Source organism: Sciurus carolinensis, chromosome 6 (assembly GCF_902686445.1).
Source record: "Sciurus carolinensis chromosome 6, mSciCar1.2, whole genome shotgun sequence".
Lineage (NCBI taxonomy): Eukaryota > Metazoa > Chordata > Mammalia > Rodentia > Sciuridae > Sciurus > Sciurus carolinensis.
In genome coordinates this window covers 132729629-132801717 of record NC_062218.1, presented here as the reverse complement: position 1 = coordinate 132801717, position 72089 = coordinate 132729629, and the positions used below count along the sequence as shown (strand labels likewise).

The 72089-nt window shown below is 40.3% G+C and overlaps 2 protein-coding genes and 1 long non-coding RNA gene across 9 annotated transcripts in view; 1 reads left to right on the top strand and 2 right to left on the bottom strand.

Annotated features, from left to right (window-relative positions):
• Nucleotides 1-9427, bottom strand: part of LOC124987023 (olfactory receptor 10-like) — a 24647-nt gene extending 15220 nt beyond the window's left edge. For both annotated transcript variants that reach the window (XM_047555901.1, XM_047555899.1), the window contains exon 1: nucleotides 9361-9427. The gene's annotated coding sequence lies outside the window, so the exon portion shown is untranslated. The remainder of the gene's footprint in view (nucleotides 1-9360) is intronic.
• A 7928-nt stretch (nucleotides 9428-17355) lies between these two features.
• Nucleotides 17356-42993, bottom strand: LOC124987121 (alpha-1,3-mannosyl-glycoprotein 2-beta-N-acetylglucosaminyltransferase). 5 transcript variants are annotated; one of them, XM_047556110.1, is made up of 4 exons: nucleotides 42473-42584; nucleotides 41043-41464; nucleotides 37642-37698; nucleotides 17356-19900 (listed from the first exon to the last, which is right to left on the bottom strand). In XM_047556110.1, the coding sequence occupies exon 4, from the start codon at nucleotides 19777-19779 to the stop codon at nucleotides 18436-18438; it is 1344 nt and encodes a 447-aa protein (XP_047412066.1). In that variant the 5' UTR covers nucleotides 19780-19900; nucleotides 37642-37698; nucleotides 41043-41464; nucleotides 42473-42584; the 3' UTR covers nucleotides 17356-18435. The 5 variants fall into 5 exon arrangements, with proteins under 5 accessions (XP_047412066.1, XP_047412065.1, XP_047412063.1 ...); XM_047556109.1 differs by lacking the exons at nucleotides 37642-37698; nucleotides 42473-42584 and adding an exon at nucleotides 42871-42993; XM_047556107.1 differs by lacking the exon at nucleotides 37642-37698.
• LOC124987123 (uncharacterized) lies at nucleotides 42671-49688 on the top strand. 2 transcript variants are annotated; one of them, XR_007109141.1, is made up of 2 exons: nucleotides 42671-42826; nucleotides 49435-49688. It is a non-coding gene; the product is annotated as an uncharacterized LOC124987123 (long non-coding RNA). The 2 variants fall into 2 exon arrangements; XR_007109142.1 differs by having other exon boundaries at nucleotides 42671-42832.
• The last annotated feature ends 22401 nt before the right edge of the window (nucleotides 49689-72089 follow it).

The window sequence follows — 72089 nt, the reverse complement described above, 5'->3', positions numbered from 1 at the left end:
AGTTCTATCACTGTGTATATCCATGGAATGCATTCAAGACATTCAAGTCATTTTTCAGCATACAATTTTTAAAAAGGAAGCTATATTTTCTTATAGATTCTGGAATATTATTAAGCCATAAAAAAGAATGACTTTATGACTTTTGTTGGCAAATGGATGGATCCGGAGATTATCACGCTAAGTGAAATAAGTCAATCCCAAAAAAACAAAGGTTGAATGTTCTCTCTGATATGCGGATGCTAACACAAAATGAAGGTGGGGGCAGGGAGGAAAGAATAGAAATTCAGTGAATTAGAAAGAGGGGAATGAAGGGAAGGGAGAGGGGATGGGAATAGGAAAGACAGTAGAAAGGATCAGACATAGATTCAATGATTTGAAGGGAATGCAAGAAATGGTAGCAGGGAGGAAGGATAAAAGCATGGAATGTGCATATATGGAAACATCATCGTGAAACTCATTGTACAATTAATATGATTGAAAAATTATAACGAAAAAGATGATGAGAATAAAAATAAGGACTACTCAAAGGAAGTAGTCCTTTCTTTTGCCTTGGTTGATACTTGAGCATCATTTATAGATACATAAGAGTCTCATGGTCACTTGAAGGCTACAAACAGAATAATTTAATAAACTTTCCATGAACAAAAAACTAGCACAGTTGAAAAATATAATTAAAACAAAATGTCTTTGATTCCAAGGGTGAAAAATCTTTCCCACACACTGCACAAAAAATATACGCATAGGAGCTTGGAATGTAGCTCAGTGGTAGAGCACTTGCCTGAGTGAGACCTTGAATTAGGTTCCTGGCACTGCAAAAAAAAAATTTTTTAAATAAACAGATAAAAATACAGGGTACTGAAGATAAATGCAAATCCATGAGAAATAAGTGAAAGTGGCTGTCACTGGTCTCCTAAGATTGTTCTCCACTGGGGTGTGGACTTGGGGGAGGGTTTGAAGAATTTATTCATTTCAGTTGCTATGCAGAATTTCAAGGCAACACTATAACTCTGTTTAATCATCATTCTTGAAGAAGAAACCACTCTTGTTTCTAATATTTTGCCACTTTGAACAAAGTGGCAGTGACCATATTTATACATAGCTCTATAGCCCATGTGCAGGAATTTCTTTATATAATTCATCACAGAGTAAAATACTGGGTCAGGGGGATGACAATTTTCAACATAAAAGATATTCTGAATTGCAGGAGTTTATCTTGTCTATGTCCTAAGGAAAAAGAAAAAAAATAGCTTTTAGATGTTTGCTAATCAGATGGGTATGAAACTGTACCTCGCTCCCATTTTAATTTGCATTTCATTGACTACAAGTAAGCATTTTCCCACAAGATTTGCAATCCAATTTCCTTCTGGAATTATCTGCTTATATATTTTCCATTTTATTAGGATATTTGTACTTTCCTAAAAGATTTGTAGGATATATTTTATATTCTATATACTAATCTTTTTTCATTATATACATTAAAGTATCTCCTAATCCCTGGCTTGACTTGTTAACCTTATTAATAAAGTATGTGTATATTTTCTGTTTGTGTGCGTATACGTGTACATTCACGTGTGATGAATATCAATCCTTTGTTTTATGGCTTTATTCTTCTTATAAGAAATGAATCTCCAAGATAAGGACATAAAATATTCTTCTTTATGCTCTTTTGAAAGTTTCAGTATCTTGCTTTTTCACACATTGTCTTGAATCAACATTGTCTATGGTATAATAAAGAGATCTACTTTTTTCCTTTCAGATTACATGTCTCAGCAACATTCATTGGACAGTCCAGGTTTACACAATAATTTTTCCTTTGTCGTGTATCAAATTGCAATATATACATGGATCTATTTCTGGTACTTCTCTTTTAGTTTGCCATTTCATCTTCTATACCTATGTTAATATCGCTTTATCTTAATTCCTATAGACTATAATATCTTAATGTGAAGGCAAAGCTCATGTCTCCATACTTTTCTTTTATAAAATTCTCTTTTCTCTTCTTGACTGTTTTTCATATGGGTGTTAGGATCTATTAAAGCTCTACCAAAAGAATTGTTAGAATTTTATTGAAATAAGTTGGAGAATAAATAGAATTCACTTGAGAAAGATAGACATTTTAAAAACAATCTTTGAATTCATGAATATGTTAGATCTCTATGCTTATTCAAATCTTTTTTGTGTATTTTCAGAAATTTGTTATAAATTTCTCCATATAAGTATTGACCATCCTTCTCCCTGCCCCTGGCACATGTTCTACATGATAACTGTTAGTATTTCAGAATGTTATTGATTTTTGAAGTTATTTCTAACCTAAACAAATAACACAAAATGTGTCAAGTAATTAAACTTGAAGTTTACAGTCCAATAGTGTTAAGTATATTCACATTATTGTGTGGTAGATCTCCAGAACTTTTCATCTTTCAAAATTGAAACTGTATACCCATTAAATAACTACTCTAAAAGGAAAAAAAGTACTTCTCCCCATTTCCATCTCCACTACTCCTTGGTAACCACCATTCTATGAATTTGACTGATCCTGATACCTCATATAAATAGAATCATACAGCATTTGTCTGTTTGTAACTGGCTTACTTCACTGAGCACCAAATTTTTTCGCAACAGCTAAACATTTTGAATTTCTACCAAAAAATACGCAGTTTCCAATTTCTCCACATACTTGCCAGCACATTAGTTTTTTATGTCATTGTAAATGACTTGAAGTGATATCTCACTATGGTTTTGATTTGTATCCCTATTGATTAACAATGTTGAACATCTTTTCATATTTTTGCTGGCCATTTCTATCTTTCTTCAGAGAAATGTCTATTTAAGTCCTTTGCTAATTTTTAATTGGTTATTTTGTTATTGAATCATAAGAGGTCTTTATATATTATGGATATTTATTATCAGATACGTGATTTGCAAATATTTTCTCCCACTCTGTTGACTGAATGTTTACTCTTTTGTTTTTGTCTTTTAATGCATGTAAGTTTTTAATATTGATGTAGTCCTATTTTATCTATTTTTACTTCTGTTGCCTATGCTTTTGGTACTATTTACCATTGCCATATCCAATGTTGTAAACCTTTTTTTCCCCAAGAGTTTTATAGTTTTATATATTTTATGTTCAGCTACTTGATAAATTTAAAAATTATTTTTATATGAAATAAGGTAAAAATTCAACTTCATTCTTTTGTATGTGGATATCCAATTTTCCAAACACTGTTTGTTGAAGAGACTGACATTACTCTATCATATAGTCTTGAGAATATTGTTGAAATAATTTAACCAGAGATGCAAAGGTTTATATGTGGGCTTTCTTTTCTAGCCTCTGAATGCCTGGCAGCAGCTGAGCACCGTAAAACAACTTCCTAGACCTTCCTGTGTGAGCAGGGAGCCCCTGTGATCTCTTCTCAATGGAAAATTTTACCTTTACATTCTTGATCCTGAAATAGATGTGGTTTTGCCAATTCTGGAAATGCCCTCAAGAGCTACTTTTCCTATTGTCTCTGTGTAAGTTGCTTAGTATCTCTTTAGTGGCTACAGTTTCCTTAACAACCACTACTTCCTTAGCCCCAGTTTTACTTTCACTATTTTGACAAACTGCAAGTTTTTAAAGTCTTTTTGCTCTTGTTTCTGCTCCTGATTATCACAGTAAACTTGTCTAAATGCCACCAGCAATATTTATGCTGCCACCTGAAAGCTGCATTGCCTTGAAATTTCCTCCATCAGACTAATTAGTCCATCATCTTTAAATTTGGCCTCCCAGAAAGTCTCAGGCATGCACAAAATGTAGAAAACTTCTTCGCTAGAATATAACCCAAATGGCCTCTAGTCCAATTTCTAATACAGTCTTTCTTCTCTGAAATCTTGTGAGCCCAGTTTTTACTGTCTCTAGCCCTAATTTCATTCTGGTCCTCTGAGCTCCCACCAGAATCACCCATTAAGCTCCACTGACAGCATTCTAAAGCTTTCCAGTTTGCACTTTCCTTTTCTCAGGCTAACACCTTCTCCATCCTCCCAGTACCTCCCATCCCACAGCTGGCATCTCTACCTGTTCAGGAATTCTACCCTCATCTACCTGTTAATATTATTAGGTCTTGGGAGACAAAAATCCTAAGAGCCAAGAAAAGCACCCTTGTCCTGTTAAGAGGCAGATTCATTCTTCATGAAATACTCATTACCTGTACTTCATTTTGCTCACTTAGGATAAATATCAGTTGATTTCATGAGGCAATAGGTTCTGAAGACTCTTCTAGCCCTTTGCTCTCACTTCCCTTACAATCTCACCAGCAACATCTTTGGTGATAACTGTTATCATAACCTTTCCTTTAGGAAAGACATTTGGTATTATAGTCATTCCATTTCATCCAAAATTCCACTTACTCTTCCTATCATTTATCCCAAAATCCAGAAAATGACTTAAATAACTATTGCAAATATTTAAATAAATACCAAAAAAACAATTTAAATGCCCAGCAATAGGGAAATTGTTAAAAAATAAAAACGCTCTTTTCCACTTGATGGGCAGTTAAGCAGCTATTAAAACAATGTGATAAGACAGGAAAATGATTGTAAAAAATAATATGTGAAAAAATAATAATACAAAGTTAAATATACAGTGAAGACAGCTATCTTTCAAACCATGCAAAAAGTAAAGATTTTTAAAAATGCTAAAGTGGTTGTATTAAACTGCTGGCAATGTGGATGACCTTTTTTAAATCACTACCAAATTGTCTTTAATGTTCATATATTACTTTTATAGGGAAGTTCCTATTCCTCTTTAGATCTTGGAAGGTACTATAGCTTCCTGTTTTCATGGTAAAAAGGCTCTTGGGAACCTGAACTCCACCTATGCTAGTAAAGCAAAGTGTCCAGACCCATGAGCCCTCAGTTAAGTGCCATTGTTATCCTACCCCCAAATGCCTGCATTTCTTACCTCCTCAGGAAACCCCAAATGCCATCTAGAAGATAGAACTCCATCAATATGGTCCTCAGCTGCCATTTGAATCCAATTTTGCAATGTACAGTGAATGGGGATGGAAGATGGTGATTGTTTTCAAGCAACTCAGCAGGGGTGAATTTTTCCCTGCCCCAAGGTGAACAGAAATACTTTCCTCCCTGTGGAATCCCATTCCTGATCTGATGACAGGATTTCAGGAAGATGAACATAAAGGATAGGACAAACTAAAAAGGGATCCTAGTAGACTGTTTAATTCCTCCTAGTGCAAACTGGAATTAGAAATGTATGTACCCCTATAAAGGCAAAATCTCAGCCATTCCCATTTGGGGCCAAACTGCCTCCACAGGGAGGTTGATAGCCAATGTTCACATAACACTCCTGATTACTGTGTGCTTGTGAATTCAGAAGCTTTAGCAGTTGGGGCCCATTCAAGAGATGCTGTCTTTCCCTTGCTGGCTCTAAAGCTGCTGCTGTGTCTGCCTGACCATGAAGGAGTAGCCAAGTGACCATGGGATGCTGGAGGGACCAGGATATGCTGCAAAGCAATTCAGATGTGGGTACTGGGGTGGGTAGAAATGGTGGCACGACCAGTCATGGCCCACATAACAGGACCATAGACCTTGTGTCCTCCATTAATTCTTTGCAGAGTTTCTGTTCAAAACAGCTGTAAGGGGAAATCTCAGCATGTCCTTAAATCTCAATTATAACAGAGCTTAAAGAAGTTGCTTTAAAAGCATTAAAAGTTAAAAGTTAAAAGCACTAAAAGTTAAAAGCATTCTTTACCTAGACCTACAGATGCCCAATGAGTAAATAAAAGCAGACTAAAACTTGGCATCTCTGCCTTCATTTTGTGATTTACTTACTTATTATTTTAAACTTTTGTGACCTGCTCAGCTCTGCACATAGACATGTTCATCTAAGGAGTGTTTATCTACAAACTGGTAATACAAGGCTTTTTAGCCCTAAATTTACCTAACTTTTCTTATTTCCCTTCAAGATTGAGGCAAGATTTGCAGAAACCTATTTCAGATCCTGGAGTAGTGTCTAGAAGTCTCCAGGACTAGTGTCCTACCTGGTGACCTCACCCCACATTGAGACTGCCCTTGTGATAAGGGCTTCACCAGAGCTACCTTGTAGAGGCAGAACTTAAATAATAATCAACCAGGCCACAGTTTGACCAAGACTTCTTAATTACATTCCTCTCACTCTACCCCAATTCTTCCTCCATTTAAACTACAAGCTCATGTTAGCACCACAAAGATAGGGCTAAGATGTTTGGTCTCACTTTGCTTTCCTATTATGGACATATTGATTAAAAACTCCTTTCCTGCTTTTTACCATTTCCTTTTCTGTTTGGTTTTTGGTGCAAGTAGCCAAACTTGGTTTGTTGAGAAACCGAGTCAGGCCTCAGCCCTAGGATTTTGGTAATACCACCTGGGTGTGGTTCTTGCTCAATAGCTAATCCAGTTTGCCACTCACTCTCCTGGTGCTCTTCTTCTACTCCATGGGCCAAAACCTTTTCCCCTCTGAACTATTTCAGGTGGCAATCTACAGTCTCAACCAAGATGACCAGAGGAAATGTGAAATAAGGAGCACAGATACACAGTTCAAAGCACAAGTCACCTGATGTCTGCAGCCCAGTTGCCCCACTCCTCATTCTGCCCCACCCTCTTCCTGTTATAGCTTGAGTATGTATTATTTGAGATGCTTTGGACTCAAAGTGTTTTAGATTTCAAAATTTTGGATTTTGTAATATTTTCATGTATAGTTTGGGATGGGACGCAAGTATAAACATGAAATTCATTTATACCTTACACACATAAGCTGAAAGTAGTTTATGTAACACAATATTTTTAGTGTACCTGAGTTTTGGTGATATGAGATCACAGGAGGTCAGGGGTAGAATTTTCCATTTTTGGTGTCATATTGATAGTGAAAACATTTTAGATATTGGAATATTTCAGATTTTGGATTTTCAGATTAGGAATTAACCTGTGTGGGGTGTGTGTGTGTGTGTGTTTGTGTGTGTGTGTGTGTTGTTTTTCCAACAAATTTCCTTATTACTACTATTATCCTCCTGATAGACACCTTAGTTCACAATACTTATTCAACAACCATTTCTCAATCTTATTTATTCTTGTTAACTTGTGTGTGTGTGTGTGTGTGTGTGTGTGTGTTGCTGGGGTCAAAACCACAGCCTTGACATTGTAGACAAATGTTCTAACACTGAACTACATCCCCAACCCACTTCACTTAATATTTAAACACAAAACAATCAGGGGTTTCACATGCATTAGATAATTATATTTACCCAGCTTATTAGTAACTGTGTTCACATTTTTTTAATCCCATGATCTCTCTCAATAAAGAAGATACATACTTTACATTCTTCTTGTTCTTCTTGCTGAAATACATTCTTCAATAATTTTTTTATTGAGGATCTGTGAATGATAATCTTCCTTAGGTTTTACATATTTTTATCTTTAAATGTTTTTATTTTTGTCTTTTCTTACACAAAAAAATTGACTGAATATAAAATTTTAAAAAGATGGTTAATTCTTCCAGCCTTTTGAAAATAATAGTCTACCCTCTTCTGGAACCTTTGCTATGAATAAGAGATCTACTATCAGCTGAACTGTCACGCTTGTTTTTCTATAATTCAGGATAGTTGCGATAATTTTCTTTCTAAATATTCCTTCCTCATTCCTTCAATTTTCTTCTTCTGAAATTTCTGTTGTACAGGTGTCAGAACTTGTCAGTTTAATCTTGTCTGCTCTTCTTTTCCATAAATCAGATAAGATTGTTGCTAATAAGATTAAGATTGTAATTGTGGTAACATAAAACAAAAATTTATCATCTCAAAAATAAGAAGCAACCCTAAGGGAATAACCTAAGAGTATGTAAAGGCCAGTTAGGGACTTTTGCCCAAAGGACCTGTGGAATATGTTTCCTGCAGCATAAGATCTGTGTATAGCCTCTCTGATTAGGCTTCTAGTATGGCAAAATGGGGAGCAATCAGCACTCTGCACACTGACCATCACTAGCACCAAGCATTACTAGCCCCACCCCTTTCTTTGTCTTTAGGGGGCTTCAGGAGTTTTAGCCCTACAAGCACTGGGGATGATCCCTTTGGGCTGAGGCAGAAATGTTTTTCCTGTGATGAAATCCAGGTTGGTGAGGAAAATGCTGCCTACCTCAATCTCACTTTTTCCAGTGTCAAAACTGTAAATCCAAAGGGACTTTTTTTCTACACACCACCCATAAGTTTTGGGGAGCAGGGGTCATGGTTACAGAGATCAGTTTTTCTTACCAGCTTATCATTGTTTTTCACTTCCTTGTGGCCCAAGGGATCATCATACCCTCAGTTTTGAGTTCTGGATATTCTGACTGGTAATTTTGCCACTGCAAAGTTGTAATTGGGTTTCGGGTTTCTCTCTCTCTCTTTTTTTTTTTTTTGAACTGGGGATTGAACCCAGAAGTACTTTACCAGTGAGCTATATCTCCAGTCCTTTTAATCTTTTATTTTGAGACAGGGTCTTGCTAAGAGGGTCTTACTAAATTGCTGAGGCTGCCTGAACCTTGAGATCCTCCTGCCTCAGCCTCCCCAAATCACTGAAATTAAAAGTGAGCACCACTGCACTAGGCTCTGTGATTGGTTTTCTATGAGAAAGAGCAAAGCCCAATCAAACATTTGTACTCTACCACTTTGATGACATCACTCTCCCGTTTTTTTTGTTTTTGTTTTTTTTTGTTTTTGTTTTTTTGTGATGCCAGGCATGGAGGCTTACACCAGTAATCCTAGAGACTTCAGAGGCTGAGGCAGAAGATCACAAGTTCCAGGTAAGCCTTAGCAACTTAGTGAGAACCTGTCTCAAAATCAAAACTAAAAATAGCTGGGGATGTGGCTCAGTGGGTTCAATCCAAAATCCCTCTCCCCTCAAAAAAAGTTTTCTCTGTGATGATCCTTTACATTTTAAAAAGTATCTTTATTAGCCTTTTAAGTCTTAGTAGCCTTTTTAAAGTCCATGAGCTCATGTTCTTATTATTTAATTTGTTGGCTATCTTAGCATTAGATTTCTTTTTGTGTTTTAGAATATTGGTTGACACATTCATTTTCAGTGGAAAGTTTTAGTGGTTTTCTGTGTTACTTTTCTCTTAATTCTTCTTTCCCCTATCTTCATGCACCCCCTCCAATTTATCTCTTGCCTATCAGATTTTTGGTTGCCTCTACCAATCCAGAATTGGTATTTATGATGGATGGTAGAAATAAATTTTCTAAAGTGATGTCAGATATTTGGGATATATAATCATATATTTGGGAACCTTTTACCCTACAGAGACCAATATTATGATGACTGGTTCATAAATGAGGAAAACATATCAGGTGCCACTGTTACCTGGCAAGTGTCTATCCCAGAGCCTGGGCAGCTGTGGTGGTTCTCTGGTACTGGTTCTTGTGATTCTATGGGAAAGAATTCAAGTGAAACACGAAATAGTAAGCAAAAGTTAAACAGCGAGCATAAGAAGCAAGGGTACAGCACAGAAATGGTACAAACCATCTCAAAAAGAAGACAGTGGGAGCTGGGTTTGTGGCTCAGTGGTGGAGCGCTTGCCCGGCATGTGTGAAGCACTGGGTTTGATTCTCAGCACCACATATAAAAAATATATAAAATAAAGGTCCATCAACAACCAAAAAATAAAAAAAATTTTTAAAAAGACAGTGCAGCACTCATTGAGCTAGAATGTAATAAAATTAAGGCCCCCTGTACTTGCCTCAATTCTCCTGACTCTGAATCAGTTTATTGCCATTTGGATAGCCCTCAGCAAACTTTCTTAGTGAGGGGGCTTGATGTTCTGATTTCCAGGGTGATTGGGCAGTTGTGACATAGTCATAGTGTTGGTGATAAGAATCTGGTCTGGAAACAGTTGTTTCCCTTGAAGGATTATAATTAACTACTGCTGGGTGAGGTTTTAACATACCAGATCCCACTTTCCTCAGGACTGCTTCAATTAGGGTTTCCCATGATTTTAAGTAATAGTTCCCTCACGGGATTATAATTATCAAAGCATGAGGAAGTTTAGGCATTCCAGTTCTCGTTCCCCAAATACTTATTGCCTGTTTCAATAAGGTTCCCTGTGGTTTCAGTTTTATGACTTCTGGATTTTTCTTAATGCACATGCCTAATGTCTGTCCTTCATTGTCTTTTTCTTCTACCCACCTGTTCATAACTAGCTTTTTGTTACTGTGACCAAAATACCTGACAAGAACAACTTAGAGAAGGAAAGGTTTATTTAGAGCTCATGGTTTCAGATTCTCAGTCCACAGATGGTTGACTACATTGCTCTGCGCTCCAAGTGAGGCAGCACAACATGGAGGAAGCACCCAACAGAGTAAAGTTGCTCATTTCATGGTAGAGTCTGGAAGCAGAGAGAGGGAAGGGAGGGGGATCTCAGGAAAAATAACCCTTCTAGGGCACTCCCTCATTGACCCACCTCCTCCAACCACACCCCACCTGCCTACAGTTACCACCCAGTTCATTCAAACTAGAATGGATGAATTAGGTTACAGCTATCATAATATAATCATTTTACCTCTGAATATTCCTGCATTCAAAGGAGCTTTTGGGGGAACACCTAATATTCAAATCACGATACTAACCTACTTAACACCATCTGCTATGGTCTCATTATCTTTTGTATCTGTTCCAGATATAATTATCTTATACTTAACTAATTTGATGTGTCCTTATATTTCTTTTATTATTTAATATATTGTTTCCATGAGTTTGGTGGGGATATTTTCAAAGTGTTAACCCACTTGCCATTTAGATCTAAACATGGGCATATTATAAATAAATATGGCAGATACAAATTCAGTTTCATTTCACAGATAAAATTCCTAATGTGCTTCAACCAAACTTTTTATCGCAGATAAAATTCCTAATGCACTTCAATCAAACTTTTTATCACTGCAATTTTTAAACCAACACTATCCCACCACCACCCTAATGAATCATGCTGACTACCACTACTGCATTTTGGTAGGAAATGATCATATTACTAATTTTAATGGGAATGGTACATCATGGTCTACATGTCGCATCATGGGTCTATGTGCCAAATGAGAAGAGAATTTGAGACTGTTTGACAGTTCATAGCTCAAAGTTCTGGCACCTCTTGGGAGGGAGTTGTCTCTGGTCAGTAAAAGGGAGGCAAGGAGACAAGACTGTTAGCCAAAAAAACTTAAGAGTGATCCAGTTCTGTCTGCACTGAACTTCAGCCCACTCTAGATCGATGCTTCCACTTTTTTGAAATGTTCAAACACCTTATTCTTTCCTCCACTGTGGCTCACCACATGCTTTCCACAAAAACATTTCCTCTTTTCCTGACTGTTAACCCTTGAAATCTCTAGATTATAATAAAACTTTATACATTTATCTTAAGAGCAAAACATATTTAGTTCCTATGAGCTACTGAAAGGAGGCAGACAACAAACTATTCAACCTGAGCTCAATATGATTGCTATAGGGACCTTCTGAAGAAGCAGTCATAATACTGCTTCCAGAGGAGTGTGGCTTCCTGCCTCATGTCTGTCTGAACCATAACTTCCAAGAGATATGACTGAGATCTTCATTGCCTCTAATTTTTTGAGAGAAAAAAGTATATACTTTTCATAAATATTATAGATGTGCTATTATATAAATGTGGATCCTTGAATATGTTAATTTGCAATGAAGACTCATTTGTTGGTTGAAGTGAATTACATGAGAGGTCCAGGAGGTGGAAAGTGTAAATAACACAAGATGTAACAGAAAGGGACAAGAAAAATGAGCTGAATGAGGAGAAAGAAAAAGAATCTAGAAAAAAATCAGGGGTATCAGTTCAGTTGGGGATGAGGGGTTAAACAACATGTGTGTGCCATCTAACTAGAGTGGTGAAATGCCAGGTCATGGATGGGACATAGATGTCCATCCCTATAGGGTCCAATTCAAGAAATAGTATGGCAATGACAGGTAAGTCAGACTAGCCTTTATAGGTGAGATCTTGCCCAAAACTTTTTAATAAAACCCACAGGTAATGGTCATCAGGCTCTGTTTTGCAGTTTCAGGAAATCAATATTCTTGATTCATCCATAAGCAAGCAGTCAGGGGAATCAATTTAACCAAAACCCACGAGAGACTATGCAAATGAAAATCTCAATACCTAACAATTCACCCAGTCATCAGTAGAGGGCACTCCTACCTAATGAAGAGCAAATTCATATTAGAAACTTGTTTAGCAAGTCAAGAATTAAAGGTAGTTAATTCTGGGCAGTGGGGTTATGGATTAATTTTGATTTTTAAAATTTTTCTAATCGTTTCATGATGAAAATATGCTACTTACATGATTATGAAAAAATGTTATTTAAAATTTGTCCTGCAATACTTTATTGAATGGTAGAGAAAAAAAAATGTGTGTGTGTATGTGTGTCTATATATGGCAAAATATTAATTGCTGTTATCTCAGTGGAAGGAATATGGATTTTCTTGGTACTACTCTTTCAATTTCCCTACGGGTTTGAAAACTTTCATAATAAAAACCTGGATAATACTTTGAATACAAAATTGAAAAAACATTTTGGGAGAATAAAAAAGATTCATGTTTAATTCAAAGACAACTTCTACCCAGGTAATAGAAACACTGTCCTATATAACAATATCCTCACCCCTGGGTATTAATGAGTAATAGTATCCAAGAGTTCTAGTTACTACTTTCACTTTTCAAATTACCTCAAAACTTAGCAGCTAAAAACAACCTTTTTTTTTTTTTTTTTTTTTTGTTTTTTGTTTTTTGTTTTTTGTTACTTGAGGGTCAGAAATTCTCAAAGGGTTTGACTGGGCAATTGTTGCTTAGGATGTCCTGTGCAGTTTCAGTCAGAGGTTGGCTAGGGTTGCAAACATACAAAGGCTGCACAGGTCTGGATATCCAAGATGGCAGCAGACAATGCTGCCAACCATTTCACCAGGCTTCTCCAGTGAAGTGGTCTCAAGGTGGTTAGACTTTGGGTTTTTGTTTTTGTTCTTTTGTTTTTGTTTGGTACTGGGGATTGAACTCAGGAGTGCTTTACTTCTGAGTTAAATTTCCAGTCGTTTTTATTTTTTTTACTTTGAGACAGGATCTCATTAAGTTGCGTAGGGACTCCCTAAATTGCTGAGGCCAGCATTGAAATTGGAATCCTCCTATCTCAGCCTCCCAAGTCGCTGGGATTACAGGTCAGTGCCACTACTCCCAGCTTAGTCAAACTTCTTATATGGTAACTCCTGTGCTCAAAGCCTCAAGCTGAATGTTTCAACAAACGGCAGAAGTCACAACCCCTTGTTATAGTTGAATACTGAATGTCCTCCAGAGGCCCATGTTAAAGTCTTGGTCCTGAAGTGTTATCCTTGGGAAATTAAGGAACCCAAAGGAGGTGGGGTTTTGTGACCTTGTGGAAGGTCTTTGGTCACTAGGGTTGTACCTCCCAAAGGGGATTGTAGGATTCCTGCTCATCCTCTATCTGCTTCCTGGCTGGAGATGTGAACACTCATTCTGACATGCACTCCAATCTTGAACTTTGAACCTCCAGAACTGTGAATCAAAAAACAAATAAACAAATCTCTCTTTACTTCACAAATAGCCTGTGTCTAGTAATTTGTTACAGTGAAGGGTACCTAATACACCTTTTCCAACCTAATTTAAATTCACTTAACCTCATTTACATGGCATGATTTCATGCAGGACTGAGGCAGGCATTCCCACAGTGGAGTGCTCTTGTTGCCTTCCTCAGGAAAGGTGTGGAGGGCCCTTGGTGAGGACTCAACACCACTCACTTCTGATCCTAAAGGTTTTTTCCCTTCCTAAGTAGAAACTTTGAAAAATAAATGTCATTTGCAAGGAAAGTTTTTGACAGGTTTTGCCATATTACCTATACTCAAGAGAATACTGACTCTCAGGCATGGCGGCACATGCCTATAATCCCAGTGACCTGGGAGGCTGAGGCAGAAGGATCACAAGTTAAAGTCAGCTTGGGCAACTTAATGAGACCCTGTCTCAAATATAAAGGACTGGGGATATTATTAGTGGTAATGTGCCCCAGAACTTAAAAATGAGAGAGAGAGAGAGAGAGAGAGAGAGAGAGAGAGAGAATGTTGTCTCTTGGTAACCATGCTCCCTTTCTTATATATGTGGTAAAAGAAGATTTAGCTGAACACATGCCTGCCAAGGTAAGACTCCATTTCTCACTTCCCCTCACTTGCAATGAAGATAACTAGATTAAGTTCTGGTGAATGAGATATGAGGGAATGTGCTATGTACACTGTTTTATTTTGTAAAGGAGTAGGTTTGGTCTCTTTTTCCTTTTCCTTCTTCCTGGGGGCTGGAACCAAGGCACCATCTTGGACCATGAGTTAGGCGCCATGTACTGAAGATGGCAGAATGACAAAATAGATGACTGAGTTCCCTGGTCCACCTGTCCTTGTCAATCAGCATTTCTATGGTTGCATGTGGCCCTGAAGAATTTCAGCTGTCATGTGTGACCCTGGGAAGGCCCTGGCCCCCTTGAGTACTGTAGGACATGTTTCTCACACAACCCACTAGAGTTAAGGACCTAAGGAGATTTAATTCTGCCCTTCACCAGGTTATGGTTCCTAATGCACTTCCCTTAACCTCCCCATCATACTACCTCTCCAACTTCCTAGCCACTGTCACAAGTTTGGTCTTCCAGGCTCAGTGTGTGGTTCAGGTCTCTTTAGTTGCCCAATTACTCCCTTCTTCCTCAGTGACAGGAATCTTGTTCTGAGTAAGAATGAATTCAGCTGAAAAATTATTTTTCCAAATCTCTTTTGTTGATAGGTGTCTGTGTGATCCAGTTCTGGCCAGGGAGCTGCGTTAGGTGCTATGGACTTTCAGGAAAGGAAGATGGCAGCTGGCATCCACCTTTTGCCACCTTCTCCCTTCTTTTTTCTTCCTACGTAAAGTGTAAGTGTGCTGGCTGGAGCTCCTTCAATCAAGAAGTGACATCTAGGATGGAAGCCTCAAGCTAAGTAGAGTAAGATAGAGCTGTAGGGCATTTAGGGTCCTGATGATATCAAGAACCACTATGCCAGTCCTACCGCTCACTGCCATAAGGCACAGTGATCTGGGTTTCTTGCTATATGCATCTGAATCTAATTCTGACACACTTATATCAGAAAAAAGAGAGTCAGACTTCTAATAAGCCAAGGGAGGCAGTATGGGAAAGTTTAACAGCCATAGTACTGCCTGGACCCTTTTCTACTCAAACTTCATGACTGCCACTCTGTTCTCTCCAAGCACATGTGGGGTCAGGGGACATCAGTAGAGAGGAACCAAAATGAACACCAAGGAGGAGAAGGAGATTAACAGAGACAGGTATTTCCAAGGGACTTTGTTCACATTGCTTCCACACATATTAATCTTCATAACCACACAGGAGGTACTACTGTTCTGGTCCTACAGAAGAGGCTCTGGCAGGACAAATGACTGATCTGAAGTCAGACATGTAGGTAGTGGGTCCATCACCACCATGTGACTTTGGCTATCAGACCTGCTGTCTATGCCTCAGGAAAGATGTGGCACTTGGTCCCTACCAGCAAGGTTCTCTGACCTCTGTTCCCTATTATAAATTCCCTGTGACTTGCCCAGGTTAGACAATGGGTGAGTGGGAGAACAGGTGGGGGCCAAGGCCCCTCTGGTGGTAAACCACTTACCTCTACATAGGTCCTGTCAGGAAGTTTGAAATCCCATTTGTTAAAGATATTTAAGAAATAAACTTGTGTTTCGTAAATTTGTATGTTTCAGAAAGCTATATAAGCTAAATATTTACATAACTGTGGGCTTATTGATAAATGTTTTAGTCAGCTCTTAGTCTTTTTGTGAACGAAAGACCTGACAAGAACAATATTGAGAGAGGAGAGTTTTCTTTGGCTCATAATTTCAGAGGCTCAGTCTACAGTCAGCTGACTCCACAGCTCTGGGCCCAAGGTAAGGCAGAACATCATGGTGGAAGGGCATGGAAGAAGAAAGCAGCCCCGGTCATGACAATAAGCATGCAGAGAGAACTCCTCACCAGGGACAAAAAATAAAGACCAAAGGCACACCCTCAGTGACCTACCTCCTCCAGGCACAACCTACTTGCCTATAGTTACCACGGTTAATCTGTGGATTAATCTAAATATTTCACTTCTGAAAATTCATGCATTGCCTCACGTGAGCTTTTAAGGGAGACCTCATATCTAAACTGTAACAATATTTTATCTATCTAGGTATGTAATATTTTATCTATCTAGGTATGTAAGAAGTCTGGTAGGTATACAACCAAGGTATAAAGAAAGCTGTGAAAGAGTGTTATGATTTCTTAAAATAAACATTAAGGAAAAAGCAGCGAATTTTAGAAGCAGCAGTTTAACATTAACTGCCCTCCACCTCCCACCCTCCTGGTCTGTCCTTTGGTCACCCAGTTTTGACAAGAGAAGTCCCACTGAAGGCTTAGCATAGGCCTGGCCAGAGACTTCACACATTTATCTGCACTGGAGGTGATTCGCTCAATGGATGAGATCCATCCCACAAGAGTGAAGATAAGAGGACAAAGGCCAAGACTTATGGAGGGAAGGCAGAAATAGCTCTCCTAAAGCTGCTTCCCCAGTGCCCATCCCTCTTGGGTAGAACTCGCCCAGAGACCACTGCCACTATCTGGTATAAAGCTCCAAAGTGGTTTCTGTCAACCAAGTCATTTAGCCCCAGGATTTTTCAAACCCACTAGTGAAATCAAATTGATGGGTCACAAGCAGCATTGAAAAAAAATTAGCAAAGAATAGAAACTCTCAGAATGTGTTGCATATGATATGGATAATTTTAGGAAAGATATGGTGTATTTGTGTGTTCTGGGTATTTGTTAGTGTAAAAAAATATTCTCACTGGGTCACTATCAGGAGTGTCACTGCACAGCCTACCCTGGTATCCACTATGCACCCACCTAGGGAGAGGGAGCTACCTATGCCAGCAGAGGGCGCACAGTCCAAAGCAGCTACCTGAAGGGCTTAGATGCCCTGGTTCTCCCAAAGACCAAGCCTGAAAGGCTGGCTTCCAACCATCCTGCAGAGGGTAACGCTGCTCACCTCTAGAGAGATTAACAGTAGGAGTGGAACCTGCGGGCCCTCTATGCCCTCAAGCTTGGCCTCTTTCCCATCGGGTTCCTTCCTCAGCTGTTTGATGGTTTCTCCTTCCTGTTCTTCCAATAAGAATCATTTGCCTTCCTTCAACTTTTCCACTTCCTACCCACTTTACCTTAGTGCTCATTCTTCCCTTTTTTAACTTTTGCTCCCCTTTCCCAAGATATACACAAACACACATTTTTTCAGACAGTTCAGCCTTTATTTTTGAAAATAATTCTGTAGATTCCACTTTCTTCCATGAAACGGAGGTCAGGCAAGAAATAAAACACACAAATTCCTTTCCAACCTGCCATCTGCATCCTGATCTGTAAGGACATGACAATATTTGGGGGAGGCTCAGCAGAATCTGATCCATGGATAGGGCTGTCCTGGTCTCAGCTACTCTAACTCACACGGAGAGAGACACCAGAAGCCAAAGCCTTCAAGGGGGAGGTGTGCACCAAACCCCAGGGAGAAAAGGACACAAAGAGCTCATTTGTCTCCCACCAAAGCCAGCATGGAACCCTCCTAAAGCAACAGGGAAGGGAGTGATTTTTAAAAGAAGGGGGAAGGATAGAGTCTCTTTGAAGCAAAAAGAAGGTAGTCTCACAGAGGCTTCCTCCTACACCTTTGCCCTGACATGAGCTAAGGAAGGGTTTTGCTCTTCCCTCTTCCACTTCTCATCTTAGAAATCATAAATTGTTAGGCTGCAGGGAATGAAGAGCTGAGAGGAAGTCAGGGTAAGGAGAGAGAGCTGGAAGCTGGAGGCAGTAAACCCTGGCAAATAACTCTCTACCCTACCCCTCATAATGAAATTCTTTTTGTTAGTCTCCTTTTGGCCACAAATATGTTCCCTTCTCACATAACCCAGTCCCACATTGGGAGTAGGTGGAGGAGGAGAATAGTACAGGAGGGCTCACGCCCTGGCTGAGAGAAGAGGCTTGATCAAGAGAGTTAGTTGCCAACCTCTCTATAGATGACTTGGAGAAAACTCAGGACATAGACATTCCTAGTTCCAACAAGTCCAAGTCTCCCACTACCACACAGTGGTTTCTTGCTTAATGCCCCCCTACATGCCCCAGAATGGTTCCCCATCTGACTCCCTTGAGAACGGGAGAATAAACCCTTACCTTATCATTTGTGCACTTGAATGCCGCTCAAAAAAAAAAAAAAAAGGATAAAATGGACCCAAGAGGAAAACACAGACAGGATGATGCAGCCCAGGGACTGCTATCCTATCTCAGCTCATGATATGGCAAGGAAGGAACCAAAGAGGGAGAGCTGCTAATTCCAGCTAGGATCATAGCCATCCCAAGTCTGTGGGGGTGCCAGGTGGACACGGCGGCCCCGGAACTGGAAGGTGACAATGCCCCTGTAGCCAGCCCTGGGAACACCTGACTTGAGATCATCCATGACACCTAGAGCCTTGGCGAAGGCCTTGAAACTGTCCCTGCCTGTGTACTGCACTCGCACCTCACCCAGCTCCTTCCGATCATTGGTCCTCACTTTCTCCACCTGTAGCTGAGGAGCGCCATAGACACGGGCAAGGAAATCCCGGTCATAGGCCTCCTGCTGCAGGTATGACAGGTCCAGCTGGGTGAAGGGCACAAACTGCTGGTTCAACTTGATGAACTTAAGATGCTGGTCAAAAAACTGCCCGTGGCTCACACCCTTACGGCCAAAGGTCATCGTTCTTGAGATCTCAGGGCGCACACAGGCCCGGCCCTTCCGTTGCTCAGGCCGGCGCATCCAGTCGTCCCAGAAGGCCTTAGGCCACTTGGGCTCTAGCTCATCCCACAATTCAGCCAACAGTAGCCAGCCCAGGCCAGGAAAAAAGTCTGTGCGGTACAGCAGCTCAGGCTTGCTTGAGTCCACCATCTGTTCCTTACCGTTGTCATTCCAAGCAGATACACACCAGAGAGAGGGGTCGTCCCTCAGCAGTGGATAAGTGGCCTGGAAGTACTCAAAGAAGTCTGGTGCCACCTCTAGATCATCCTCCACCACCACAGCTGCTGGGAACTTGAACTCATGGAATATCTGTCCCAGCGCCCAGCGGTAGTGCCTGGCAATCTTATAGTAGCCCTGGAACTTGCGGTGGTCCGGTTGCACAGCAATGTTGCTTAGGTCAGGCTGTCGGATGTGCGTGACTGCACTGCCATAAGAAGCAATGACCTGGGCTGTCTCCTCATGCCCACAGTCCTGGCTGACAATGATAGGGAAGTGCTCAGCTGAGGGTCGATAATGCAGCAGCTTGTCCAAACAGCGTCGGACAGTGCTGCGGTCACAGGCAATGACCAGGATGGGGATCACATCTGGCGGTGGGGTCACAGGCACACGAGGCCGGGCAGGAGGTGCCACAGTGGGCACCCTCCACCGCTGGCTCCATAAAGCATGGTGCTCCCTGATCTGCTGCAATAGCCACCGCTGACGTTCCAACTCCACCTCAGCATCCTGAGCCAGGCGGGTCACCTCCCGGGTAAGGCTGGCTGGGTCATCATCAAAAGCACTGTCCGAGGGCGGCCTGCCAGGCGCTGGGCGTGTCCAGAAGAAGAGGAGCAGCAGGGCGTTCCAGGCTACAAAGAGGATAGCGCCCCACAGCACAAGCCCTGCAGACTGCTTCTTCAGCATCCTGGCCCCCACAGGGGAGGGCGGGCAAACAGAGGACTCAAGGCTGCCCGGTTTCCTGGCTCTCTCGCCCAGTTCTAGGGTTGCTTCCTCCAGAATATGGGACTAGGAAGCAGCCATGTACCTAAAGAGAGGAGAGAGAAAAACCAACCATCACCACAAAGACACATAACCCTACAATCCTATGGAGTGTAAGAATGTGAGGCGCAGGAACAGGTGAAAATGTGAAGAAGGGAAGCTAGGAGGTTCACTCCAGATTCTCTTAGAAAAGAGCTGCCCTCTCCCTAACTAGGATTAGGGTGCCACACTCCACTGTCCAAAATGAGCTAATGAATCCTGAGAAAAGCAATACATGCTTACAGGGGAGGTAGAGAAAGACACAGGTGGAAGAAAGAGAACAAAAGAACACCAACTCTCCCTTCTTTATTTAACAGACTTCATTTCCCATCTTCCACCCAGAGATTAGGGGGAGAAGTGAGGGGTGAGTTTTTCTTCTTCCCATTCCTCAAATCAAACCACCCTAAGATTACTGATTTTAAAAATTATACATCACACCTAATAAGGAAACACCAGAGGCATTCCTATGAATTCAAGAGTAAAGTCACGCTCCCCATGATCTCCACAGCCATTAACATTTTAGGAGGTATTGGCCAATGCAACTATACTAGAGAAAACAGGCAGAAGTGGGAAAGAAGTAAAATTATGTCTATTTGCTGATGCTGCAAGAATGTGCCTAGAAAACTCTTAAAACACTAGATGATAAAAATGAAACCAAATAAAGAACCACGCAAGGGAGTGGATATAAAAACATGAAAAAAAAAAAAATCATGAGCCCTCACATCCATAAATAATAGTTAATTAGAAGAAAAAATGGGTGAGAAAATCCTACTTAGAAAAGTCAGGAAAATTATAAAATATTTAGAAATAAACTTAACAAGAAAAAATCAAAACCTATATGAATAAAACTAAAATTTCTGAAAAACACAAAAGAAAATTTGAACCTCCCTTTTCCTCAGTTAGGACATTTCAGCATCATCAGAAAACCCAATAAGAATACTTTTATGGAGCCAGATCACATGAATCTGATATGAAAAACTAAACACACAAGAATATCAAGGAAAATAATGAGTTGTGAAGAAGGACTTACCCTACCAGATATTAAAATACTGCATAAAGCCTCTATAATTAAAACTGTGCGACAGGTACAAATAAACAGACCTCCCAGTGAAATAGAATTTAAACTCCAGAAATAGACACAAAGAAATGACAAAGGTGTATATGACATCTTTGTATATGACATAGGTGATATTTTAAATTACTAGGGAAATGACAGTATTGTTAAGAGGGTTAATAATAATTACACAGTCAAATCAAAAAATGTAAAATTAGACCTGCACATAAGAATAATTTACCAGTGGATCAGAAATCTAAATGTAAAACATAAAATTATAGAAGTCCTAGAAGAAAATCTGAGTAAATAAATGCCTCTAGAATCTGAGTGTAGGGGAAAGTTTTCTAGGTATCACTCAAAATCCTGATACAATAAAAGATTGATGTATTTTATTATTTGGAACACTTTTGCATGGATAAAAACACCATGAGCAAGTCAAAAGACAAATGAAAAACTGGGAGAGAATTTCGGCAACATAAATGACAAATAAAGGTATAACAATAAAGAATGAACTTTTGTCAGGCATGGTGGCGTACATCTATAATCCCAGTAGCTGGGTGGGGGGAGACTGAGACACAAGGATCCTAAATTCAAAACAAGTCTCAGCAACTTAGCAAGGCCCTAAGCAACTTAGCGTGATCCTGTCTCAAAATAAAAAATAAAAAGGTCTGGAGATGTGGCCTTTTAAAAACCTGAAGGGAAACCAGGCATGGTGGCACATGCCTGTAATTCCTGCAACTGCGGAGAGGCTGAGGTAAGAGAGTCTCAAGTTTGAGCAACTTAATAAGGTCCTAAGCAACTTCGCAAGACTTTGTCTCAAAATAAAAAAGTCTGGGGATGTAGTTTAGTGCAAGAGGACCTGTGAGTTCAACTGGGTTCAATTCCCAGTACAAAAATAGGAAAAACATGAGGGGAATAAAAAGCCAAAAATTCCATAGAAAATGGACCATCTCAAAATGGCTAACTCAAAAGAAAATATACAAAAATGGTCTTTAGACATACCAAAAATGTATTCAACTACACTAGTAATAAAACTATCCTAATATTTCCCACCCATTAGACTGGCAAAAATATTGTCCTTCTAGTTTATTAGTGTCAAAGAACAGACATTCTTAATTTTGGGCTGGGGGTGCTAACTCACTGGTAGAGCACTTGCCTAGCATATATAAGGCCCTGGGTTCAATCCCCAGTACCACACGTGCACACACACACAATTAATTTTGATAGTGTACAATTAGACAGGATTTTCTTTTTTATGGATCACACTTTTGTGATCATATCTAAGGCCACGAAGATTTTTCCCTGTGTTCTTCTGTAAGTTTTATAGTTTCAGGTTTTACATTTAGGATTATGATTAATTTTGAGTTAACTTTTGTAATAAAATGAGATATGGATCTACTGTCCTTTTACAGCACTTTGGCTATTTGTTAAAATGATAAACAGAGATTTTTTAATTTGAGTGAAACAGTAAGATTATTTGAGAGACATCTAAAAGGACAGTATATCTATTTCAGAAATCATCTAGAAAAAAAATCACCCAAGTAGTTGAGCATTAAGAATACAGTTTGGGGAGATCCAAGATGGTGGACTAGAGGTAAGCTGCATTCCTTGTCACTCCCTAACTCGGGTTTCAAGCAGAGGATATCTGTTTCTTGGTGAGGCAGTTTTGGCAGCTTATTGATCCCCTGATGTTTACCCCATTTGTCTACTGTGATCACCTGCAGTCTGCCAGCATATTGACTACTTTTTGAGTGCAGATTGCTCACTGTCTGGCGCCTACCATTCACCATTTGCCTGCCGTTTGCATGTCCATCACCTGCCTTTCACCTACCCATCACCCACCGCCCGAGGTTCACCTCCCAATCATCCCACAGCAGTCAGCAGACTGACCACAGACAACCAGTGGAGCACCACATGCCTGCTGCTTCTTGGAAGTTCACTGTCAAAGTACCTGCAGGTTTGTTTACACATGGCTGCTGCCATTTTTAGACAACAGCCAGGACTTGTAGGACCCCTGGCCGGACTGACTGAGCCCCATCTCCAGGATCCCTCAGTCCAACAAAACCTCAGATAATGAACACAAAATATTTAATCTAGAAAATAAAGTTGCCCCAACAGAGAAGATGGTAAAAAATCATGAACAGAATCTCCGAGAACTATAGGACATCATGAAAAGACCAAATTTAAGAATTATTGGGATTGAGGAAGGCACAGAGATACAAACCAAAGGAACCAACAACCTATTCAATGAAATAATATCAGAAAATTTCCCAAACCTGAAGAATGAAATGGAAAGTCAAATACAAGAGGCTTACAGAACACCAAATGCACAAAATTACAACAGATCCACACCAAGGCACATTATAATGAAAATGCCTAACATACAAAATAAAGATAGGATTTTGAAGGCTGCAAGAGAAAAGCATCAGATTACATATAGGGGGGAAACCAATACGGATATCAGCAGATTTTTCAGCCAGACTCTAAAAGCTAGAAGGGCCTGGAACAACATATTTCAAGCTCTGAAAGAACATGGTTGCCAACCAAGAATCCTACACCCAGCAAAACTAAACTTCAGATTTGAAGATGAAATAAAATCCTTGCATGATAAACAAAAGTTAAAAGAATTTGCAAATAGAAAGCCTGCACTACAGAATATTCTCAGCAAAATATTCCATGAGGAGGAAATGAAAAACAACAATGTAGGTCAGCAAAGGGAGGAACTACCTTAAAGGAAAATCCATTCAAAGGAGAAACCAAGTCAAGTTAAAAACCAAAAATAAGCCCAAATGACTGAGAATACAAATCATATCTCAATAATAACCCTGAATGTTAATGGCCTAAACTCATCAATCAAAAGACACAAACTGGCAGAATGGATTAAAAAGAAAGACCCAACAATATGCTGCCTTCAAGAGACTTATCTCATAGAAAAAGACATCCACAGACTAAAGGTGAAAGGATGGGAAAAAAACCTATCACGCACACGGACTCAGTAAAAAAGTGGGAGTTTCCATCCTTATTTCAGATAAAGTGGACTTCAAGCCAAAGTTAGTCAGAAGGGATAAAGGAGGACATTTCATACTGCTTAAGGGAACCATAAATCAGGAAGATATAACAATCGCAAATATTTATACCCCAAACAACAGCCCATCCATGTACATCAAACAAATCCTCCTCAATTCCAGGAATCAAATAGACCACAACACAATAATTCTGGGTGACTTTAACACACCACTGTCAACACTGGATAGATCTTCCAAACAAAAACTAAACAAAGAAAACATAGAACTCAATAACACGATCAATAACTTAGACTTAACAGACATATGTAGAATATTCCATCCATCAGTGAGCGAATTCACTTTCTTCTCAGCAGCACATGGAACCTTCTCGAAAACAGACCATATGTTATGCCACAAAGCAGCCCTTAGGAAATGCAAAAAAATAGAGATACTGCCTTGTGTTCTACCAGATCATAATGGAATGAGAGTAGAAATCAAAGACAAAATAAAAACCAGAAATTAATCCAACACCTGGAGACTAAATAATATGCTACTGAATGAAGCACAGTTAACAGAAAACATCAGGGAGGAGATAAAAAATTCTTAGAGGTAAATGAGAATGACGATACAATATATCAAAATCTCTGGGACACTAAGAAAGCAGTACTAAGAGGAAAATTCCTTGCATGAACTGCATTCAAGAAAAGAATAAAAAGTCAACAACTAAATGACCTAACATTACAGCTCAAAGTCCTAGAAAAAGAAGAACAGAACAACACCAAAAGTAAAAGAAAACAGGAAATAATTAAAATCAGAGCTGAAATCAATGAAATTGAGACAAAAGAAACAATTCAAAATATTAACAAAAGAAAAAGCTGGTTCTTTGAAAAAGTAAACAAAATAGACAAACCATAGCCACACTAACAAAGAGAAGGAGAGAGAAAACTCAAATTACTAAAATTCGTGATGAGAAAGGTAATAATCATGACAGACACCACTGAAATACATAACATAATGAGAAGCTACTTTGGAAATCTATATTCCAACAAAATAGAAAATACCGAAGACACTGACAAATTTCTAGAGACATGTGTTCCTCCCAAACTGAACCAGGAGGACATACTCAATTTAAACAGATTTTCAAGCAATGAAACAGAAGAAGTCATCAAAAGTCTACCAACCAAGAAAAGCCTAGGACCAGATGGATTCTCAGCCAAGTTCTACAAGAACTTCAAAGAACTCATTCCAATACTTCTCAAAGTATTCTAGGAAATAGAAAAGGAGGGAACCCTACCAAACTCATTCTATGAAGCTAATATCACCCTCATACTCCAACCAGGCAAAGACACATCAAGGAAAGAACATTTTAGGCCGATATCCTTGATGAATATAGACGCAAAGATCCTTAACAAAATTCTGGCAAATTGAATACAAAAACATATTAAGAAGATAGTGCACCATGATCAAGTGGGGTTCATCCTGGGAATGCAAGGTTAGTTCAACATCTGTAAATCAATAAATGTAATCCATCATGTCAATAAACTTAAGGATAAGAATCATATGGTTATTTCGATTGATGCAGAAAAAGTGTTCGACAAAATACAACACCTCTTCATGCATGAAACACTAGAAAAAATAGGGATAGTAGGAACATACCTCAACAATACAAAGGCTATTTATGCTAAGCCAACGGCCAACATCATTCTTAATGGAGAAAAACTGAAAGCATTCCTTTCAAAAATGGGAACAAGACGAGGATGCCCTCTTTCACCACTTCTATTCAACATCATACTTGAAATACTAGCCAGAGCAATTAGACCAAAGAAATTAAAGGGACAAAAATAGGAAAAGAAGAACTCAAGCTGTCATCATGCTGATGACATGATTCTCTATTTAGAGGATCCAAAAAACTTCTCCAGAAAACTTCCAGACCTCATAAATGAATTCAGCAAAATAGCAGGATATAAAATCAACATGCATAAATCTAAAGCATTTTTATACATAAATGATGAAACATCTGAAAGGGAAATGAGGAAAACAACTCCATTCACAATAGTCTCAAAAAAATAAAATACTTGGGAATCAATCTAACCAAAGGGGTGAAAGATCTCTACAATGAAAACTACAAAACATTGAAGAAAGAAATTGAGGAAGACCTTAGAAGATGGAAAGATCTCCCATGTTCTTGGATAGGCAGAATTAATATTATCAAATTGGCCATACTTCCAAAGGCATATACAGGTTTAACGCAATTCCAATTAAAATCCCTATGACATTTCTCATAGAACAGGAAAAAGCAATCATGAAGTTCATCTGGAAGAACAAAAGACCCTGAATAGCCAAAGCAATCCTGGGCAGGAAGAGTGATGCAGGAGGTATCACTATACCAGACCTTAAACTTTACTATAGAGCAATAGTAACAAAAACAGCATGTTACTGGCACCAAAATAGACAGGTAGATCAATGGTACAGGATAGAAGACACAGAGACATACCCACATAAGTACAGTAACCTCATACTAGACAAAGGTGCCAAAAACTTACAATGGAGAAAAGACAGCCTGTTCAACAAATGGTGCTAGGAAAACTGGAAATCCATATGCAGTAAAATGAAATTAAACCCCTATCTCTCACCCTGTACAAAACTCAACTCAAAATGGATCAAGAATTTAGGAATTAGACTTGAGACCCTTCACCGAATAGAAAAAAAAGTAGGCCGAAATCTCCATCATGTTGGCTTAGGACCAGACTTCCTTAACAAAACCCCCATAGCGCAAGAAATAAAAGCAAGAATCAATAAATGGGATTAGATTCAAACTAAAAAGTTTTTTCTCAGCACAGGAAACAATAATGTGAAAAGAGAGCCTACAGAATGGGAGAAAATCTTTTCCACACAAACTTCAGACAGAGCACTCATCTCCAAAGTTTATAAAGAACTTAAAAAATTTTACACCCAAAATACAAAGAACCCAATCAATAAATGGGCTAAGGAAATGGACAGACACTTCACAGAAGAAGATATACAGGTGATCAACAAATATATGAAAAAGTGCTCATCATCCCTAATAATTAGAGAAATGCAAATTAAAAGTACCCTAAGATTTCATCTAACTCCAATTAGAATGGCTATTATCAAGAACAGAAGCAATAATAAGTATTGGCGTGCATGTGAGGAAAAAGCACACTCACACACTCATACATTGCTGGTGGAGTTGCAAACTGGTGCAGCCACTCTGCAAAGCGGTATGGAGATTCCTCAGAAAGCTTGGAATGGACTCACCATTTGACCCAGCTACCCCACTCCTTGGTTTATACCCAAAGAACTTAAAATCAGCATACTACAGTGATGCAGCCACATCAATGTTCATAGCAGCTCAATTCACAATCGCAAGATTGTGGAACCAACCTAGATGATCTTCAACTGATGAATGGATAAAGAAATTGGGGTATATATACACAATGGAATATTACTCAGCCATAAAGAAGAATAAAATTATGCCATTTGCTGGTAAATGGATGAAGTTAGAAAATACCAAGCTAAGTGAAATAGGCCAAGCACAAAACACCAAAGGCTGAATGTTTTCTCTGATAAGTGCATGACAATATATAACGAGGGGAGGTGATGGGGGGGAAGAGAAGAATGAAGGAACTTTGGATGGTGTAGAGGAAAAAGGGGTGGGAGGGAGTGGGGATGGAAAAACAGTAGAATGAAACAGACAGTATTACCCTAAATATATGACTACATGAATGGTGTGAATCAACATTGTGTACAACCACAGAAATGAAAGTTGTACCCCATTTCTGTACAACGAATCAAAATGTGTTTGTAAAAATAAAAAATATTTAATTAAAAAAAAAAACATATTTACCATATGACCCAGCAAGCCCATTCCTAGGTATACACACCAGAATAATGAAAACAGATATCCACACAAAAATCTATATAAGAATGTTTAAAGTAGCTTTATTCATAACCACTCAAGATTGGAAATAACCCACAGATCCATCAGCAGGGGAATATGTAAAAACAAATTGTGGCTTACCAATAGAAGGAGTAATATTCAGCAATAAAGAATAAACTACTGATATATACAACTATGGCTGAATCTCAAAATAATTATGCAAGATGTAGAAGGCCAATACACTGCATTTTGTTTACATAAAACTCAAGAAAATAAAAACTAAACAGATCACCGGTTTCCTGGGGATGGGGGCAGTGTTTGGGGGTATTACAAAAGGATATTAGGAAACATTTGGAAGAGTAGATAAGTTTATTATCTTAATTGTGACAATAATTTTCCAAGCATATACATGTCAAAACTTACACTGTACCTCAAATTCATGCAGTTTACTGTATGTCAATTATACCTCAAAATCTCTTTTATTAAAAAAAATTAACTAAAATGACAAAACCAAATATAGACAGTAAATGATCAGTATTAAAAGATTGAGGGGCTGGGGAGATAGCTCAGTCGGTAGAGTGCTTGCCTTGTAAGCACAAGGCCCTGAGTTCGATCCCCAGCACCCAAAAAAAAAAAAAAAAAAAAAAAAAAAAAAAAGATTGATAACTACCGAGTTAAGTAAGAGGATATCCCAACTCTTAGGGAATATATACTCAAGTATTTAGAGGTAGAGGGTCCTGACAGATACCCTCAAATGGTTCAGACTATATTTATATCTACACACACACATACACACACACAGAGTGGGGAACAAATGGAGCAAAATGTTAACTACACATAATTCCAAGTAAAAGGAATATGACCCTCATACCATTTTTATTCTTGCAATTCTTTTTGTAAGTTTGAAACTATTTACAAATAAAGTTTCTTAAAAATAAGATATTGGGGACATGGCTACAACTCTGAATGGCTCCATCCATTAACATGTCCACAGCTGGGGACATCCAATAAGGCAAAATGAGACAATATGCTTGCCTACAATTGCTCAATCACCTGACACACATCTGCTCTCTGTGATGCTCTTGGAAAGACCCAAAGCCAAGAAGAAGGCATGGTCCCACCAACTCTCTTCACTCTATCAAACCCATCTCCTGAAAGATCTAAAACACCCTCTAATTCCCAGACAGCTGCCATTCCAAACCACATGACTCACTGGCATTCCTACCTCTGGTCTCAACCCTTCATACCCCAAAGTTTCAGGTATGTACCTTCTTGTGCCAACTGCTCTGCCAGAAACCCTGCGCCTCACAACCCAGTACTCTATCTTAGCCAAAAGCCTGGGTCCTATACCTAATCTCTGCAGCTGTGGGGTCTCGACAGATGTGGAATCAAAGGACTGATCCCGAAAGGTCTCTAAAGAGACTTGGATTCTGTCTCCTGTCTGGAGAGACTGCCAATCCCTGCTTGTCATCTACCACCACCTGGTCTTCTTCCTAGAAACCAACCACCCCCACAATTCCAGAACACTAGTCTTCTCAGAAACCTCAAGTCTTTTTCCATTTATCTGTGTAATTATATACCTATTTATTAGGGCTCACATACTCTAGTATGAAGAATAAAAAAATGCAGATTTCCAGTTTCTTCACTCCTTCTCAGGATGTGGTCAAAGTTGGAACTAATAGTCAGGATTCCCTATTCCCAACTTCCTGCCTCCTAAGTGACTAAACAGGAAAGTCTCTATAGATAAAGGGATGGAGGAAGGGGAAGAAAAGAGACTGAATTCCACTAACTGATGCGTTGTCCTCGGGGCTCAGGGAACAGACCATCCCTGATTTATCAATGAGCCACCTCAGACCTGCAAGTTCTCAGACTGGTAACAAAATCCTAAGAGATTATATCCTTTCAATCCTTCAGATGAATTTTGAACCCTTTGGATTACTCTTCATTCTTTTCTAAGCAATGGAATTAGGTGGAATGCAACTACTAGGAGGAGACCTAGAAGACCTCCTTCCTCACCCTTCTAAGTCATGCAGATCAATGTAGTCTTCAATCACCTCCTCAGTGGATTAGATTCTTAGCAAGTTCACAAACATCTAGAGTAGGTGAATGGCCCGCAGGAAAATCTACCCCAGCCCAGTCCTGCCTCTACCTTAGCCCCCAATGTTTTCATTCTCCACCCCATGGCCCTTGCTTATCCATATAACCTCTAGGGCAGTATGCTCAGTTCTGTCTGGAAGTTAACAGTGTGTACAAACACACAGACCATAAGTGCAATGCACTCTCCAGCAGCTGTTTTGTGTCCAGAGTGATGACTAAACTGAAACCTTGGCCAGAAGAGCTGACCCACTCCTCTGAATGCTGCTCAGGCCACCCTCAGGAAGGTAGGGCAGTAATAAAGGCAAACCAGGAAGCCCAGAGGCAATGCCTAGCATCACCCTGTTTTTCCACTCCCTGAGAATTTTCTCACCTCTAAGATGAAAATCATAATAAAACACCTTCCTAGGCTGCTGTGAGAATTGGATGGGATAACCCATGTCCGATATTTAGAACAGTGCCAGATGCATGGCAACATAAATCTATGCCAGTCACTTGTTTCTTTGTTCCACATTCTACTAGATTCACTACTGGTACTATAACATTCAATTCTACCCTCAGGGTCTCTGCATGCATGTGGATGCCCAGTCTGCCAATTCCTATTTTGGATTCACAGCTGCCAGGACCTCTTCTTTGATGTCTTCAGACCATGCAAATTCATCCCCTTCATGATAATCAGCAAACCCTTTCAGCCAAAAGCTGCATAAGAATAGGGACTAGCTCCACCAGGTTTGTGCTAGGTAGAACCCTCAGTATTTGGGAGATGTGGCGTGACCTAAAAAGTGGCTTCAATGTAGATGTCACACACATCCACAATCCCTCAACTACAATTCCCAAATAAAAAAAAAAAAAAAAAATTGAGATTCTCTCTCTCTCTCTCACCCTGTAGGCAGACACTCTGCCTGTCCGCTTAATAAAATTTCTTGTGTGAATTAAAAAAAAAAAAAAAAAAAAAAAAAAAAATTAAAAAACTAGTTTTCTAAATTCATTTGGCAGGAAAATGTCACCAACCTCATCTGGTGAAATCTGATCTGATCTAATGAGGTTATGTATAGTTTTTATTTATCCCACTTAATGTGTCTAATTATAATTTTGCTACAGAAATAAACATGGTGAACTGTGATACACAGTTTCAGATCTCAGAACATAGTAGATATCTGTACCAGGTCATTTTAGTAAAGACAAAATTCCAAATTCTAAATTTTAAAATATATCTGGTCCCAAGAACATCAGAATTATGAAAACAGAAGAGACAAAATTAGTCATTCACTACCACACTACCATTTCAAGCTCAAAACACTTTAACCTGAACTCTTTCCTTATGAATACTGTTTAAAGTCACAATTCTTGATGTAGTTTCCCAGTTAATCTACCTATAGTTTTCCTCTAAAGAACCTTTCCAATAGCAACAGAACATCCTTTCTAACATATATGCCTCATAATATTCACTTGCCTTAAAAGCAGAGGCTGTCCGTGCCACAGGGAAAAAAAAAAAAAAAAAAATTCCAACTCCTTATGACCCATATGAACCTGCACAACAAAAGGACTCAAATCCTTTTACAACTTTACCTCTAACCATGAACCCCACAGGCTCCATACTGTGGTCTCAGAAGGCTACTTACTTCTCCAGTAAGTATACTCATAAAATGCTATGCACTGCTATATCTTTGCTCCATCTATTCCCTCATCCTGAAACATTATCCATTAACATTAACCTGTAAGCCACCCACGCATTCCTTAAGATCCAATTCAGGTGACTTCTTCCATAACATCCTGAACAGAGCCAGGCGTACCATGACTAGCTCACACAGCACTCTCTCACACTGTAACAGAATCTGTGGCCATGCCTTACCTGGCTCTCGCCTTACTCCTTAGGGGAAAAAAAGCTCTATGATCTCCGTATCTATAACCGTGCTTGGCATAAGTGTAAAGTTCAAGTGGCTACATATGTTTGTATTATTAACTACACTGGGGAGAAAAAAAAAAGACCAAAATAGCAGTAAGAAAAGTGAAGGATTACATTTCCCAAAGATGATCACTACATATTCTATCTAATATGCTCTTCTTATAAAATGACAGTGACACTCTTCCCTCCAAGGTGAGGGTTTACATTTCCACACTTTGACTCTGGAAGAAGTAAGGGTTATGTGACCTGCAAGACAAGTTCACAAAGGCAATACAGATTGTATCTGGTGCACTAAAGATACTTGCTTTTGGAACCCACATGGGCAGGACACTGAAAGGTATTCCAGCTGACAGCCAGCATCAACCACTAAAAATGGGAGGAAGTCTTCCAGATGATCCCAGCCTTAGCCACTTCTGACTGTAACTGCATGAAAGACCACAAGAATAACATAGCTGAAACCATTATTTCAAGTTCCTACGTTTTGTGGTGATTCCTTAAGGAGAAAGCAGCACTTGAAATATTGAGTAAGATAGAATCTAAGTAACTCTTCCAAGCAGGGCAAATGCTCCTCTCTGCCCTTTGTACTCTGGTCCCAAGTCCAAATTCAGAGACCCTGCTTCTACTCACATCCCCCTCCTTACTAAGTATCTATTGCTAAATGACAAAATACCTCAAAATGTGGTCACTTAAAACTATAGCAATTATTTATTTCCTCTCACAATTTCTACAGCTCAAGAACTTGGAAAGTGGGGCACAGAAGGGACGACCTCTCTTCCACTCTGGGACACAAACTGAATGACTCAAAAGCTGAAGGCTGGCCTCCCCTACACTTATTCTCTCACATCTGTTGGTTGATGTTGGCACTGGATGAGACATTAGCTGGAGTGCTAGCTGGAAAACCTCCAAGAGGTCTCTCCACATGGCCTGGGTTTCCTATGAAGATGATGGCTAAGTTCCAAAGGTAAGTGTCCCAAGAAAAAGTACAAGCTAATTGAAGTTGTGGCCTTTTCCTGATCTAACCTTGATCACTTCTGCCTTACTCACTGGTCAAGGGAATCACTGGTCTCTTCCCACATTCAAGGGAAGAAAACCACAAACTCCACCTATGGGAGGGAAGAGGACAATATCATATTGTAATACATGTGGAAGGGATATTTATGGGGAAAGTCATTTTGGGAAAAAACAATCTTCCATGCCTTCCTTTTTAAAACAGAACAACTGCCTACCAATGGTGTACACCTGTAATCCCAGTACCTCCAGAAGTTGAGGCAGGAAGATCTCAAGTTCAAGGTAGCCCAAAGTAACTTAGTGAGACTCTGTCTCATAATAAAACAAAAAGTTAAAAAGGGCTGGGAACGTAGCTTAGTGGAAAAGTGCTCCTGGGTTCAATCCACAGTACAAAACAAAAAACAAACCCTAAAAACAAACAAAAAAACCACAACTCTCTGTCATCCTGACCTGAGTTCCTAATACTATTCAAGAGATTTGTCAGCAAAGCCCAGACTCAAGACTGGTTTTAATTTTCTAGAGTTTTTAGGACTCCTTCAGGGAAATGAAACAGTCAATCCATACCACCAAGTTTCAAGAAATCAGCATAATGGCAGGAGATAATTGAGTCTTTTCAATATGTAAAACCTTCCACCAAAACCGAGGTGACAGGGCTGGGGAGATAGCTCAGTTGGTAGAGTGCTCGCCTCGAAAGCACAAGGCCCTGGGTTTGATCCCCAGCATCCCCCCCCCCACAAAAAAAACCGAGGTGACTATGGGCAGGTCCCATCAATCCCTACAGGACTTAGTTTATTCTTTGAAGAACTGCCTAAAAGCAGATTCCGTTCTAACACTCTTGATTCCATGCTTGTGCCCTCTTTCTGGCAAAAAGTGTTTCTCAAACAACAAGTAAACACCAAATAACCAACTTCTAATTATAAGCAATCATGGAAAAATCATGTCTAGCTTTAAAATTAAATACAGAGAAGGAAGGAATGTCTACAAACTTTCCCTTCTATCTCCGCCTTGCTTGGTGTGTTACAAAGTACTGCTTAAAAAGTTCAGAACACATAGGTCACACCGCAGATAATGGAGATCTATGTGAATCACTTTCTTGTTCATTATTATATTCTTGTATTATGTACCAGAATCCATAATTTCAGAATGATGGAAGAACTGAAAGAGAGTCAGAAGATACACTAAATAATTCAAGGGTTTACAAAATAAGACCTTATTTACAAAATAAGGAGGGATGGGATGAAGATTATTCATCCTGGAAAAAAAGGGTAGAGGAAATACAATGCCAGTACAGAAAAAAGCACAAAAGTCTGGGACTCAGGCAATCTAGCACCAACAGGCCAGGTAACCTCTTGGGCAAGCTACTTGACCCTCATCTGTAAAGTTCAGGGTTGAGATGGATCATTTCCAAGGTCCTTCATGTCTAGATGATGATGAGAGTTATAATTTCCCCAATCCCTCAAACAGGAAATGAGCTTAACCTATTACGTATGCCACCAAGGTTATAGACATACTACAGTACTTTCTGCAAGGAGAGGACACAGAACCAGGTGGGCTCTGTGGTCTCCTTAATGTGAAGAAATGAGGCAGCAGTGATTTGAGATGGGAGGAACACGTTGGAGGATGCCAGCATCAGAGAGAGAAGACTATATGGTCTGAAAAGCATTTAAAGGACAGAAAAAAAAGCTGAACAACATTATCTGCCAGTGATATTCAAAAGTAAAGACTAAACACATTACAGAAGCAAAGGTTAATCCAAGTAAAGTTTCACCCTTGGGCTCACTCTTCCACGGGGACACTGATCCGACCATCCACAGTCCCTCTCCTCTAAAGTAAGACAAGGGGTCCCTACTTCACACACATTAGCAAGCAGGTAGGAAAGAAGTTTTCTAACAACATATTTCAACATTGGTTCAATTTTTCCTTATGGCTGGGCAAAAACCACCCATAGAAACTTGTGTAAAGGACGCTGGGTGCTTTTTTTCCCCAAACCCACTGAAGCGATCCCACCTCCGCCCAGCCCCGCACCCACGGTCGCCCGGCGGCCGAGTTTCACAACAGCCTCTTCACTCCGCCCTCTCTCCAACAGCTGGAGGCCCGGGATTCCAAAAGCTGAAGCGGAGTTCTGACTTCCCGGTTCACAGGAGACTGAAGCACAGCCGGAGCTTAGGTCGGCCCAGGCAGGTCCAGAGGCAAGCAAGCCCTTCTCGAGGGGGCTCTCAACAGTAACCGGACTTTAGACAACACCAGGAGTTCGCACCCGGCTCCCTTGGAACGTCCCTCCACAGCCGCGGGGCCTTCCTCAGTTCCCTCCCTGGGACGAGCCTTAGAACTGAAGGACGCTGGCGTTCCCAGCCCCCTACTTACCAACTTCCCAGCCTTAAACTTAGCCCTCCCGGGGCGCGGGGAGCGAGCCCAGTGCCCCGGCGCGTTCCAGGCGCTCGCGCAGCTGACGTCCACTTTCGCCTAGCCAGCCCTTCCTGCGGCGCGCCGGAGCCGGACCGCCCGGCGGGAAACGTGGCCCTTCCCTGGGGAGGGCGGGGCCAGGCACCGCTCTCCGCCCCGCCACGAGAGGGCCCGCCCTGGCCCCGCCTTCCTGGGCCCTCCTCCTCTCCCGGACTTTCCAATTACCCGCCTGATCCGAACAACTCATTTTCCTGGGTCCCCAATTTCAGGAGCGAATACAGAAATAACTTACTTTTGGCCCTTCCCTGCTTCCAGTCTCAACTCTCAACGACTTGATACCCGACCTCACCCACACTCAATGCCCCGTCTAGTCCAGACTCCCCCGGTGTCTCCCTCTCCACTGCTCCGGTGTCCAGAGCTTTGTGGAGTTTGGATAAACTGTGGAACCGGTGATATATGGTTTCAAGGGGTGTGCCCCAGGTAAGCAGTGCACCCCAAGCAGGGCGTTCGCCAAACCCAAGGGATTTGGGAGCTACCACCTACCCGCAACTCCAGGGAGGCTTCAGAGTCTAGGCTGGTAAAACAAGAGGGGTTGGTGATACAGGTATTTAAGAACAGGAGCCTGAGTGTCAAAAGGAAGTCAGGGAGGAAACACCTGTGGCCAAAAGCGCTGTGAGAGCCAGTTGTTTCTTTCTTGTTTTTTCTTTTGGGGGTGGGGAATGAAAGTGGTTAGTTCTGGGTGAAAAAGCAGAGACACAGGCTTGCCTGCTGGGACCACCAGACCTAAGGAGGGAAGGAATCAGGCTTTTGTGGTTACCAAAAGTAAGAGATAGCCAAGATGTCTGTCCCTTTGATATTTTAGAGGAAACTGAAGGGGAGGTGGACGAGGGATTCAGAACTCATGCCAACCAAAGGAGGGGAAAGCTCAATAACAAACACCAGTGACTTGAGTCACAAGCAAAGATGAAAAGAGTGGAGAAAAGATGAAGACCAGAGTTTGCAGGGCTTACTTAGAGGTCAGCAGTGGATCCAGAGCAAAGAGAGAATTTCTCTAAAGCCTGAGCACTGGATTCCATGACAGGTCACTCCACTAAAAGCCAGGCACCATAATGAATCATTCTGGAATTTAGAAGTGTCTGGGAGTCCTTGCTCTGTATATTCACCTCTACAACATGCTCCCCGCTCCCTTCCACCAACATCCTCCCCTGTGAAACCCTCTGCAGAGGCCTCAACTCACCACCACCCACCCCTTTCACCCTAAGAAGTAAGGGTGGGGGGGCTGAGAACTACACAGCTGCTCTGTGGGTGACTTTCCAGAGAAGGACTGCCACTGTGTCATCAGGACACACTCCACTGACATCAGACCCTCCCCTATCTACATGTTTCCCCAAGTTGAGCTAGAGCACAAGGCAGCCTGGAACTATTCAGTGTGTGGTTGCGGAGGGACTCTGATCACTAAGTTGTTTCTACACGAAGCCAAGAATAGTGCAGAGTTCTAAAGAAATAAAAAGCAGAACATATCTTAAAGGCCCCTGCATGTAAATAAGAGCTAAAATAAAACTATTAAGGAATCACCAGGCATAGAGGCCTTCACAGCCCAGACCTCTCCCTTGGCCTCTCCATTAACTCTCCTAGCAGCTCCACACAGTATGCATCATAATCTCTATTCTACAGATGAGGAGACTGAGGCTCAGGGTAAGCACCAAGTTGCTGGAGGTCACAGTCCTTAGTGAGGACCAAGGCCAGGTTTTAGACACAGGCATTCCTGCCTCCAAACCTAGCACTTATTCTCTCCCCTCATGCATGCTTAGTGTCACTGTTTTCTGAGATGGCTGTGTGCCCAGCATGACAGGAACACAATGGGATACCAGAGAAATCTCAATTGTAGCAGCTGGAGTCCTGCCCTGAAGAAGTACAATAAGAGAAGAGCTGACACATCAATGAGGCTTGACTATGTGTGGGTATGTGGGTATCTGCGATCTCTGGTTTAGCTGACAGCCTAGACTGTGACAGGAAACTCAAGATCATGCTCATGTGCCAGAAAGAGGCCAACATCTCTGCACTTTCCTTATGAAGAGAATTAAGGGACACAGGGGCCCTACATATCACACTCACTGTCAAAAGTATGAAGGAAAACAATGAAGCTCCCTAAACAGTGTTAAAGTTTGGGAAGCTGATCTGTAGATTAAAAACCTAAAACCACATTCCAGAAGAATGGATGGACATAGTGGGGTGCTGAAAGGTTGGGGAAGACTGGATAGCCCATGTCTCATCAGAAATCTGCCTCTAACCATAATAATTCTCCCATCTAAGGCAGATGGATAGGAAACAAGATGACAAGGGGTGGGGGAGGGTGTGCTATATGTGCATAACTCACCACCAAGCTCTGCAGTCCTTTGTTTAAATTCCAAGGCTATCCCCAAGAAGATAGGGCCTGTGTAGAGAATCAGAATGGGGTAAATTTTTGAATGGAAAAAAGGGGAAACATTTGGTCTCAGAGGCAAGAAGTCAGGAAAATAAGTACTAAAATGACCTGGGAAAAGGAAGCCTTGGCCAAGAGCGGTGGCACAGACCTGAAGTTCTAGGGACTTGGAAGGCTGAGACTGAAGGATCACAAGTTGCCGGTCTCAACAACCCAGAACAATTTTCTTTCTTTTTTTTTTTTCTTTCTCTTTTTGTCTAGTTCTCTTTGGTGGCAGTAGGGTGGGTAGGCAGGAGAGTGTATTGCTCCTTTTAATTCTCTCTTATTCTGTGACCAGATCCTTCTATTCCATTTTCACATAATCCAATCCCATGCCCCGTCAAAACAGAAAAAGGGCTGGGGATGTGTAGCTCAGTGGTAGGGCACATCTGGGTTCAATACCCAGTATCTCCCCCACATACACATGCGCGTGCGCGCGCACACACACACACAGGCCTTGGGCTCTTGATAGAGGTTTCATGAGAAGCTATCATGAAAAGAAGGGCAAAACAAGGAAACAGGTGTTTAGACTCTGCAGATATGCCTGGGATTGGATTATGTGCCAATGTCTCTCCAGGGAGACACAGAAACCCAGTTCATAAAGTCAAAGAAAGGAGAAGAGATTAACACAATAATCAATGAACAAGGTCTGTGAAATCTAACTTACAGTCATCCATCTACAATTCCTTTGAGAATTAAGAAGGATATAGATAAAAACACACACATAACATGTTTAAGTCTATCACTGATCCTTACTATAGGGCCTGACAGCCCATGAGTGGCAGGCCCTGGCATCCTGGTGGCCCTGCAATAAGGTGGATGGTTGTCTTGAGAAAAATGTCTTGTGGGGGAGTTGGGTAAAGGGCAGAGTTATTGCTCTGACAGGGAAGAGGAATTCTGGTTTACTCTAAGGAGGAAATGTCTTACCAGAAGGACTGTCAGACAGGACATACCTCCCTGGAGGTATGCAGCAGGACCAAGCTGCCCTTGTCAGATCAGATGTTGTAAAAGCAGCTCTACACTGCACAGGCAATTTCAATGTATGCCACTTGGCCCTCAGGCAAGCCCTTCCTGCTTAAGGGCTTTTGTAGTTTCTCCTCAAACTCGGGAAAATAATAGCCACTCTGTCTTCATCACAACAAAGTAGTGAGGGAATACTGACACAACAGCTTGAACTCTTCACATGATATCAGCACTATACAAATACAATACTCTTTAGTACTTCAAGTGGTTGGAGGTGCTCACAAGTGTGACAGGACAGTAGCAACTCCAAGGTAGGAAGATGAGAACCCTTCTCACACAGCATGGACCCCAGAGACAGTTGAGGAAGCATCCTGGGCTCACAAAGCACAGAAGGATCACTGCAATCCCCTCTGCCTAAGCAAAGACTGGCACCAGGTATTTGCTGTGTGAGGCTGGTGAAGGTGACATACCCACCCACACAGTAGAGGCTGTGTTCCAGGCATCACACCAGAAGAAGAACACCTCAGGGTCAGTGATCCCTGCACTTATGCCTGCCTGCCCAGCCCTCAGGCCAGTGGGAGAAGGTAGGGATTCCTATGGCAAGGAAGGATGGAAGAAGTGGGGAGAAAAAAAAAAAAAAAGAAATTCAACAAGGAAAGTAAAGCATAAATACTGGATTTTCAGTTATTATCGCCAGTCCCCACTGAATGTGAGGCCCAAAGAAATTCCAGAAGAAAACTACCTGGCCCAGACCAGCACATTGTCCCAGACCACCATACTCTACTGTCTCAAAATTCCTGACACCAGGAGCCACCTCTCCTTTCCACTATTTGTTGTCACTAAGAAAAAGCAGTCATCTTGGTATAAGAACTGAGTTTAAGGAAGGTGTGGGCAAGCAGTAATAGGACTACCATGAGCAGGTCTGCTTTAAGTGAGACAATTTGCAGAAATACACATGGCTAAGAGATGTCAGTCTGAAAAAACTGTCATCAAGAGTAGAAGACTAGGAATATGGCATAAGAAGGAAAGAACCACATTCACTCCAAGAAATGGAGCTCTATCTCCCAACCAGACACTTGGCCCTTGAGACTTCCCTGTTCCCCTCTTTAATCTGCCACCCCCGAAAGAGGTACACTACCAAAATGAATGGAGAATCATTAGAGCCCATACAGTGGCTGACATACTCCCTCAAATTTAAGTTCTCCTTAATCCATTCACCTTTCCTACAATATGACAATACCAGCAGCAAGATGAGGCAAATTCAGGGCAGGCTTTTAATTAAGAGCATCTTCTAAGGCTTTTGCCAGTAAGCTAATTCAATATAAGAAAGAACTCCTAATTCAGAGCTTTTCTCAATGTAGAAACAGGTATGTCAAGTAATGCCAATGTTATTATTTTATATGTGCATGGCCTTGGTACTTGTCAAAATGCATCATTGTTTCATTTGCTCCTAGTAAAACTTGGGAGGTACCTATAATTATAGTTATCAACATTTTTCAAGTGAAGAAAACAACAGCAGCAGAGATTAATCAATACATGTAGGATTGCATGTTGACTCAGAAAGTCAAGAGCTAGAACACAAAACCTACTGGTTCCCAAACTTGGGTTTCTTTATTTTTTCCAAGAGATATCATGGCCCAAATTCCCTTATAGGGGAAGGAAGAGGAAACAATTTATCTTTCCTACTCCTAACCCCCTCCTCATTGTCCTATGAAGGGGTAATTGGGGATTTAACCCTGGTGAAATTTACCACTGAGCTACAACCTCAGCCCTTTTTAAATTTATTTTGAGACAGGGTCTCACAAAGTTACGTAGGGCCTCGCTAAATTGCTGAGGCTGACCTTGAACTTGCAATCCTCCTACAAGCCTCCCAAATGGCTGGGATTACAGGTATGCACCACTGCACCTGGTTGCCTTATTTAGTTAGCTCCCCAAAAAGAGCAACCTGCCTCTGCCTGGGTAATCCATTTCAGAGTCTTAGTCCAAACCTACTTGAAATCCTATTATCTCACTGGTAGAAAGACCTTAAAAGGTAATTTAATCCAACATCCCTTCAGAAGCCTGAATTCTTTTCATGTTCTTCTTGGTCTAACTTCACTGGCCCTAACTCATAATCGTTAATTATTCACAATACTCTCTTTACCAAGTATCCCTCTGGTCTCAGGAAGGAAAGGATGGCTACAAGTGTGCACGTGGGGGGCATAAAGGAGAGGTGAAGTTTAGGACAAGGGTTCTCACCAGGGCACAGGTGGTGCCCTGACTTCCTGAATGATACCAATCCAGTGTTTCCCATTCAAACATTTCTACACAGGAGCACAAAAGCACTAAGTGGAATTATGAGCCAGGAACCTTACCTTTCTTCTCTCAGTTGCTTCTCTGGAGATCATGAAATCCCCATCCAACACTCCATTTTCCAAACTGGGAATCCAAATCAGATCCACCAAAGTGCAGCTTTTTCCTCTTATCCAGTTCCAAAGTCCATGGCTGAATGAACTCTGAGGAGGAGGAGTCTGGGGGGAAGGGGTGTGTCCAAGCCCCTCCCCCCCACACTGCAGACTTCAAAGTCCCTCCCAGGGGTCTATTACATCCCTTCATTCAGCTGGTTTACTAAGCTCAGAGGGTAGTGATGGGCAGAATCCAGGTACTATCCCATCTTCTGTTCAGGCAGGGGAAGTCATCCACCCTGAGGACTGGTCCGTCTGTCTTCTGCTGGGATTCGTGAGAAGAAACAGGCCTTAGAACCCGCATGGCCCAGAAGGCTGATTTCTGTATTAACCTGCGGAACATTTACACATTAAGACATTCCCTAATCTTGTACACACAGCAGAATAGATTCCTAAGAGTTTCTAGTTCCTCCTCCATATCTAAATTATATTCCTTTACTATGCTCTATCATTAAAAACCTTCCTTAAATACTCTACAAGTTTATACAAAGCTTTTATTTTTGTTTTGTTTTGTTTTGTTGCTTTTTGTCATGGGGACTGAACTCAGGGCCTTGCGCATTCAGTGCTCCAACACTGAGTCACATCCCCAGCCCTAAAAAGTACCTTAGTACCTACTTTATTCGCATACTGTACCCCAAAACAGTTACCTCATCAATATGGGACACATAGATGTGGCTCAGGATAAGAGTCATACCTATTCTTTGTACAGAAAAGTAACCAAAAGTACTGAGTGGGGGAAGTACTGTCTTCTAAGAAACACAGAAAAGAACGTCCTCCAGTCATCCAAGGCACCACATACTAATCGGATCTCTAAAGCTTCTTAGGGTGTTCAGTGTTTTAATCCGCCAGCTCTCTGCAACTGAACTAAATCCATTCCATACCGAGATATAGGTACCTTCTACATGCATTCCTTGCTCTCTTTTCTTCAACCCTCACCTCCCCCTCTGCTCTCAAAACTGTGCCAGGGATGTAATTCCTAATCTCCATCAAACTCCTTCACAGGGCCACTCCCGAAAGCACTCTCCTGGAATGTTTTAGGCCTGACTCCAGTCTTGTAGTAGCACTAACGTTCCAGGAACCCACCCTTATGGCCCCCTCCTAAGTTTATTCCTAAACACACACACACACACACCACCCTTCCTTCCTTCCTTCCTGTAGGGGCGTGGCGTCCACATGACCTCCCCTCCCCCACCAAGAATTTAACTCCTCCCACCCTTCTCTTCCGAACCCCAAGCTCAGTGTTCACGGGGCATGGGGGTGACACTGCAACCCTCTCTATACTCCGAACCCTACTGATCCGCCGCAAGGAGGACCCTCTCGCTAGCGCGCTGAGTCGTTACCTGGATCCCGCCCACCCTGTGCCAGCCGGGTGCCACAGCCCGCCCGGGGTCGAAGTCCGGGCCCTGGGCCTGGTCCCCACCGCGCGCCCAGGCCCCACCCCCTCGACCCCCACCGGCCGGCCCTCCCCTCGCGCTCCCTTCCCCCTCCCACCATCCACCGCAGCCACTTCCGCCCATCCTCCGGAAGTGGGCCCGCTGCAACCGCTGCCTTCCTATGGCCCGCCTATTCTACTCCACCCCACCCCCGCCCATCACCACCGCCGCTACGGGAGTACGGGACGTGGGTCTGCTGTGCTGGAGGTTGTTCTACAGTCACTGTTCACAGGATTGAAGACGAGGTTTGGGTAGAGCCAGGTCTGGGTGAGAACGAAGCTGGGGGCTCAGGGTAGTAGTCGTACAGGAGGGGGCGGCGGGGCAGAGACTGTGGCCGAGAGTGGGAGCGTCACGCCGAGCCGGTCGGGACTAAGAGCGCTTGCGTCGTGGTGCCTCAGCCTGTCGCGTGCGTTGAGGCTCAGGCTGCCTAGTGGGCGGGACTTGGGCGGGAAAGGGATGCGAAGTGCACGGAAGTGGGGGCGGAGCTTCTGCAGTGTAACCCTGCCCCTATTCCACCAGCCTGGCTATGACTAGCTTGACCTGGCTTCTAACGCCTGGGGCAGCTTCGCTTTCTGAATGCGGGTCCTCCTAGCTGGTTCTTTATTTACCTGTTCCTATGCTGAAAGCTCTGTGTAGCAATACCCGAGGAAAGTTGTTTTGTTTATCGCTTTTCCTCGCTTCATCTCTGCATTAGGCAGGATCTTCCTCTTCTAGAACGAGAAAGGGTGTGGCTACTTAGCAGGAAAAAAAAACCAGAAAGCCCCTCTCTCATAGCCCTTCACTGTACACTCACTGTACCGAGCTCTTTACAAGTAGTGACTAAATACCCACAGATCAGGACTCCAAATACTGTCACCAGAGCGAGAGTTATGCCCACGGTTACAGGACAGTAGATACTGTACTTGAACTTCGCAGTCTGGATTGCTGACCTCCTCTGTAACACTATACACAACACTGCAATCATCCAGTTCCGCCTGTTCCTTAAGTATGTTCCTTCAAATACTGGATTTACACCTTCCAAAATTGCCCTATTGCTTTTTTTCCCCCCTTGATTTCAAGATGAATCCAAGGACAGCCACTAATACTTTTTGGAGCTCATGTGCCAATAACATGCCCTTGAGTCTTGCCAGGATTGTGGATGTATTTTCAGCCTCTATTTTTCCCACTTTTTGAAAACTGAAACAGAAGGTAGGCTCCCGGCTTCTGCGTATTTTCTGTCCATGTGATTTCTCTAGATCAGGAAGTTACTAACTTGAAACCGTTCCATGCTGGAAATTTAATAGTAGCTGGGCCCAGAGTCCTGAAATGAATTTTGTATTTGGAAAGATGTCATCATAATTTTAGGAACATTATTTTTAAAAATATATATTGCTTTTACACTCAAGTATAACAAGTCCACAAATAAGTTTCTTTTCTATCCTGAATTCCAAACCTACGTAAATCAGCCATCTTTCCTGTCTGAATTAATGACAGCTCTATTTACTCAAAACCCAAAAGGTCATCCTCCTATTGTCTTACTTCCAATCTGACTGAAAATTCTATTGGCCTTACCTTCAAGTTATGTCTAGGATTCAACAGTGTCTCCACAGCTATCTTCATCCTTCACCTGGACAATCAGGTGTCTTTGCCCTACCTCAGCCAAGTTTCCACACAGCAGCCAGTGGTATCCTGGTATATCTCTGCTCAAAATCACAATAAGAGATCCCCATTTCACTTGATATAAAAAGCCAAAGTTCTTACAGTATCTTATAGAGATCATTATCAGTGGCCTGCTTACCTCTCTGATAGGCTTACTCCCTACCACTTATTCTGTCTCAACCACACGGCCCTCAGTTCTGTTCTTTGAGCCTACCTCAGGGCCTTTGTACTGGCTATCCTCTCTATGAAGCTCTTCTTGATATTCATGGTTAATCACTACCTCAACCCTTGATGTTTTTCTCAAACTATCTCCATGAGACCTTCCCTAACCAACTTATATGTAAACCTGCCTCTTCCCCACAGCACTGCCAGTTACCCTTACCCTGTTCTATTTTTTCTTTAGCACTTATGGCCTCCTAGCATACTTGTGTTAACTATTTATTGTTTGTCTCACCCTTACTGGAATTTAAATTCCATGAGGGGAAGCATATTTGTTTGATTCCCAGCTATATTTTGCTCATGATTTTTATTCATCATATCATACTTCATGTTTCTAAGTATTTTCATAATTATAAACATCATTTTTATCTTAACTGCACTTTTCACTTAGATTCTTGTATACCTGTTATAATAAATCAAATTACATGGAGTTGTGTGAAGAAAAATTATCTCCTCTTCCCCTCTAATCCCACCCTACTAAAGGGAACCACAGTTTTCAATTTAATGGATATCCTTTCAAATATTTATGCATCCACATATACATACATAACTGATAGCAGTCCAAAGACAGGAATATCTGCATTGTGGCTTTATTTTCTGGACCTCAGGTCAATTTATATTCTAAGTCTCATTCCCTTTGGTGCTAGAAAAACTAAATCTAGTTAACTCAAAGGAAATGTTAATACTTAATGATTTGTATATCCTTTCAAATATTTATGCATCCACATATACATACATAACTGATAGCAGTCCAAAGACAGGAATATCTGCATTGTGGCTTTATTTTCTGGACCTCAGGTCAATTTATATTCTAAGTCTCATTCCCTTTGGTGCTAGAAAAACTAAATCTAGTTAACTCAAAGGAAATGTTAATACTTAATGATTTGTTTATTTACTGGTTAGTGATCTGTTACAGTTTTGTTTCAGTCTATTCAAATTTTACTATTGCCCTTTCTCTCCTTTTCACCTTCACATAATTGCTAGTTTTTTTAAAAAAAAATTATAACAAATGAAATGTACATTGAGGAAAAGTAGTGAACCATAAACAAAATGGGGAAAAAAACCATTAGTAAACACAGCAACCAGAAATAATCAAACCTTCCCATTTGTTCTGTTCATGTAAATGCATATTTGGGATCATACTGCAACTGACTTGTATAGCTTAATATATGGTGAACATTTTTCCATTTTGCATGCCATTCTACAGCATTTTTAATGACTCTGATTTCTCATTATACAGATGTACCATCTTTCTCCCCCCTCTTTTTGTACATTTGGGTTATTTCAACTTCTTACTTTTATATTATTACTTGTAGCTAAGTCTCTGTGCACATCCTTAATTACTTCCTCAAGATAAAGTCCTGGATCTGATGTCAAAGGGTGTGTTTATTGTTGAAAGCTTTTGGTGCATGTTAGCAGAAAGACCTACAGTGATGCATGTTATCACTGCTTTGATAACTAGCTTCTCCACATCCTGCCAGCTCTATCTTACCCTTTTTTTTAAAATGTCTTTGCTAATCTGATAGAAAAATGTCCTGATGTACTCACAAAAAAAAAAAAAAAAAAAAAAAGTAGCTTTCTACTTTAGGTAACACTAACTTGTTAGTGTGTTAGGTAACACTAACTAACTTATCTTTGTTTGCAGTGTCCTTAAGAGAAAGCCTTTGTCCTTTAAGATAATAGGTGTCTAGATTTTTCTGCCCAGATTTGCTCCCACTATTCCCTTAATTTGCTGAGGTTTTTGAGCATCCAGGGACATGATGTTTTATTGTCCCCCTTTGCTTTAGAGAAGATAGAAGTCAGTACTATCTGGCTTTGCTGCACATGCTCTGCCTTTAGGATAAACTCCTAGGTGTAAGCTAGAGATTTGTGTATCACTTATTTTACCTGAAGGTCTTTTCGGCAGAGTCTCCAAGGGCAGGACCTCCTAGACTGTCATTTAGATTGGGTGGCCAAAAGGGATTAAATATCTGGAAAATATGGCTAACAGGCTGTTTACACCAGGTGGGTTCCTCCTTCCTGTGTTTGCTTCATGTTTCTGTCAAAAGCAACAGGAAAATGACTCCCACCTTTCTTCTGCTTTCCAAAATCTAGCTCAAGGACACCTAATTAGCTGAATCTAATTGCAAAGGAACCAAATTTCCTACCTCTCCAACTAGAAAGAAGTTAATCTAAGGGGCTCATCCAAATGGCCTACCAAATTAACGTACTGGGGACTTTCCATTCCGGTTTGTTATCTGTTCTGATACCTTTTTCAGTCTATGTAGCTAAGAGTGAGTACTAAGAGTCTTTCTGCATTGACCTTATCATTTTAAAAATATTTTCTTGGCCATTTTCACACATATTTTTTTCATACATGTATTTTTCAGATTATACTGGTTTAGAAACTAGGTACTCTAGTAATTTCCTAGACTTCTCCTTACCCTGGGAGGTATTCTTTGTACAGGTTTTAGTCTGAAATCTGAAAGTACAGACGTCAGCATGTACATTTGCTATTTGTTCTTTTGTTCTGGAACATCTTTTAAAATTCATACCCATAAGGAAACAGCCACATTCATTTCGTCCTTTTATCCTATTGTGCTTCTTTGCTGCTTCTGACGTACTCAGCTATTCTTTTCTCCTTCCAACACTATTCTCCCCTGACTTGCATACCATCACACTCTCCTCAGTTTCCTCTAACTCTCTGACTGCTCCTTCTCTTGCTCCTAATGAGCTTCTCCCTCTTTTCCTATGCCTGACATTTAAATGCTGGGACTTCCTGGACTCTTTCTGGGTACTTAGTTCTTGTTTTCTACTTTCTTTTCAGGTGATCCCACAGAAGTCATCTGGCTTCCATTGTCAACTTTGTGCCCAATACACCCAGATACATATTCCCCAGATCATTTTCTTCTGTCCTCAAGGCCCACAGATCTACCTGCCTGCTGGACATCTCGACTTAGTTTCCTCACAGATCCCCTTAAACCTCTAATTCAGGTGTCCAAAGCTAAACTCATAAATACTCCATCCGTGTCCTCTCCCAGCATTCCCATTCTTAGCAAGTAGATTAGTTATACAGCCAGTTGCTATGCCAGGAACCCAGATGTTTTCCATGAACTTCCCATATTCAGTCAATCACAAACTGCCATGAAGTTCATCTCCCAATTATTCCATGACTATAATCCTCTCTGTCTCTTCTCAAGCTAGGCTAGTTCTGGCATTTCATGCCCAGATCCTAGAAATTGGGTGTCAAAAGACCCAAGCTTTGCTGACCAGGTCCTTCCTGAGATTTGTTGAATTGATAGAAAGTTTCTCAGGTGACAAACCTCAAGTAAAAGTGACAGCAGTATGAGCCTTTCTTTATGAAGGGCAACTGAGCCAACCGTGAAATTCTTGGGTCCTGTCTACCTTAGGATTTATTGGCCTTGATCCAACCTTCTGACCTTCTAACACTAGTTGATACTGAGGAGAAATCTGAAGTCAAGTTGATCTTGTTTTTCTCCCCTTAGGAGAACCTTGAATTTTCCAGTTTGAATGACCATGTAGGTTTACCCTTATCTTTGAAGTTCAATAAACTATACCAGAATGGCTTAGTTATTTGTTTTTCCTGGATTCATTATTCCCTTTAAATCCAAAGATTCTAGTTTTATTTGTTTTTTACTCCAGTTCTGCCACTCACTGAAATATTTTCTTTGTTATTAGAATTCTCTGTACCTCAGTTTTCTTTTGAATGCAGTAAAGATCATGATAGCCCTTAACCTAATTTAATTATTGTGAGCCTTAAATGAAATAATGCATGTGAAGTACTTAAAACTATGCCTAGAATATATAATAAATGCTCATAAATGTTGGTTATGGTTCTCATTATTCAGAAGTTTCCATTTATTAACTCTGAATTTTTTGTTTTGTTTTTCTATTCTCTTTGGGAACATCACTTATACATATGTTGGGTTATTTGCCATCTTCCACCTCTCTCATTTTTATGTCTTTGTTTCTTTTCCAGTTTGGGGGTTTTGTGAGTAGTGTTTCAGTTATGCTTGTTCTATTTTTTATATTTCTGTTTCCAAGGAAACATAATTAATATAATTATCTTGTATTAATTAATATAATTCAGTTCTCTCCTTAAATTCAAATTAAAACTCTTTAACATTGTCTACCTTTTATTTTTTCCACTTAGTAGAATTTAGTGGTTTTTAGTATATTCCTAGAGTTGTACAGCCATCACCATAATTCCAGAATATTTTCATCACCCACAAAAAGATACCATATCTATTAGCAGTCACTCTGTACTCCTCCCTGCCCTGTCCCCTGGCAACTACTGATTTACTTTCTGTCTTTATCATTTGATCTGTTCTGGACATTTTGTATGAATTGAACTGCATATGTCTGATTTCTTGTGTTTGCATAATTTTCAAGATTCATCCATGTTACAGTGTGAATCAGCACCTCTTTCTGTGATTCAATAACATTCCACTATGTGTGTATGCCACATTTTTTTAACCCATTCATCCATTGATGGGCAGGTGAGATTTTCTCTGCTATGCATTTGTTTTTGCCAATGGGATAGCCCTAATTGAAGTGAATAAGGAAACAGTTTCCATGTGGAAGACTACACAGTCCCCCAGATGAAGGATGAGGCATTTAGGGGAATTTGTGTTTACTGGAGGGCAGCAAGTAGAGCCAATGCCATTCTACATTTGGGGAAATCACAATTTTAAATGATCTTTTATTTCTATAAGCACACAAATCATTATCAGACTATGTATCCTTCTGTGTATCAGGAGGAGACAGTCCTGACCTTGAGCATGTTCTGAATTCTTATTCACTCTCTCTTTTGACCTGGTCAGTTATTTTTTCCTGAGATTCCTGCCTTCATGTCTGTCTTCATGTGTAATTCATTAGTCATTGCACCATTTTCAAAAAATCAAATTCCTTTAGCAATTCCAGGTGGAAATGATGGAATTTTCTGGAACACTAAAGACAAATTTTCCTTTTGATTTCTTAAAAAAATATATATTTTTTTTCTTTTTGGCCAGGAACTGCTGTGCTCTGTAAATACAGGACTGAAGAAGATGTGACAAGCTCAGATATCACCATAGCTAAGGTATCAAAGTGAAGACCATAGATGCTGTGAATCTATATAAAACCCAGAATATTAAGCTGCAACATGGGGGCAGTGGAAAATACTTGGAAATTTCAGTTCAATCATGAGATGAAAGGTATATAAGTACACTGAAAACTCAAAGTGCTTTCTTAGTTTATTTCACAATAAAGGATGCATTTACTGTTTTATGTTTGGTCTTGCCTATATTGTTATTTTTAATTTGAACATTTCTTCCCAACTAGATTATGAGCTTTTTAAGGACAGATATCCTCTTTGCCTTAAAACATTCATATTTCTTTATTGGTTCAGTTCAATGAATATTTACTTACAGGCTCAGATCCTGGTTTCTCTGATTTCTGTGGGCTCCAGAGATTTGGTTTTCCTTCTACAGCAAGGATAATGAAACCTGTCCTTTACCTCTGGCAAAGTATTCATAAAGATCAGATGAAGCCCTGGGCGTGGGAACCCCTTTTAAAACTGGAAAGAACTCCATAAATACCTGTAGCACTTAGAAATTCACAGATAGCAATCAGAAGTGCCAGGATACTGGTGTATACTGAACTTTCATGGGAGTGCACTCTAAATGCTGTCTCCATTTGTGAACAAAGAAATCTCTAAGCTTCCTCTCCCTAAGGAAGCTACTCCTATTTCTTACCGCCTCTTTCTTTTCCCAGGGTTACATCATAGAGAAAGCCAGTTTGTTCTTAAACACCTTTCTTTGACAATATAAGTTCAAGCTATCACCAAGTTCTTTCATTTGTCTGAATTTGCATTTACAACAGAAGCATTTGTGCATTTCTGTGTTTCTTTAGACCAACTTCATCAGTGGAGGTTATTCTACTGGTAACAAGTGAATATTTGAAACTTCCTGAGGCCAGGAGACTTGAGTTTTCCTATACTGGGCCTCTTGTGTGTGGAAGGAGGGTGCAGTGGGAGAAAAGTAGGAAAGAGGAGCAATCAGTGGACCTGTTTTTTGCCTTCAAGACATTTCAGGTCACATGAAGAGGAAAATCATTCTCAAGAATTAGCAAAGAAGTAAGGAACCAAAGAGAGTTCAGAAGTGCTGATGTAAAGATACATTTAGGGAGGTGTAAAATTAGTCAGGATTATCTCATCAGCAGTGTCTGGAAGGAAAACAGAAAAGAGGCGCTCTTGGTTTGGGAGACATAAATCCTTCAAGTATAACCAAGCTTAAAACAGGAATGTTTATACTTCTTAGATTCTAATTTAGGGTATGGTGTCAGGAGCTTGGATTCTGGTTCTGATTCCAGAGACAAGCTCATCATAAACCCTGACCAAATCCTTCAACATCTGTCTAAGGCAACTCCTCGTGTAAGAGCAGTTGAAAAGTAGTTAGGGGAAAACAATTACAACAATTAAAGGACTGGCCTTTTCAGATGATTGACCCTGCTAAATTAGTCAAACTATTTGGGATCATTCTGTGGACCTACCAAGCTTACATGCTTGCATTCTGACATGTCTTCTTGAGTGGGTGAAAAAGGACTGGAATTTTAGCAGAGAAATGGGTGTAATCTATAAAATAACTACAATCCACATTGTGGAGAATATTGTTTTGATTTGAATTTTTCTGGACCTTGTCAAAATCTGGAACACCAGACAGGCACCATATCAAAGACCTGTAATTCCAGCAGTTTAGGAGGCCAAGGCAGGAGGATCCCAAGTTCAAAGCTAGCCTCACCAACTTAGTGAAGCCCTAGTACCAAAAAAAAAAAAAAAAAGGAAAAGAAAAATCTGAATCACCGCACACAGTTCATTTCAGGGAAGACATCAGGGACAATTGATTTGAGGGACACGAGACCTCAGACTCATCTCTTCTCCCTCAGCCTGGGGTACCATCTCTGCCCCACTCACAAAAGACCTCAGATATCTACTCAAATGCTACTCTTCTTGAAACCTCAGAACACACGACTAAGTTTTCCTTGCCTACTATAGAAATTCATTGCATAAAACCATCCCTTGTCCTAGTCCTTTTCAGTATTCCTCAGTTCCACACCCCTACAGCAGTATCTGGAGAGGATTCAAGTCAAAGTTTGAGCAGCCATGGAAGAAGCAGATTTTAGAGAAGGGGTGTTATGTAGAAATCTTTGGGGTGGGGGTCAGGGTGTGAAATCAAAATTAAGAGGTAAGGGTAGCAAAATGGCAAAGATTTAACCCTATAAGTTTTGAGAAAAGGAGAGAAGGACTGTGATGCCTTGGATGAGGCAGGACTTAGGACTAATATCTGAATGAAATTTATTGATTCCAGTAAAAGAAAAAAAAATCCTTAGAAGATGCAGCCAGGAAAATGGTAGAAACTAGATTATAAATTATACCAGTTTGAAGTAAGAGGACCAAGTTTGTGGGATAATGCAAAATAGAAAAAAGTAGTTTTCCCATTTAAAGAGTAAGGAAGTAAAATCTGAAAATTATGGGAAAATATGAATTTAGGCCTTCACAGAGATGCTATGGTGGTTAAGAGCACGCTTGAGAGCCTGCTACATGGATTCAACTACCAGCTGTACTACAATGCTGTGTGCCCCTCGGCAAATTTTTAACCCCTCTGCCAATTTCTCCAAATGAGAAATTAATAGTAGTCATTACATGGTATTGTGAAAATTGGAAGAATTACTAAGAATAATGTCTGGCGCATGGTAAGTAACATGTTATATAAAATTATATAAATTTTTTTTAAATTTATTTTTATTTTTTGCGGTGCTGGTGCTGGGGATTGAACAATATTAGGCATACATAGTAGAGTTTAATAAATAGCTGTTAGATATTTTAATACAGAATTTTAAATTTATCCCAATAACTTTAACCATTTATACATTAGTAATGACTAGATTTTTGTGGTTTTGTTTTATTATCATTATTATTATTTTAAAGAAAACCTGATCAAATCCTGTCATTCCACAGATGAGGAAACAGTATCATTATAAAACTTTACTAGTCATTTTAAACTCTTTTTAAATCTACTAAGTCTGGTTATTCTTAAGTAGCTTTCATGTATTTAAAACTTGTCTTCCACTATCATTCTTTTTTTTTAAATTTTTTTTTAGTTGTAGATGGAAACTATATCTTTATTTTTTTATGTGGTGCTGAGAATCGAACCCAGGGCCTCACACATGCTAGGCATGTGCTCTACCACTGAGCCACAACCTCATCCCCCAGTATCATTCTTAAATGCAGAAACTTGTGTCTTAATCCTGTGTGCCCCTAACAATATTAGGCATACATAGTAGAGTTCAATAAATAGCTGTTAGATATTTTAATACAGAATTTTAAATTTATCCAAATAACTTTAACCATTTATACATTAGTAATGACTAGATTTTTGTGGTTTTGTTTTATTATCATTATTATTATTTTTTAATGTCACTGTGGAAAATCCAGGTGGCCCTAGCAGAAGGGTGTAGGGAAGTGTTAATGAAGAGAGAGAATGCCCCGGAAGAACTGTGATCTGGGCAATAGTATTTACTGAGCCTTGGCAGTCAGGGGGAGGAAGGTCTATTTACTGAAAAAGTTTGTTGAAATAAAAGGAAGGAACTAAGGGACTATGCCTGTACATTACAACACCCAAACCCACACAAACCCTGGTTCAACTGCAGCAATACTGCTTCATGAGCTGTCATTGGGCCCACATGCTGGACACTGGGCAACAGGGGTGCAAAGATGTGCTACTCACAGCCCATTGGAGAAACAAACATGTAAGACAGCCTTACAACACTGCCTCAGAATAGGCCCTGCAAGGACCCAGAGCTCAGAACCCAGACCTGAGGACCTGGGTGCTGGGAGATTTGGGCCAAAAGATGACATTTATCCTTGCCTTTAGTCAAAGATTAAGGAAGGAAGGCAGAGAAGCTTACAAGCATGTCACATGATCCATTTCAGACAATAAGTGATTTTCTGCTGGGGGAGGAGAAATAGGGTAATGAAGAGGAAAGTAAAAAGGAAAACCAAGTTCAAAGGTCCTAATTCTTGAGGGCATGAGCTAACTTGGCCACACCATAACACAAAAGTATGCTTTGACATAAAGTCATTTTATTTGAGAGAGAATTAAGGTAATTAAAGAGCACAGAGATTTTTGTTTTTAATGGTTTGGTTTGGATCAATAGGACACTGGTGATAAAGGAGACATTCTAATTATCTACGTGCTTTTTAATTTTTCATCCTTGATTCAATTTGCCAGACAATACAGGTTAGGAAAGGAGCATTTTGAGCCTTTTCTTGATTTCTCTCTTCAGCTGGGATGTAGGGAAAGAGTGAAGAGAAGAGTAATTCAGAAAGTTATGTTCAAGGGAGGAAGACTCCTAAACTGCCTGGTGCCCTCTGGTGGGGTCATCAAGCCAGAGTCAAGACAAGATGAGACTTGAGTCCTCACCAGACATGCCGTAAGACCCAAACTTCCCTTCCCTCATCTATAAAATGAAGAATTTTAAAAGAGGAGCTATTTCACACAGCTGTTGGGAATGTCTGATGAAAAGTATGTATAACACATTTAGCCCAAATGTGTCTCAACTCTATAATCTTATGTTTGTATGAGGTAAATCACATATTGTCTGAATATGACCAAAGTATGTGGCTTTCAGACACTAGTCCATAGACTTAGGAGTAGCTCTGCTGCATCAGGGGTGACATAATATCACTAGGAGCTGCATTTCTAGGACCTGGATCCATCCATAATGGTAAGAAAAAAGCCAACATCAGGCCCTTCCTTTCATTAATCAGTTCCCAGAATTCCTGAGCTTCTCAGGGACTTAAGGTCTTGAGATAATAATATCTAGTTTTAGTAGGCACCCATTCGCAATGCTTACTAACTTCCAGAGTTTTTCTACTTCACTGGACACCGAGGATCACTATGCTCTAAAATCCCTCTACTAGTTTGGCTTCATGGCATTAATTGCACCTAGTTTTCTCACATCATTTTAAAAACATTTTTGTTGTAAAATACACATGGCATAAAATTTACTATCTTAGCTGTTTTTAGGTATACAGTTCAGTGGCAAGTACTTTCAGATTGTTATGCAACCAATCTCCAGAACTCCTCTTCCTCCCAAACTGAAACTGTCCGTTAAACAATAACTCCCCATTTCTCTTTGCCCCCAGCCACTGGCAGCCAACATTCTACTTTCTCTGTGAAATCACTACCCTAGAAACCCCAAGCTGTCTTCGTCTTTTGGTTCACTGGCTTACTTCACTTGGCATAATGTCCGCAAAATTCATCCATGCTGTAATATATATCATAATTTTTTTTCTTTTTAAGGCTGGATAATACTCCTCTCCTGCCAATTTGACTGTTATATCTTTACCAGGTTCTCTTACTTGCACATTTCAGTATTCCAGAACTCTAGTTTTCATCCTAGTCTTACTAATTGACCATTCGTAATTTTACCCATGTCATGACTTCAGCTACCACCATGTGCTGAAGACCCCATATCTGTATCTCCAGCCAAGACGTTTTTTCCTGAGATTCAGACTCATAGGAAGGTCTTCAGGCAACTATCTCAAATGCAGCATATTTGAAAACAAATTCATCACTCACTCTCAAAAACCTTTCTTCCTGAGTTCTGTATTTCCTGAATGGTACCATCATCTACCCTATTGCCAAAATGAAGGGGACAGTTACTTTTTAGCCTCCTTAGCATCATTTTCACTTTACTTTTGTAATCTTATCCTGATTTCTCACTGGAGAACTACCTTCTTCATGCTCAGTTGAAGTCTTCAAGTGACCTTCCAAATGAAATTCATGTGACATATAGTCTAGTTCTCAGCCAATCAGAAAATCCCAATGGGTTTATACACAGTAATTCATTTGATTCCTTCAACAACCTTATAATTTAGGTATTACAATTGACAATGAGGAAACCGAATCACAAATAATTAGTATAACTTGTTCAAAGCTGCATAGCATGTAAATAGTAGAGCCAGGGCTCACACTCAAGCTCTACTCCAAATACGACCACTCCACAACCTCTCATGATTACATAAGTAATGTAGAATTGCAAACTTCTAGAAGTGCCCCGAAAGCTCCTGACCTAGCCTGGGGATCAGAAGTCTTCCTTGAGAAAGCTGTGACTGGGCACTCCCTGCGTTAACCTCCATAATTTACCACATGGTAATAATGGGAGAAGGAGCATAGAGTTATCAAGTATAGGGAGGGTTGGGAGAAGGGAAGGGTGAATTCTGTGAGGAATGTTGAGGTTCAGATGTTTTTGAATCATTCCCATTAAGCATTTGAATTTTTGAGCCTGAATCACAGTGATGCTTTTGCTTAATAGGGATTGCATTTAATAAATACTTGCTGAATGACAAAATTCTTTTGGATGTGTACAATTGGAGGAAGGAGGAAGGCTGGGGGCTGTAGGCTCCAAAGAAGTGAAGTGGGAAGTGAAACAATTCTCTGTTCTGCCTTTGCGGTGCCCTCAGAGAAAGGAACAGGAACCCACAGGAAGGAGAGTCTGGGGTTCTGTTCAGCAGAATAGGGCTTTTGCCTCTGAGCAAAAGATGACAGTAAGACAGTCTGTATCCCAAAAGTTGGCATGCCGAGGTTCTAGGAGAACCCTAAAGTCAAGTGGACACAGCAGGGGCAGGGTTTGTGCCACCTTATCAGTCCAATGCTCTGTTTCAAAGGGTGCCAGCTGGATGAGGGAACCCTGCCCAACCCTGAAGGATGTGTAGCCAGAAATGAAAATGGGAGCAGAAGGAGACTATCAGATATTCCCTTCTTCCTGGGAGCAATGCCCACAGTAAGGTTTAGACCTTCAAAGTAAAAGGTCAGATTGTGCAAGCAGTCGGGGTGCCAGATAACATACAGGACATTCAGTTAAATTTGAACTTCAAATAAAAAGCAATTGGAATTATATGAAACATACTAAAAGCTATTTCATTGTTTATCTGAAACTAACATTTAATTGGGCATCCTGATTTTTGTTTTTGTTTTGTTAAATCTAGGAATTCCAGTAACAGGACAACATGCTAAGTTGAATCTCAACAACAGGTACATTAATACCCTGTGAACACTGCTCCATGGAAAGATTCCTCTAAGATGAAATAGTGCTACACAGCACCTCCAGAGATGTCTCACAAGGCCAATGACTAGACATGCTTTTTATGAAGCTATGGCCAACTTGGCAGTGAATCACTTTGCATTTCTCCTCCTTTTCTGCCTCAATTCCCCTTTTTCCCCTTTCTTACTTACATAGGATTATACCCACCACCCATAAAGCATTAGCATGTAAACTCCACCTCAGTCTCTGTTTCCAGGCAAAGGCGCTTTCCCATGGAGACATGGCAGTTACTTTCTAAACCAAGTTGCCACGCTTAGCATTACTTGTGGAAAAACCCAATGTATGAGATTTCTCATGTGATGTCTATGAAATATTCTAGCAAACAATGTTCAACCAAAACCTAATGAAGAATCTCCAACCTGGACTTCATTTTAAGGCAAATAAAAGCTTAAACCTAGAAGTAAAAAGACAACAGCAGGCAATGATCAGACAAACCAAGAATGTGCAACTTTCAGTAAGTTGGCCCAGATTCTTGAAAAGTTAATGTCATAAATTAAAACCAAGTAGAAGTAAAGGTGAGGTAGATTTTCCAGATTAGCCTCCAGATGTAACTCATAAACCTTGATTACCTCATTTAGGAAAATTGCACAGATTTTTAAAGGACTATTAATTAGGAAATTTTAAATACCATGTGGATATTGGTTGTGATTATAGAATTATTGTTAAGTTTCTTAGGTGTGATAGTGGTTTGGTGGTTATATAGGAGATTGTCTATTCTTAGGAGATTTTTATTAAAGCATTTAGGGATCATGGTTTCATATTGACTATTTTTTAAAATGGTATATGTCCATGTGTTTTCAGGAGAGAGAAGAGAGAGTATACCATAAAACATTAACAACCATTGAATCTAAATGGAAGGCATTTGTGGTTCTATTCTCTTGACATTTTTAAGTGTTTGAAATTTTTCACAATAAAATATAAAAAGATGTGTGCTGGGACTGTAGCTCAGTGGCACAGCACTTGCCTAGTATGATGTGAGGCACCACATAAAAATAAACAAACAAAATAAAGGCATTCTTTCTATACACAACTACAATTTTTTTAAAAAACAGAAAGATCAATACCCAAGAAAAATTAAGTAAAATTTAGAATGTATTCCTATTTGAAGAAAGGTGCTAAACTTTTATTTTCCTCAACCACTTTCATGTAAGCAGTTACTACTTTATCAGGAACTAATTCTTCCACCACAACTGGATATTCACACTCAAATTGCTGTGCTCTCAAGCTTTTTACATCTTGCACGTCTCTAGCAATTTCCTAGTAGAGAAAATGTGGCGTCATTTCTGCACACCCAAATTCTTGTTGGCAGAATCATCAGCAGGTAATACAGAGAGCTACTTCCTTTAAAAAGCTGCATTCAACCCACAGACAGTGAGTGCTGAGGTACTGAGACACCAATGCACTGCAGAGAAATTATCATCTAGAGGTAAATTTTGATAGATCTGGTAGAAGCCTTGATTATCTTTTCCATGCATTTCAAATCTTGTCTACAATCCAAATTGGGACAGCATCATTCTCTATAACTGTATTGGCAATAAACATGGATTAACTATTTGATATGGTAAAATGTACAATTATTTCAGGATTCTATTAATAGCACCATCTCTTCACTCACTGGAAAGATTTCCCCAATGTGTTTTGTTAATGCACCAGGTTGTTTTGTTTTGTTTTGACCCAGTTTTCCACTATCATGGTTCTTCCCACCCTCATCCTGCCCTTCCTTCTCAGAATGCCTCCAGGCAGAGGTGCTCCTGGTCTGTCCTGAGGTGCCTGACCTCAGGTCAGCCTATCTCCCATCCCCCAACTCATGACAGAGTCCCAGGAAAGTGTACTTTTTATGTTATCTCCTTGCAACTCAGCTGGTGAGGCTGTGCTCTGAACTTCTGAAGGGTCCCTGCAGGTGGAGGGGCTCCTCTCATGTAGAATGTTTGTAGTCCACAAATGTTCATTCTTCCCTTCTTTAATAGCAAAACTAACTCCTTAGTTAAGGCTGTGTTCATGGCAAGCAATACCAAAATTGCTCTGCTTCAGGCTCTGAACCAACTTAGGGCTGTGCAATTTATCTTTCATGCTCTGAAGGCTCTTCTCATGGAGGGTGTCAGTGGTGTCAGTGGGGTGAGAAGAAACACAGGCCTCTTAAGGCCTCACCTCTGAACTAATATACTATCACTGTTACCCACATTTCACTGGCCAAAACCCAATACCAATGGGGTGAGGAAGTATTCTTCACCTTGGTGAATTGCCAAAAAAGGAAAGTAGAGGAAGAATTGCAGGCAAATAATACAATCTACTTTGACCTTCCTTGTAGCTTGGTGTGTACTTGCAACTAAGTTCTGGCCATTAGGATATGAGAAGATATAATTGTACAACCTTCAGGCCTTAATCCTTGTTAGACTAACCCTATAGGTCCCCCTGCCTACCATCTTAGGAAATGGTGAGACAGCAGCAGTCACCTGGCTCAGTCATCCTGCTGGTCCTACTTCTAAACTGTTACATATGTCCACACCTGGCTCAACCATCCTGCTGGTCCTACCTCTGAACTGTTACATATGTCCACATTTACACTACTGGTTTCTTGCTTTACAGTTATGGTACCTTAGAACCCTGGCTGGTGCACCATTCATTCATTCATTCATTCAACTGGGTATCTTCTTTGTACCAGGCATTGTGCCAAGCCTTGGAGAAGTGAAAGTGAGAAAAACCAAACTTGGCTGTTCTGTATCTGAAATGCGGCAGTGGTTATGCAAAACTACAGGTGATAAAATTGCATAGAACTAAATACACAAACACACAGGAATGCAAGTAAGACAAGAAGTATGTACAAGATCTTTGGTTTGTATGAATATCAATATTCTAGTTGTGATACTGTACTTTTGTTTTCTAAGATGTTATTGAAAGAAAGTAAGTAAAAGGTACCCAGGATCTTTGTATTCTTATAACTAACTACTTGTGAACACGTGTTGTCTCAAATAAGAAGTTAAAAGAAAAAAAAAAAAAGGATCCTTAGTCTCTTTGTGCTTGGTCTAGAACATCAGTCAGAAGATTAAAAAATCAAAAAGTCACTGATGATAAGTTTGCATGGCAGTAGCCCAGCTTAACTATCTGAATGACAACAATGCCCTGAAGTGTGGCTGAGCAATTACTAAAATCGAGGGGAGAGCTGCCAGGAAGGGATGCTTACCTTGGATTGTGAAACCAGAGAGATAGAAAGTTCTTTTTTCTTTAAGTAAGCATACATGTAATTTATCATCTAAACTGAGACACTCATGAAAATAATTACACTGGAACAAACTGATGATAATCACTTGGTCACTCTCTCTTTAAACCATTGTATAGTTGACTTTCTTTATTATAACAACCTAGCCTCTTCTAAACAATAGAGACTAATGCATGTTTCATCAAGACAGAATAGCCAAGACTAGGTAACAAATAAATCTCAATTCTCAGTGACTCTGAGTGCTCAAAATTTTCTTTCTTTCTCATGCAAAGTCTAATATGGTGCTGGTGACTCTCTTTCATTCAATTCATTTTTAATATGAACCTCCCAGGTCACTGGAACAGTGAGAGAGAGAACAGAAAGATTACAGATGACAGTAAGGGCCAATCCAGAAAGTAGCTTTCATTATTGCTACTGACCCATTTTTTGGCCAAAATTCAGTGACACAAACACCCCTAACTGCAAAGGAGATTGGGAAAAGCAGTCCTCCTAAAACTCAGGAACAGTAACTCTTCCACAAGCAAATGATTATACACTGGGAGACATTGCTCTTACTTTGGCTTGTTTGAGTATTTATATAGCTGTGCTGTTCTCAAAGCAACTCCTGAAAGTTTCAGGAAAGCAGTTCAGAGCAGCATAGAACAGTAATTATCTCATGCCTGCTCAAAATTACTAACCCACAAACTCATGAGATACAAAATGCTGTTGTTTTAAGTTATTAAAAAAATTAAACATTACATTACATCCTTCAAGAGCAGGTTTTTTGTTGTTGTTTTGTTTGTTTGTTGTTTGTTTTGGATACTGAAAATTGAACCCAGTGGTGCTCTACTGTTGAACTCTATCCCCAGTGTTTTATTTTGGTTTTGGAGACAGGGTCTAAGTAAATTGCCGTGACTGTTCTTGAACTTGAAATCCTCCTGCCTGCCTCAGCCTCCTGAGTTGGTGGGATTATAGGTGTGTGCTACCATGCCCAGCTAAAGCCAGTTTTTAATACTTCATTTTTCTCATCTAATGCAGAAGGCAGGGCTATTTGGGAAGGAAAAAGAATGCTGGGTTCAAATCCTCTGTGTGACCTTGGGAAAGCCTCTTACTCCTCAGAACTCCAGTTTCCCTATTTGTTAGATGGGAACGCTTGTTTTGAGCAATTCTGCAAAATTTAGAAATCACATATGTAAGACACCTATGCCTTGCATGACTTGTACATCATAGCAATTATTTAGCATTCAATTTAAAAATAAGGTTTTTTTGAGCACTTCACTCTGTTTTTTTTTTTTTCTTTTCTTTTCTTTTTATAGTTGCTTTTTATTTGCAGGCAGCTCTCAATCTTTTTTATCTTTCCTCTGAGGCTTGGCAGCATTCAACAGGAAAAAAAAAAAATCCTCGGCCAGTTGCTCTTCTGCAGTCTCACCACCTCCTAGTGCTTGGAGTACTAGCAGTCTGCTGTACTTCTAGATGCTTTGCCACTTCTCTTTCTATAAGTCATCATTGATGATCCACGGAATGCCACAAGTTGGGACAATTTACTTAGGCACACCAGAGGAAAAATATGTAGGGGGCAGAGGAGTAAGGAAGAGTAGTTAAGAATAAAGAAAGAGTGAGAGTTGCAGAAAGAAGTACAAGAAGAAAAGGGAACAGAATCAGATTTTCTACTAATTTGATTTGTGCTCTCTTATTAGTTTATAAATTACTATCTACATTTATGACTGATTAGAAGAAGGAACTTTTTAGACCCTCTCATTCAACAATGATGCAGATTTCTCTTCTCTTGGAGCTGAAGAAATTTTAAAAGTGGTCCTAAGACACATTAAGGACAGGTGTCATGAAGAGAGAAATGGTTTTCCTTAAGTCGAATGTTGGCTTGGAGTAGGTAATGTAGAAGTTCCCAAACTGCTCTGTTCAGCCTTGGTTTTCCTGTTTGGCAACTGCCTAAGCCATTAAATCAAAGGACGCCATACACACTGTTTTCGACAAGACAGGTGTCTGACTTGTTCTTTTTCAGGTAATAGTTCAGAGGTGGGCAGGTAGAGGGAGGGGGGTTGAAAGCATAGTTGCACTGTTTCATGAAGTCATCTGTGCACCAAGTTTGGCTTTGCCATCATAGATATGTGGTATCCACCTGTGGACCCGAGATGCTGCTCCATTTGTCTCCTTTCCCAGTCAGGAGGAAGGGGCAGAGGAAGCAGAAGGCTAAGCTTTCTTTTTAAGGAAGTTATCGGAAAGTAGCTCCTTCACTTCTGCTCATATCCCCCTGGACAGAAGATCAAAGGGAAACTGGGCATGTGTCTCACCATAACTCTGGTAGAAGAGGTCCAATTACTTAATGAAGGAGAGGAGACTGGGTGCCTTGGAGTAGTTAGTAGTTTTTGCAATACCTAGTTCTTTAGAAGTCATTCAAGTCACTCCGGAGAGTCTGTAAGGCCCAATGGTCAATACTTCAATTCCTCACTCCACTTTCATCTATATGAAAGCTCCACTTTTATCTATGTGGGGGTTCTATGAAAACTTTTATCTGAAAACTAAGTTCCTCTGCTTTAAAAAAAAAAAAAAGTTTAAAGACCATTTCACGGATATTTGCTTCCCAAAGTATAAAGAGAGAGTGCAGTGACTTAGCCAAAAGCGTTCGTTATGCCTCTGAGCTGTAACTGAACCTGCTGGCTAAGATAGTTCTGACTCAACAAGAGCCAGGCCACAGCTTCTCACACAGGTAGCTCACTGGCTTTCTCACCCCACCCCCAGTTCTTCTTCCACATGCATACCAAATAGTTTTTGGTCTCAGAAAAAAAAAAAAAAGAATCCCAAAGTTGAAAAATTCCATCTTACTTCGAGTGCAGACATTATTTCCATGAAATGGCTTCACAATGGATGTGCTAGACCTTTACTCTCCACCAGAACCACCAAAGTTCCCCTTCATTCTGGCCAGAGCCCTCTGAAGTACTATGTAGGGGGAGGGGATGCTAGATGTTCTGGTATTTAGATTCCCTTTAACACAGGAATAGTGTTTGACTCTCCTCACCTGTTTCCAGGGCTTCCCTAAAGTCAAGTTTTGGCAACTGTTATGTTATTTAAAAAAAGGTGCTACTTCCTACTCTTTCAGGAAGCTTCTGCTGATTGAAATGCAGACCAGTTGGCAGGATCTGGGCATCTTTCTTGGACTACTGGAGGGAAGAGGGAATGGGTAACAACTGTGTCTCTTATGGTTGCAGAAACATTATGTCAGCCCAGACTTTCATCTTGTCTAAGCCACCATTATTTAGGGTATCAAAGCAGCCAATCTTCATTCTAATTGAAGGCCATTCTAGTTTATAAAATCGTGACAGAAACCAATAAGATGGATGATAACACCTGTAGCTCCTCTTGTTCTAGCCTGTATCTAAATGTTTTCATTCTGAACTACCTTATCTCCTGTATAAGGATGAGAGGGACAGGACGTGCCATGTCTACAGTCAGAGAAGCCCTCCTTGGATTTGCTGTCTGGTAACCTGATGTCTCAGGGGTGAGCTGTAGGAACTGCAGCTCTTTAGGTTCATAAATGCTAGTTAGCAAACCCAGATGACCTAATCACATTGACCGACCCCATTCACTTTTTGTACATTTCCACCTTCCTAGCTTTGCTAAAATACCACCTCCCCCACTTCTCCCTCCCCACTCCATAATTCTCCCTTTAAAGAAGATAACATTAGATGGAATAGCATTAGATAACCACGGGGATAAACGTTGACAAGGAAAGTCAGGCAGTGGGGAGCGGAGAAGGGAAAAGAGGGAAAGGCGACCGCAGCGCAGGCAGCAGGAGCGGGACTGGTCTGGGGCTCTAGGAAAAACAAAATGAAGAGGCAGTGTTAGTGCTGACCCTTGAGGGCTGAGGGCTGAGGCTGAGTGTTTAAATCCACCAAAGAAAGAGGAGGAAGAAAGTTCCAGGCAGGAGCACTGCGAGGAAAGGATAATTTATAAGGCATCTGCAAGTTCACGTAGTAATTGAAGAGAAGGAGGTTTACGAGGGGAAGAAAACGCTCTGGGGCGCGGGTGAGAGGTTGGGGTTTGTGAATGTGGAACGAAAACGATTTGTTGCAGAGCGAGCTGCTCCGGGTGCGGGCTAGACACTAGAGATGGATCTTAATCCACATCCTAGGCCCGCTGGGTAACCCAGAGACCCCTGCCCACCAGGCATCCCGCCCACGTGCGGCACAGCCCTCTACTCTGGGTGCTCCAGGCAGCCCAGGGCCCAGATTTTGAGTACAGGCCATTTCAGTTTATAAAATCGTGACGGAAACCAATAAGATGGATGAGAACATGGAAAGAAGCAAAATAAGGGCAGGAACCCTGTTAATCTCGCCTTATTCCCAGCACCAACGAGGGGCTCTGTAAATATCAGTTAGCTAAGGAAATTGGAAACCCGAATGAACATGGAAAAAGAGATGGGGAGTGAGGTGAGGGAGAGAGTCCAGCCCAAGCTGTGTTCTACTCTTTCATGAAGTTGGACAATGGAGGACATAGAGAAATAGAGGACCAGTTTTATGATACAACATAGTGAAGGAAGACAGACTTCACACTGGGATCAAGCCCCGCACGTTTGAAATAAAAACCTAAGGAGTCAGGGGAGAAGAGAAAGAGAAAGTGGTGGCTTAGAAAAGGTAGCAAGCAGGAAAGGAAAATATGTCCAAAGAGACAAAGGAAGCAGGAAGATAGGTCTAATAGTATACCTACCCTGAATCTGTTGCCAATAAATGTTTGAAGGGGAGAGGGAAAAAAGTGTTGCCAATTTCAGATGAACTCAGTCTTGTTAGAGAAGCAGTAGATTAGGTCTTCTAAAAAATGGGCATTGGGAGTCAAGGGCCTATGAGGAAATATTCCTGGTGGTATATTAGTTTGAATCCACTAAATACCATAACAAGGAGACCCAAAATGCAATGACCCTACAGTGTGTCTCAATGCAATAGAAATCTAATTCTTGCTCACTTGACAATGTAGAAATATTCAGGTCAGTGACTTGTTCCCTTCTTTGTTATCATTCAGGTTCACTGGCTGCAGATCATGTAAAGGAGGTTCTTATGGGCCTGACATGGAAGTAATATATATCCCTTACATTACTCCGGAGAGACTTTAGTCATATGTCACCCAACTGAAATGAAGGCTTGCCAAAAGGAAGGGAAAATTGAGTTAGGTAGTCCACTAGTGATCTTCACTAGTGTATTAGGCAGAATATTGGTCCTCTAAATACATTCACATCCTACCCCAGAACCTGTGACTATGCTACCATATATATGACAAAAGGAACTTCAGAGATGTTTAGGATTTTGAAATGGGCATGTTACTCTGTATTATCCAAGTAGATCGGTGTAATCACTGGGGTCCTTATAAGTGAAGGAGGGAAACAGGAGAGTCAGTGTCAGAATGATGCAATGTGATTAAGCATCATGAGATGGAAGAGGGCCATGAGCCAAGGGATGTGGGCAGCCTCTGGAAGCTAAAAAAGACAAGAAATAGACTATCTTCTAAGAATCTTCAGAAAGAACACAACTCCTTTGACACCTTGATTTAGTCCAGTACAACCCACTTTGGACTTCTAATCTCCAGAACACTAAGATAATAAATGTATTGCTTTAAGCCATCAGTGTGTGTTACTTTGTGACAGCATCAGTGGGAACCTAATGAAATAACACTTGGTAATTCCTTTTAGTTTTTCTCAAAGAAAACAATGCTTTCACTTTCTGCCTCATGCACAAAAAGTCTCTTGAGCTCTCAGGGACCAGTTGGGGCTAATGGACTTTAATGTGGAGAGGTTCTAGAACAGCAATTCTTAAGTTGTGGTCCCCAGACCAATAGAATCTGCATCATCTAGTAATTTGTAGAAATGCAAAGCCTAGCCACCTCACACTTACTGAATTTGGAGCTTTGGGGATGGGCCTGCCAGTTGGTGTTTCAACAAACACTCCATTTGATTCTGATCTTGCTCAAGTTTAAAAGTCACCATTATAGGAACTGATCTTAAAGGAAAGGAGGAGATCGTTCAGCCTCTTACTTTGGGTTCTGGTGTGGCTGGGGATGGGAGTGGGGCCAGTCAGTGGGACTGGCATTCAGCAGGCTCCAGCCCAAGAACTATTTATGAATAAGCCTTCACTTTCCATGTTCTGTCAGTAATCTCACAGTTCACCCATGCTATGAACTGTGTTGCCCCCAAATTCACATACTGAAATGTAATTCCCAATGTGATAGTATGTGGAGGTGGGACTTTTGGGAGGTAATTAAGGCATGAGGATGGTGCCCCCAGGAATTGGATTACTATCCTTATAAATAGAGGCCAGAGAGCTAATTTGCTCCTTTTCCAAGATGTAAGGATATAATGAGAAGTCAGCTATCTGCAAGCTGGAAGAGATCCTCACTAGAACCTGACCATGCTGGTACCATGATCTCAGATGTCTAACCTCCAGAATTGTGAGAAATAAATTTCTTATTGTTGACAAGCTACCTAGTTTCTGGATTGCAGCCCAAATGAACTAATTTACCTCATGTAATGGACTGAATGTTTGTGTGTCTCCTCAAATTCAAATGTTGAAATTCTAATGCCTATTTGTGAGGAATTTAGGATGTGGGGACTTTGGGAGGTAATTAAGTCATGAGGGTAGTACCTCATGAATGGAATTAGTACCCTTAGAAGACAGGAGATTTTGCTGTCTCTGCTCTCCACTATGAGAAGGTAAAATGAGAAGATGGCCATTTTCAAACCTGAAAGAGAGCCCTTAATAGACACGAGGTATTCCAGTTCCTTGACCTTGAACTTCCCTGCCTCCAGAACTGTGTTTAAAAATAAAAAAAAAGTGGGGGTTGGTTAAGCCAGCTGCATATGGCAATTTGTTGTAGCAGACCAAACTGACTTAGATACTCCTGGGCATTTAAAAACTCATTGCCCCCTGCTCTCTGTACCTGGGCATTGATTTTCTTGGGAATTTACCAGTTATTCATAGAGTGCCCTAACATTTATAGAGGCTTCATTAGGACATTCACCCTTCAAACACAGGTGAGTCCTAAAAAAATCAGTAATATCTCTGTCATCTCCAAACTGCATTTGTTGATGTAGAGCAGGATTTACCCTATTTTCTTGATGATAGATTATGGCAGGTAAGAACTTCAGTTCTGAAGGCAGACTGCCCTGGGTCCAAGTCTAACCCTGACATTTAGTAACTGTGATTTGAGGGATGGTCTTAGGGAATACTCCTCTTCCATAAACTATGGATAAGAACATTTCTAACCAAGGTGATGTTGTGAGGTACAAATGAGTTACCATATATAAAGTATGGCCCATAAAAACCTATCAGAAATGTTAACATCATCAGTAAAGAAATAAGTATTTTCAAATGTGCATTTCAGGTACAAAATTTATATCAGTTTCAAATGAGCATACAATAATTTATCAGTAATAGTTTCATTATCAAATTGATTTTCTGATCCAAATTTCAAATGCAACATAAAACCACACTTGGGAAACACTGAATAAAGAAAACTTAAGGTTGTTCAGCTTTTGTAGGTTGAACTAGTTTCCCTGGGGGCTTCTATAACAAAGTAGCACTAACTGAGTGAACTAAACCACAAAAAATTTATTCTTTCACAGATCTGGAGATATAAGTGTGAAATCAAGGTGTCAACAGGACCAATTCGCTCTGTTGGTTCTATGGAAGAATGCTTCCTTGCCTTTCCCAGCTTGCCTGGTTCCCAGCTATCCTTAGCATTCTTTACCTTGTAGCAGCACAACTTGTTTCTCTACTTCAGTCTTTACATGGAATTCTCCCCTGCATGTCTTTAATTTCTTTCCTGATGACACCAGTAATTGATTTTGAAGGCTGCTCTAAGCCAATATGACATCGTCTTAACTTGATTACATCTGCAAAGATGCTATTTTCAAAGTAGTTCACTTAAACATAACTTTTGGGGAGATACAACTGAACCATAAATAGAGAAATAGCCACGAAGCAAAGAAATAACTACAGGCAGACCTGTTTTCCCCAATTTCTAATCTTGAAATAGTAATTAAACCCAGCAGCCTATGTGATAAATCTGTTTCTTTCTCTGTCTCTCTTTTTTTTTTTTTTTTTTTTTTTGGTACCAGGGCTTGAACCTAGGTGCACTTAACCACTGAGCCACATTGCCAGACTTTTTAAAAAATTTTTAATTTTGAGACAGGGTATCTTACTAAGTTGCTGAGGCTGGCTTTGAATTAGCAATCCTCTTGCCTCAGCCTCCCCAGTCACTGGGATTACAGATGTGGGCCACCATACCTAGCTACCTGTTTCTTTTTTATGAGCATGTAAACTGAAATAAGGGTCACACTGCCATGATATTATTTCCATTTTGTCATTCCAGAGTCACTGGGATAGATGGTGACAACAGGGGTGGGTTGTGGATATGTAGGCTCTCTGCAGGGGCTGTGAGTAGGGTTATTTATAGTAATTTACTTCCTATAACAATAAATTTTATTAAAGTCCCTCGTAAGAGGGCTGGTTAAATAAATTATGACTATACAGTGAGTTATTAGGAAACCCTTAGAAAGAATGCAAAAAGATGTATAAGTACTTCCAAAGAAAAGTGAAAAATTATATAAATGTAAATGTGCTTATGTTATAGATGACAAGATTCCTTTTGTTAAAAATCAAAAGTATATGTTTAGAAGTATATGCCCATTTAGAGGCATGATATAGAGAGCTGTTAAGAACAGTGTATGCTGCTGCTTTGACTTCCCTTTACATACTGCCCTGGTGATGCTAAAGTCGTTCTGGAACCATGAGAGCCTGCTCCTTGTACAATTTTATATTGAAGTCTAAATGCACAGATTATTCATTAAGTTTTTTCCAGAATAGTTATGTAATACCTGAGTTTAAAATGTTTGTGTTGTGGGAGTGGTACATGCCTAATCCCAGTGACTCAGGAGGCTGAAATAGGAAGATTGCAAGTTTAAAGCCAGCCTTAGCCACTTAGTGAGAGCCTCAGCAATTTAGTAAGACCCTGTCCCAAAATAAAAAATAAAAAGGGCTGGGGATGTAGCTCAGTGGTAAAGCGTCCCTGGGTTAGATCCTCAGTATAAATGAGATAAAATAAAATTATTGTATTCCCACGAGAAATGAATGTTACATATCTGCTTGGATCCTACCTGATTAGGGACCTCAGCACTAAAGAACTTCACTGTGATGTGCTGAATATATTTGTTCTCTGCCTCAGTCACCATCTTCCGTCCAATAAGATTTTGAATCCCTGATTAATTAATGAGGAACTTTTTTATTTGCTATTTTTTGTTATATATGAGAAACTTAATCTAAATTTGCAATGGGTATATGGTCCCTTTCCACCAGTCCCCAACCCACCTGAAATACTACAGTTATGGGGTTGACTAGAAGAAAGGTGTCAAGGAAGTCAAGAGAGGTGAGCTAAGAATCCCTAGGTGAAAGCCCCACAGTAAGCTGCATGGAGAAAATGACTCATCAAGGCCATATTCTGTGAAGAAGTTCAAGATATGGCCTTTGTCCACTATCCCCTGCACCTGACTGGTTAGGCACAGTGGAGAAAGGTCTTAGCCAAGGGAGTAGTATGCTCAAGGACTTAAATGCATTGGCATGAGCTAGTCAACTTCAGAGAGAGTTGAAGAGCTGAGGGATGAGTAAGTTCCTGAAGATGCCCTTCAAAGCCCCACTAAATGTCAGTCAGCCAATGTATTAGTCTCTTTCCTGTTGCTATAACAAAATGCTTGAGGCTCATGTCTTATAAAGGAAAGAGGTTTATTTGAGTTATAATTTTGGTGGCTAGAAGGTCCAAATAGCATTGTGCCAATGTCCTGATGAGAGGCCTCTGCTGCATTAAGCCATGGCAGAGAAATGGAAAGGGAACCAGTCATGTGCAGAAGGATTGAAGCATAGGGGGGTGGGGTAGGGGTTGCTCACTTTATTACAGCCTACTCTCTTAAGAACTAAATCACTTCCGGAGACCAGCATTAATCCCTCCCAAGAGTAATCTAAGTGTTTTCCACTAGGCTCTACCTCTTAAAGGTTCTATCATCTCAACACCATCACTGAGCTTCCAGGACAAGGAATCTTTGGGGGACACACTCAAATCACATCCAAAATGTAACAGCTTCCAGATGTGGGTGGAGGTGAGAGTGGAACTGGGTAATGATGTAACTTTTTCTATAGAAGTAGTCAAAAACTTTTTGGACAGAAGGGGTGGGGAGAAAAGTGATAAGATCACAGGAAGAAAGAAAAGTCTTAGCCATAGTATTGCTGTTATAGCATTTCTGTAGCAACATGCTTGAGTCACTGTTTTTACAGGAAGAAGCCTCCTGATAAAATGCTAGCAACTAGGAGCTCCATGATTTGTGCTCACTGAGAGTAATTTTAATCCAATCTGAAAGAAGAAAAGAAATAACAGAAATTAAATCAGATGGAATAAAAAGGAATGAATAAGACTTAAGCCCAAAGCCATCATTAATTATATATTAAAAGACTAAATGCTCTTATTAAAATAAATTATTATATTGAATTAAAACAACAACTATATGTTACTTCTAAGAGGTACATCTAAAACATAAGGGTACAAAAGCTTGAAAGTAAAAATATGGAAAGAGATAAGCCATGTAAGAGTAATCAAAAGGAAGCTTGTGTTATTAAAACTGGAAAAAAAGAGACTAAGTAAGCAAAAGGCATTACTAGAGACAGAGGTTTGCTTCATAAAGATAAAAATGCAAATGGTCAAGAAGATATAATAATTCTAAATCTGTGCGGTCTCAATAAAGCAAAATTCACAGAATTCTGAGTAGAAATAAGTCCCCCAACAATTATCTCATTAATTGATAAAATAAGCAGACAAAAATTCATCAAGAGCAGAGAAGACATGCCTAATCCATTATAAACTCAATATAATGGCTTTATATAGATAACTGCACCTAGCATCTACAAAATACATGTTCTTTTCAAGTGCCCATGAACCTTCACTAAGGTCAAACATGCAGGGCCAAAAAGCAAATCTTAACAAATTTCAATTGCAATCACATGTAGTAGGTTTTCTGAATACAATGAAGTAACAAAAATCTAACTTAGGAAGTCCCTATATGTTTGGAACAGTAAAAATAGACTTCTAAATAACTCATAGGTTATCTGCTGTGATTTCCCAGTTTTCATTTCTCACTTTATTTGTGATTTCCTGTTTTTTCTTGTTCACTTACACCAAAGGTTTTCCTTCTCTTTCCAAAGTACCAACCTTGACTTTGCTGATTTTCTCTATTGTGTTGTTTCTGGTTTTCATTTCATTTTCATGTTCATCTCTTCATTATCTCCTTTAACTTTAAAAAATAAAACAAATCATTAGTTGATTTAGCAACAATGTTTGCACAAAGTTTTTAAAATTAAAATGCAGGTTTCTTTTTCATTAACCTTTAAAGAAACTTTGTATAAAAGATGAGAGATTTATACAATCTGAAGAGAAACCAGAGTATTAAAATAACTTTGTGAATGAGTCGTTTCATAATTTTACATACAGAAAAATTGTAGACAGGTCAGGAAACCAATTCATGATTATTTCATTGACTGGAATATTGGCCCTAAGGTTTATATTCAAGACCAAAGAAACTTTGCTGGCTTCTCTCCAGGGCTTTGCCCTAACCACCCCAGGCCCTCCTATTATCCTTTTAGATCCTAAAGAACACTCAGAAAAAATATCCATGGTTAAGATGATGGAAGCTTGGCTCTCACCAACACTTCTGAGTAAGTTCCAGAATGTCTGGGGATTTCCAAGAAAACACGGGGGAGAAGTGAAATGTGTATAGCATAAGTGGGCAAGGCTGCCTACACCAGAGAAGCAAGCATGTAGCAGTTTTCACCTCACTCAACACTCTTCATTGCTGGACTCAAGTGGGAGATTATTTTTGCTGACCCCTGACAAAAACAAAGCATGTTTGCTTAAAAACAACAGATTGCTTGCTTAGAAGCAAGATACCACTGAGAAACCATATTTAAAATTTTTTTCCTCACATTTATTCTCAAATTGTATATGCCTAGGGAGTGATGTTTGAAGAATTTTCTTGACTTTCAGATAGGAATTGTCTTCTATTGCCTGAACGTCTAGATGTCTGAGTCCTTGGACAGGAGCCACCATACAGTCAGACTTACTTGATTCACCATTATAGAGATAACTCTTATTCCAGGCATTCTTCTTAGGGCTCTATAATACTAACTTTTCTAACCTCATTACAACAGGTTCTTACCATTATCCTGACAAAAGATGGATGAGGACACACAAGCATAAAAAGAAGAAGTTTGTGTGTGTGTAGGA

What these genes read in the sequence shown, in the direction of transcription:
- LOC124987121 (XM_047556109.1), bottom strand. Translation starts at nt 19,779, where the DNA reads ATGCTGAAGAAGCAGTCTGCAGGGCTTGTGCTGTGGGGCGCTATCCTC.